A 71366-nucleotide genomic window follows, 5' to 3' on the forward strand; every position below is an offset into this window, starting at 1 on the left:
CTGAGAAGGATCGTAACGCTTGAATTCAGAACGTGTTAATATATCCTTAAGAGATTTAGTTCTGCGGAGGCCGATGGCTGGGCTGACTTCGCACCCGGGAATATTATCTATTAAGTGCCAATGTCTCCGAACAATGCGGGAGATGGGGGTGGCCAAAGTAGTGTAATTAAGAGCCCATTTCAAGCAGGTATTAGCTGTACGTGATTTTGGAACAAGTAATTGTTCCCGTGGTGTACCCACAGCTCTATTTCTTGCCGAGCTGATCGCTGGCAATGGGCAACCTCTGTTAGTAAATGCCCATTCTAACTGGATGCAGCTAGTTCTAAAATCCCCTATGTTGGAGGAATTCCGCTTGAGCCTCAGGAACTGACCCACAGGAATATTATATTTCAAGCGTTGCGGATGGAAAGAGGAAAAATGGAGGTATGAGCACCTATCCGTGCTTTTCTTAAAGGGCCGCACTCAGAGTTCATCTTCGTTCTTCTGTGCCTCCACACATGGGGGACTGCGCAGGCGCAGGCCAGCCGCCGGAGAATTTTCTAGAGCTTCCATGGCTCCGAAGGGGCCGTTTGTCGCGCGCCTCAGCGACCGTTTTCCCGCCCAAACGGTCACGTGATCCTCCAGCGACCAACGGCCCCTTCCCTCAGTTCTCTTCTTGCCGCCGCTTGGAGAGAACGTGAGCTTCGTTGCTCTGTGCTTTTTGTGCTTCGTGCTTTATTCTGACTGATTGCTTGGCTTTTGACTTCGGACTTCGTGACCTTGACTATTCTTCGGATCTCGTTTTGGACTTTGACGTGGACTCGGTAAATACGACCCGGATTGTTTGACCTCTCTCTAGCGTGCCCCTGAAGATGGCCTCCAAGGCACTCTTTAAGCACTGCCTCCAATGCCACACGAAAATGGCCAAGACCGATGGCCATGAACTGTGCCTGTTTTGTTTGGGGGAGACCCATAACGTGTCGGCCTGTAGGATTTGCCAGGGCTTCACTAACAAGGCCCGGCAGGAGCGCAAGGCCCGACTGAACTCCTCCCTGTGGCAGAAGGTCATGTCCGGAGGCGATCCGTTGCCTTCCCCCAAGGCCGGCCCTAGCCCCTCTGCCGAACGGCAATCAAGAGCTGGCTCAGTGGCCTCCGCGAGGTCGGGGTCGAAACCGCGTCCCCCGAGTACCTCAGCGTCGAGAGCGGCCTCTCCAGCGCAGGGACCGGTGCGGCCGCCCCGTAGCGCGTCTTCTACCAGGTCGGATCCGAGACCGACGTCGGAACCGAGGATCCTGGTACCGAGTCCCCGGTCGGAACTGACGTCCGGATCGGTTCCGATGAAGCCTAAGAGGTCGAAGCCGAGGTCCCCTTCGAAGGCGAGGAGCGCGTCGGTTCCGAGGTCTTCTTCGGAGCCGGCGAAGAAGAAAAAGAAGACCAAGCATCATCGGTCGCCGCATCCCGCTCCTCAAGAGGAGGTCATCGTCCTTCCTCACACGCCTTCCCCTCATCTGGGCTCCCCCGAGCCAGAAGACATCTCCGTGCCGGTGCCGGATCCGATGGCCTTCGAGACGGTGCCCGCAGAGTTCTCATCGGGGCCGGAGCCGAGCCCGCGCCGTCGGAGCCGACCATCGCTTGCCCTTCGGTCGCCGAGGCTGGAACCGAGCCCGTCTCCTCGTCGGAGCCGCTCGTCGCCTGTCCGTCTGTCTCCACCTCCAGTCGGTCGTGAGCGGCGTCGTTCCGGGGACAGTGTCCGATCAGCCCGATCCACTGCGTCCCGACATCGGCAGGCTTCCTACCTCCCCTCGCCATACCGTTGCCAATGGGAAGGGGCACCTGCGGGCTTCTCCGTGTCGGATCCGAGGCCTTCAACATCGAGGTCGGCGTGGGCTCCCCCTCCACTCCAGGCTCATGAATCCGAGCTCGGTTCCGATGAGGAGGAAGTGGACAGCTTTGACTACCAGTCGGAGTCCTGGTCCGAACCATCGCCGGCTGAGGAGCTAGTGCCATCTGCGGACTCGCCATTCGAGGACCTCCGCATCTATGCCGATCAGATGACTAGGATGGCTCAGGCTCTTGAGATGGATATCTCTTCCGCAGTCCCCCAGACCAAGGACAAACTCCTCAAGCGGATCTACGGGGATAATCCAGCGTACGTCGGCTTCCCCATGCTCGAGGGTATTGAGGAGATCGTGGAGAAGGTGTGGCAGGTGCCCTGTGATCAGCCTCCAACATCCAAGAGGATTGAGCAGCTCTACAAGATCAAGCAGGGCACCTGGCCGGCGTTGGTGAAGCACCCTCCACCTTCCTCCTTGGTCACGGAGGAGTTCAACCCCCGACGATCGGGTCACTCCTCGGTGCCTGCCGATAAAGAGGGCAAGAAGCTGGATGCCATGGGCAGGCGCCAGTACATTGTGGCTTCGCTGGGTCTGAGGATTGCCAACTACCAGACCATCATGGCAGGGTACCAACTGTACCTCTGGGAGAAGTTGGCATCCTACACTCGAGACCTCCCGCCCGAGCAGAAGGCTGTCGTCTCCCTGCTTCAAACAGAGGCTGTCCTGCTGTCTAAACAGCAAATGAATGCTGGGAGCCACGCTGCTGACACTGCTGCTCGGGGAATGGCTTCGGCGGTGGTCCTCAGGCGCCACTCCTGGTTGCGGTCGACGGCCCTGTCCCAAGAGGTGCGTTCCAGGGTGGAGAGTATGCCCTTTGAAGGGGACTCGCTGTTTTCCAAGTCCACCGACGAGACCCTGAAAAAGAAGAAAGAGGACAGGCAGACGGCGCGGTCCTTGGGTCTGGCTCCTGCGGACAAGCCCTCCTCCAGGTCACGGTACGCTCCCCGGTCCGGCCCTTACCACTATCAGGGCAGATACCACCAGCAGCGACCGGGCTACCAGCAGTATCCTGCTTACCAGCAGCGGCTTTACCCTCCCGCACAACAGCAAAGGAGGCGTCGGCCCTTCAAGCCTCGTCCGGCGCAACAACAACAACCGGCCCAGCAGAGGGATCAGCAGGGCGCCGGGAGGCAGTACTGACGGGTCACGCCAGCCGTATCCCCGACCTTTTCGGACAGACTGAGTCCACTCCTCTCTGAGTGGGAGTCAATAACATCTGACTCATGGGTCTTAACTATTGTTGAACTGGGATACGGGCTGGAGTTCGTTGAGCTGCCTAGATGCTGTTCACCCCTGACAGCTGTGAATAACACCATTGCCGAGCTGGATGCGGAGATCGTGTCGCTCTTGGCCAAGGGTGCTGTGGAAGAATTGCCCTATGAGGATTCTGTTAAGGGATTCTTCTCTAGGTTCTTCCTGGTCCCTAAGAAGGATGGGGGCTTACGTCCCATCTTAGATCTGAGGGGCCTTAATGCCTTCCTCAAGGTGACCAAATTCAAGATGGTTACGTTGGCGGCTGTGATCGCCTTGCTGAAACAGGGGGATTGGTTTGCGGTTCTTGACTTAAAAGATGCATACTTTCACGTGGGCATACGGGAGGAGCACAGGAAATACCTGAGCTTTGTTTACCGGCAAAGGGTTTTCCGGTATAAGGTGCTCCCCTTTGGCCTGTCCACTGCCCCACGAGTGTTCACTAAATGTGTGGCCCCTGTGGTTTCCTTCCTACGGGAGGAAGGCTGTACCATCTTTCCGTACCTCGATGACTGGCTCATCGTGGCTGACTCAGAGGCTAGGCTGGTGCAGGACATTGGCTTGGTACTTAGCACTTGCCAACGCCTGGGGCTCCTGGTGAACTTTGAGAAATCCAAACTGGTGCCCAACTGCAAGGTGTCCTATATTGGGGCACTGTTAGACTCTGTGGAGGGTAAGGCCCTGCTCCCCTTGGAGAGGGCTCGGTCCCTAAGGGGTCTGGTGTCCATGTTTAAAAGGAACCGATTCCAGTCTGTGCGCACTATCCAGTGCTTACTAGGGCATATGGCAGCAGCCACCTCTGTGGTGCCTTTTGCTAGGCTGCGTATGCGCCCTCTCCAGAACTGGTTTGTGCGGAGGTACGATGCTCTGCTGCACCCTCCGTCCCTTAAATTCTCTATCCCAAGGGTCATACTCTCCTCCTTGGACTGGTGGATGTCTGATGACAACTTGTTTAAAGGGACCCTATTTGGGTATCGGCACCATGACATCACGGTTACCACTGATGCCTCTCTGTTGGGATGGGGGGCTTACTGTGGTGATGTGTCTGTGCAGGATGTCTGGTCTGAAAGGGAAAAGACCCTCCATATTAATGTGCTTGAACTAAGGGCCATTCGTTTTGCACTTGTGTCTCTTACAGCACTGCTGAGAAATCGTCAGGTCTTGGTGCAGACAGACAACACGACTGCCATGTACTACGTGAATCAGCAGGGGGGCACAGTGTCCATGGCCCTGTGCCGGGAAGCCACGCTCACTTGGCAGTGGGCTATCAAGAACGGCGTGTCGCTCCGTGCTATACACGTGGCTGGGTCAGACAATGCCCGGGCAGATGCCCTCAGCAGGGTCCCTTTGCTGGACCACGAGTGGGAGCTGAACGTAGAGTGCGTTGGGCCGATCTTCCAGATGTGGGGTCATCCGGTGATAGACGTGTTCGCCACTGCGGCGACCACCAAGGCCCACACGTTCTGTTCCAGGGCAGGGAGCGACCCCCTCTCTATTGGGGATGCCTTCCAGTTTACGTGGACGCAGGGCTTGCACTACATGTTTCCTCCATTCCCCTTGATTCCCAGGGTCCTGTGCAAGATAGAGGAGGACGGGACGGACTGCATCCTGGTGGCCCCCTTCTGGCCCCGGCAGGTTTGGTTCCCGAAGCTCCTGCGGATGTCCCAACGGACATATGTGAGTCTGCCCCCTCGGCAAGACCTTCTCCTAAACGGGAGCCTAGTCCACCACGATCCCAGGAAGCTGCACCTAACGGCTTGGCGGATCGTTCCTCCACTGTAGGCTTTTCTGACGAGGTACAGAGGGTCCTCCTGAATGCCCGTCGGCCTTCCACTAGGCGCGCTTATGCGGCCAAGTGGCGCAGGTTTGAGCTTTGGGCACTTGCCAAGGGAGTGGTGCCCGAGAGCAGTCCCTTGGGGGTTGTGTTCGAGTATTTGTGCCACTTGCGTGGCCTGGGCTTGAAGGTTTCCTCCCTCAAGGTCCACCTGGCAGCGATGTCAGCTGCTCACGCCCGAGTTGAGGGTGCTACAGTGTTTTCCCATCAACAATCCCGCCAGTTCCTTAAGGGCATGTACAATCTTTACCCACCTGTGTCGGCTCCAGTGCCTCAGTGGTCGCTGTCCTTGGTGCTCTCACGTCTCATGTTGCCTCCGTTTGAGCCTATGGCTACATGCCCCTTAGATATGCTATCCTACAAGGTAGCATTCTTGGTGGCCGTCACATCGGCCAGAAGGGTCAGTGAGCTGTCTGCACTGCGGTCTGACCCTCCCTTTCTTGTGTTTCATCCCAACAAGGTGGTCCTGCGTCCCTGCCTCGGGTTTCTGCCCAAGGTGGTGTCCGCCTTCCACCTCTCGCAGGAGATCTCACTGCCTGCATTTTTTTCCTCAACCTTCCTCTAAGGGGGAAAAGGCCCTTCATTCCCTAGACTTGAAGAGGGCCCTAGCCTATTACCTGGATAGGACAAAGGAATTCCGCACCTGTCCTCACCTGTTTGTATGTTTTGGGGCCAAGGACAAGGGTAACAGGGCTTCCTCACAGACCCTGTCTAGGTGGATTGTGACGGCCATTAGCAAGGCCTATTCCCTGGCAGGGGTGGCTTGCCCGCTTCATGTCAGAGCCCACTCCACGCGGTCCCAAGCATCCTCTTCGGCACTCCTCAGGGGGGTGCCCCTGGTTAACATTTGTAAAGCAGCCACATGGTCCTCTGCAGACACCTTTGTCAGGCATTACGCCGTTGATGTCAATGCGGAGCAGGATGTATCTGTGGCCAAGGCTGTCTTACACTCCCTTTTTTCCTGAGGGAGTTTTGGAATGACTTTCTTGGCGTACCTGCTGGGTACCCTTGAGTGAAAGTGTGTATATATGTACCTGGGGGTGTGTATATATGTAAATATTGAGTATTTATGTGTCCTTACACAGTTTTTTACATAGATGTATATATGCTTATCTATTTATTGTTGTTCTTGTTTGTTCAATAAAATTGTGTTGGACTTCACCCCCGCCTTCCTTATTGTGTGAAGCTTGGTACACTCCCATGTGTGGAGGCACAGAAGAACGAAGATGAAAACAGGGTTAACATACCTGTAACTTATGTTCATCGAGTTCTTCTGTGCTGACACACAACCCTCCCTCCTACCCCGCTGTGAACTCCAATGCACAATACTGTGATGGCTGTGACGGAAATTGGTGTTTTTAAGATGTTATGGCTGAAGTGTGTTGGTCAAGCGGCGGCAAGGGAGAACTGAGGGAAGGGGCCATTGGTCGCTGGAGGATCACGTGACCGTTTGGGCGGGAAAACGGTCGCTGAGGCGCGCGACAAACGGCCCCTTCGGAGCCATGGAAGCTCTAGAAAATTCTCCGGCGGCTGGCCTGCGCCTGCGCAGTCCCCCATGTGTGTCAGCACAGAAGAACTCGATGAACATAAGTTACAGGTATGTTAACCCTGTTTTTCCTATCGTTAAGTTTATAAACGCTAACATCCAAGTAGTTAATACATACACTGCTACCCTGCCAGGTAAACTTGATGTCAGGGCTGATGGTATTTACCCATCTGCCAAACTGTTCTCCAATCTCCCGAGTCCTAGTAATGGCCATAATGTCATCAATATAACGACGATAATATACAATATTATCCCTCAAAGGGTTATTATCCCTGTTCAAGATGTAATCACTCTCTAATTGGGCCATAAAGAGGTTGGCGATGCTGGGAGCGGCAGCGCACCCCATCGCCACCCCTTTAGTTTGGTAATAGAAGACCCCATCAAATTTAAAATAGTTCCGCTCTAGTATTATGTCGAGGATATTAAGAAGGAATGGAGTAGAAGGGCTTTGATCAGGTCTAGTTAGTAAAGATGTTTCTATCACAGCCCTAGCCCCGTCGTGGGGGATCGAGGTATATAATGAGACCACATCCAATGTCATCAGAAAGGCGGAACTAGGGAGCTCCAATTGCTCCACGGAAGAAATGAAATGCATCGTATCCCGTAAGTGTGCCTCTGTCTGGACCACAAGTGGCTGTAAAAAGTGGTCCAAAAAAATGGAAAGTGGTTCCAGTACGGAATTACTGCCCGAAATGATCGGGCGTCCCGGCGGTGGTCTGCCCTCCTTGTGTATTTTCGGAAGCATATAAAACACGGGGGTGCGGGGATTCCTGTTCTGCAAACCCTCGTAAGTTTTCTGGTCTATTTCATTCAGCATCAAAGCCTCATCTAATACAATCTTTATAACTCTTTGGATCTGGGGCAGTGGGTTCCCTTTAATTTTCTTATAGTCTGAGGAGATCGAAAGCTGTCTGCTCGCCTCCTGGACATAATGGATAGTATCCTGTATAACTACACCTCCGCCCTTATCGGCTGATTTAATGATGATGTTCGGGTCCGTTTTCAATGAGTTAAGTGCCGCCCATTCCTCCCTATCTAAATTATACCTGCGAAATCTTGTCTCCTTCTCCAAATTTTCAATATCCCTTAATACCACCCTCTCAAAACAATCAATGGAGGGGTCTGAGATGGAAGGACAAAAAGAGGATTTTTGCCTAATATATGTTTCCGGGGCCGCGTTGGGAGCATGGCCAAAAAACTTCTTCAGTTTTATAAGCCTAATAAGCTTATATACATCTAATCTTGTGTCAAAAGGGTTATAAGTGGGTGTAGGGACAAACCCAAGCCCTTTATTTAATACACCCTTCTCAATCCGCGTCAGAGGTCTTGAGGACAAATTGAAAACTAGGTCCTCGGCTTGTATGGTCTCCTGGGGCGTGGTGGACCGTTCCCTAAAAAATTATTATTTCGAGTGCCCCTAGAGGGATAGGAGACATTACAGTTCCGTAAGCTTTTGGTGCTAGTTCCCTCCTCCCCGGAGGTATCTGTTTCCGAGGGCTCCGTGGTCTCAAAATCGGACCCGGTTTGCAGATTTCTAGCCCATGATACTCTTTTGCGTGGTTTGACATTAAAGTCTTCCTTCCATGTGTAAATCCTTCCTAAAGTGTAATCTTTCCTGTCCAAAAATGTAGGGGTCAGACTTATTTTCAGCCTTCAGGGTTTTGTATCTTAGTGACAATATTTTCTCAATATTGCTAACACGAAACCTACCACTAAGCACTTCATAGTTTCTCACAATTTTATTCAGGCTATAAAAGACAAACGTGTAGTATAAAAATAAATGTGGAGGAAACACTGGCTGTTTTCATAATAATAACCTTATAATAATTTCTGAGAGTACTAGGCAACCTGGCAACAGGGATTTGTCAAGCCTTGCCCTGCATAGTGTGTAAAATAGCTTGTTGCTTGTTCTATATTTATAAATACTAAACATGAAAAATACAAATTAATTCAATGTTAACTGAAGTGAGATTCCTGTGTTTTATCCTAGGGAGTGGGAAAGTAATGTGCAGTTACTTTGCAAGATGGTCCTGAAATTTAGAACTGGGTCTCCACACCTTACTGCACAATTGCCAAGTCCTCCCTAGCAAGTGGGGGAGCAGGGGAAGAAAGGCAGGGAGAGTCACCAGCCTGTTGGCATGATCCAGTAAAAAGCCTAGGGGTTATACTGAACCTAGCATTGCTGCTAGAGAAGCAAGTAAAAGCAGCTGCAAGAAAGGTCTTCTCCCAACTAGCCTAGAAGAGGCCCCTCTCTCTCTTGCCACTGCTGATCTGGCCACCTGGATTCATGCCACAGTAACACTGAGACTAGGCTACTATAATTCATTCTACTTAGGTTCCCCCTCAAAGTCAACCTGGAGACTCCGGCTGGTGCAGAACACTGCAGCTCATTTACTCTTAGGAGCTAGATGGAGCGTGTGCATCACTCTCATTCTGAAGTCCCTCCCATTTGCTTCCCATCAGTACTGCTGGGCTCAATTCGAGGTAATGATTATCACATCTCAAGCCCTTCATGGCCTTGACCCTCATATCTGTGCAATTGTGTCTACCTCATGTTCCACCACAGCGGCTTCATTCACCTGGTCAGGGCCTTCTGTAGATACCACTTTGCAGTTGGGCAAACTCCTCAGCTGTCCACACATGTGCTTTCCCTTTGCCAGCCCTTACCTTGTGAAATGGCCTGCCTGAGGAGGTCAGGAAAGCTCCCACTCTCCTGGCTTTCCACAAATTATACAAAACTGAATTATTCCAGAGGGCTTTCTATCCAGATTATAGGGCTGTTGTCATAAGAAAAAGCTCAGAGAGACAGTGACTATTGAATATGCTATGGGGTACCATCTGCTGATGTAGATAGGCTCCTGTTAGAGAGTTTCCATGTTGCTAAACATGTCATGTAAATTAGTTATGGTTTGTTTTGGAAAGATTTCATCTCTGTGCTGAGCTTTATGCCCATTTTTCAAATTTTTTGCTGTCATACCTTGTTGTATCTGCTCATTGAATGTCCTCACTGTTGTTCATTATTGTGTTTTTCTCAGTGAACGTCCTAGCTGTTGGTAATATTGAATTTCACTTGCACAGTGCCTTGGGGCTCAGTGAGAAAGGCAGACTAAATAAATAAATACATCCATTCATCCCTGTTGCAAGGACCATCTTCATCAGACGTTACGACGATCATAGAGCTTTTCTTTCCATAGGTAGCTCGTGACTGAGGTCATTAAGGGGTTGGAGAAACTGAAACTTGCTACAAGCAGGAGTTGCTCATGGTGAAGGGTCCTACTAGTACCAAAAAAAGGGATGGGCATGCATGTTTCCTTGCTTTTTCCAGTGGTAGCCCGTGCCTATGGGACTGTTTATGAGCCAAGGCCGAGCTTAAGGGAGCTCGTGTTTTCAGGCTGGCAGCCTTTTAATCCACCGGTATGCCCGGATGCGAGAATGACATTTGCCGGCTTTGTCCGACATGCTTACTGGCTGAGCTCATGCTCCGTTTCCTGATCCCCCAGTTCTGAGCCTACTCGCCAGCCTCAGGCTCCCTGCTCTTCCATACCCGGCGCTGCTCCCTTCTCCGAATGTTTCCGTTCGAGCCACGGGCAACCTCAGACTTCACTAAATTTACCTGCCCCGCTTTTTCTCCCCCAACCCCCTCACTCCCCTTGTTCCATTGCATGCCTCTTATCCCATTCCTCTCACCTTACCACAGCCCCCCGATACTCCCTCGCCTCCTCAGTCTCTCTCTCTCTCTCTCTCTCTCTCTCTCGCTCGCTCGCCTTTTACCTTCTACCTCCTCCCCGGACTTCAAACACACACCAACTAACTCCCCCTTTACAGGAAGTATCCTCGAGTCACAGGCAGACAGCCGCTCAGACCAATGAGTTATAGCGTGGTGGAGTAAACCCCACCTTTCGCACTCTGCCGACCAATAGCTGTTTAGGGGCGGGACTTCCGCTGCAAGGGGAGGAGGCGGAGCGGGCAGGTTTGGGGAGTGAGTGAGGCAGGGAGCGAGGCGCGCTGGCGGCTCGGGGCGTCCCGGCTCTTTGGTCTGGGCTCGGAGCCACCCTCGTCCCCTGCAGGGGTGTCACAGGAAGCGTCTGCTTGACGAGGTCGGCGGAAGGGGCCGGCAGCCGGGCACAGCGGCAAGTACCGGGCTGCCGGCTCCAGGGGCTCAGAACGGGGCAGCCCGAGGGACGCCCTTTCCTGCCAGGTGGCCGTTACCAGGGCACCGGGAGGCAAGAGCTGCCGGGGGGGTCCTCCTTTCCTTCCTCTCTGCACGTTTGTCTCCGAAGGGAGGGGGTCTCCCCTGTGGCCGGGCGTGTGGATGGTCTGCGGGTGTTAAGCGCGTTGTGGGGCGAGCGAGCGAGCCGAGGAGTCTGGCGCGATAAGCTGTTTCTAGGGGCCCCTGGTGACGCGAGAGCGGCGTTGAGGGTTTCTAGGGGCCCCAGGAGGTTCTTGGGGAGAGGGGCTGCCTGGCGTCCCTGTCGGCAGCCCGCTCGAGATGTCCCCTTAAGAGCAGGTGGGTAGGCCGAGGAGGCTTCGAGGTGTGCCTGGAAGAGGAAGTCTCAGGACTCCCAGCGAAGTTCGGGGCAGGGCGAGGAGCTGCTTCTTTCGTCGCCTGTCTCCTGGGGCGGGTGGGAGGCTGACATGAATGGTTTCAGCACCGAGGAAGACAGCCGGGATGGGCCTCCCACCACCCCTTTTTATGGACAGAGTTGCTGCCTCATTGACGACGGGGACCGCTGTGTCCGCCCAGCTGGCAATGCCTCCTTCAGCAAGAGGATCCAGAAAAGCATCTCCCAGAAGAAGCTAAAATTGGACATCGACAAAAGTGTGAGTTGTGCCAGAGGTACTTTCCTTGTCCAACTGGACTCACTGTCTGTCATTGAGTGCACAGCCAAAGGCATAGTTTATTTAGCAGTTGTCATTGGTAAAGGGGTCTAATGTCTGTCAGGGGTTATTAGTTGCCCTTTTAAAGCCACCCCTGTTGTGGGAGACCAGCAACGTTTAGCACTCAGTTGGTTACATTTGCCGTAATTGATAACAATAAACAGATAAGCTCTATAAGTTTGTGGATGGCTTACCAAAAAAGCTCTGTTTCTTGGTGATTTGTGTTAATGATACAGAGGCCTGGGCTGAATACAGATTTTGCTTTTCTGTGGTGAGGTTCACTTTAGTATCTAACAAAGGATATGTGGTCTCTTTGAAACCATATCTTCTACAAGCTCTTCTCTATGTGCTATATTGAGCATTATTTTTTCTGGCATATAACTGCACATAAATCCAACAATAAGCAAGGTAAACTGACATTGACAAGGAAAAAAAAACACTACCCAATTGATATTGAAGTGTTAATGTTTTTATATGTGAGATGCAATGTGGAAAAAAACAGATCAATAGCACAAAGTTAACAGAGTATAGTGGAGGTAGGCAATAACAGGAAATGGGGGAAATGGATAACAGCATAAAAGGCTAGGTTGTCATATCTGACATAAACAAAGAGTGTAACCGCTTCTACATTTTTAAGAGCGCAGGTTGGATAGGCCTATCATGCTATATAAATACATATTGTAAACACATTGCAGGCAAGTTCTTACTACTAACTGTTTGGCAGTATGAATTCTGACATTGTAACAGGGAGCTGCTCTAAATGACATGTGTTTGTAACTAGTTTTGGCAAATGTGCATCTGAAGAGGTAAGGCAGTTGCACTGAAGCAATTCCTTTAAAAACTGTCAAATCAACTGTGCTGAACTGATTGAAAGCGTCTTTGAAACCAGAAATCTGCAAGCATGTTTATTTCTTGGCTAGCATCAAGCAGACTGCTGCCAGGCAATTAGTGTTAACATTAAGTGTCATCTGTCACATCAGGCTTCCAAACTAGAGCGCCACTACATGTGGCAGTTGGGATTTCTGCTTCCAGCCAGTGTAGTACCACTGCTTTGTAAAAAGCTCCTTGGATTAGTCAAAAATATTAAATTTTAAATCAGAGGACAAGACATTGGAAAGATATCATTGTTCCTTTAACAGTTCCTTTCAGGCAAGTAGCTTTACGTATATTTCATTATAAAGATGACTGTTGTAAAACAGAGATGTAGGTGCAGTGGTCTGTTTAAAAGTTTGTACTTGCTACCAGCTAATTTTAAATGCTTTTAATTTTTTGTCATTTATCACATTTAGAGAACTCCCTCTCTTTTAGGGATGAGGCACGCAAGCTGACAACTGAAAGAAGGTGTAGTGGAATGGCACTTACCTAGTTTGATCTATTATTACTATTCAGCTGAAACAAACTGCCACATAAGAAGACTTTGGGGACCATGTTTGTCTTTCAGTACACCAAAATAACAGAACAGACTCTATGATATTTAAATGGGATTCTGGTGCCACATAGCTGCTTGTTGCTCACCAGACCATAAAAAATAGGCACTTCTTTTAAAAGCCTGAACCTGCATATGTAGTACTTAGTAGATTTTTACTTGTTGAGTAATTCACTGTAGATTTGCACTTTACTATTTGTAGCCCCATATCTCTTCTTTTCAACTATGCTTGCTTTATATGTTTAGGTAAGACATCTGTATATATGTGATTTTCACAAGAACTTCATTCAGAGCGTTCGAAACAAAAGAAAAAGAAAGACCAGTGATGATGGTGGAGACTCTCCAGACCATGAGATAGATGTCCCAGAGGTACATAACATACTGAAACATGAAGTTGTTGCTCTTATCTGTGTTGCCTTGACTGCAGTTTTGTTACTGTTGCCCAAATGTTACTTTTTAAAAACCTGTTGTAGCATAGTAAATACTGACCAAGGTTGTAAAGACATAATCCCTTGAAGATTCCACCTTATAATTTCTATTTTGTCCATGTCAGTTCCTCCAGTGCTATAGGAGTCATAGTGTGCTCCTTGAAGGGCTTTCCAGGTTAATCTTTCTACACCCATTGAGACAATCCCAGAGAGTTGGCCTCTAGACCCACCATGGGTATGCATGGAAGGAAAAGGCTGGGAAGGAAAGATGGAGGTTATGCAGCTATACATGTTCAGTCCTTGTACAAGACTGAGTTGAGGAGGGAAGCCATATCCTTCCAGACTGTGCATTAATCCTTCAAGACTTTTCCCCCTCCCCTCAAGCGCATAGTCAGTTTAGATCAATGGTGATTGTGGAAGAAGGATATGTACTGCCAAGTCATTATGCAGCCTCACAGAATACAGTTTCCAATCATACTAGGTCCATACTTGGCCTGTAGTGGAAATAAGCTGGTAGCCTGTCTCCATTAAAGAGAGAGGGAGATGTAGGCTATTTCTAAAATGGTCATGGAAAGAAGTGAGCTTTGCCCGTCAGAATTAGATAAACATCAGCTACTACGTTAGACTGATTCTTTTTTCACTGTGGCCCAGCTTAAATGATTGTGTTTGCAAAGGAATAGTCAACACAAGCTCTTTTGACCTAAGACTATAGATGATTTGAATTGTCATAGCAGAAACAATGTCTTGGAGAATTTTTATTTTGATTGAGTGATTTATTCTCTTGTATACATTATTCTAGGCCTTTGTCTAGTGATTTTTCCTGTTGTGGTGGTGGTGTGTCATCTGTATCTTGGCAATCAAATCATTAAGTGCTTTAAAATTTATTTGTTGTTTGTTCTTAAAAAAACAAGCCCTGGAAGAATATGAATGAAGAGTTCTACAACTATGTGTTAACAATTGGTTCACACTGTTCAAGTTGAATTTTCTATGCATGTCTTTTTTAGTATGTATTAAGTCTCCAGAAACAACATCTGATGACTGGTTCATTTCTATATAGTTTTGGGTTACTCTGTGCCCACTAGTAACTTTATTCAACAAGTAACTAAATTATGGAATTAAGGGGAGCTCCATTTTCAGAGGCAGCAAACCTTTAAATCCCACTATTAGGAGACAGTATCAAGGAAAGGCTTTGGCCTATATAATCTGTTTGTTGGCCTTCCAAGCAAACTTGCCACTGTGTGGAACAGGATGGACTAGATGGACCGCTAGTCTAATTCAGCAGGGCTTATTTTATGTTCTAGTCAACTAATCATAACGAATGCTAAGCAGCTCTGAGAGCTTATGCTACTTTCAGTATCCTAAAGTAATATGGAGAAATGTTTCTTTAAACATGAGCAATACTGTAAACACATCTGATCTGTATGTTCACATAATTGTATGCAATGTAAATAATACAGTTCTGTTGTTCCTTACCTCCATTCAAAGAGTTCTGTCATTTGGTGTTCATAAGTGATGTCTAGCACATTGATTATCAAGTTTCCTAGCAGAACACCAGGATAGTGCCATATTAAATAGCACAAGAATGCTTAGGTTCTTCTCTGTGTGTCATACGTCCAGCTTTTCAGTTTTTATTTCACTGAAAACCTCTTAATTCTCATATTACCTACCAAGTAGTAAAGATGCACAGTTTGGTTTAGAATTCAAATTAAAATACCAAGTTTTGTCTGATTCAGTGAAATCCAGATATTCCAAATAAAAACCCAGGTATTCCAAATTTTTACCAAAGTTTCAGTAAAATTCAGCCATTGTTTTCTATGGGAAAAATCACTTGGAGCTATCCAGTGTGTGTAGGGGTGGGTGGGTTTCAACTAAACTTCATGAAATTTGGAGTGAACCTACTCCTAACTATCCTCTAAAGTCCCCCAAGTTTCATGGGGGTTGGACTGTGGGGGGCAGTTTTATGGGCCCCAAAGAAAGTTCCCCCTCACTTGCCATTATTCCCTATGAGGAAAATATTGGGGGAGGTAAGGCTGCCATGGCCAAGACATAATTCAGAATGCAAGCTAAGCTTTTCCCAGAGAAAGCCCAACAGAAGCAAACTGAAGTAAGGGAATGGAATCTCCCCAGAACCAAAATGAAGCAAGGGGACCAATTTCACATAAGAGAATCGTATCTATTCCACCCAAAACAAACTGAAGTAAGGGACACTGTTGCAACTTAGCCCAACAGACGCAAACTGGGGGTCTTTAGAGGACAGTCAGGAGTAGGTTACCGCCAAATTTGGTAAAATTTGGTTGAAAAATGACGCATACTGCAGCCCACCAGTTAGCCCCCAGTGTGATTTTTCCATAGAAAACAATGGCTGAATTTTTCAGAAATAGCAGAACCGAATTAGAGAATCAGTTTGGAATTTAGAGAGTACCTAATCTTTTCTCAGATTTAGTTTTAAAAAAATCAAAATTACTATTTATTTAATTTTTTTTGGTGCATACCCCTATTAGATAGCATTGGGAAAATCCGCTTCTGGATAGGTTGCAAGCCATTTCTTATGTCTCATGAAACTGACCGTATTTTTCATTGCTTGTATTAAGTAAATACAGTTCAGTCCAAAGGTATTGAATTGCATGTTTAATTTTTGCTTAGCTTTTAACATGTAGTGAGCCTTAACGAAGATGAAGAGTCAAACGGCGCAGAAGAAAAAGAATCTTTAATAATTGTACAACCCCTACATGTTTCATGTGCAGCTTTGTCAGGGAGAGTCTACCAAATAATGCAAAATATAAAAATGTTTAATGCATCATCTCAAAAGTTAATAAAACATATTAACACACAGGACAATTTCATGTACGGAGTGCAATTCATAATAAATTACAGAACTGCATGTACAGAATTGCATAATAAATTACAGAACTGCATGTACAGAATTGCATAATAAATTACAGAACTGCATGTACAGAGTGCAATTTATAATAAACTCATATCTAAACAACTGAACCAGCATTAACATACCCTACAAGTGGGCCTTGTAATGAAGTTTTGTGGAAGGCACTCCAACCAAAACAGGGCTTTCCTAAAGTCAAAAATGAGCCTCTTGGATCCCTATTGTTGGTAGTTATAGTCACTCAAAGCTAATATAGATATGAACCTGACAGCAGCCTTAAATCATATATTCTAATACCCAAGTAAGGCCCCATGTGGAATACTTCAGTCTGTGGATCAAGCCCACTTGAACGCAAAAGAGATTTTTTTGCAAACTTGGGCCTTCCTCCCAGGTTTGCCGAAAAAGCTAAAAAGTTACCTACATTAAGAGGGTCAACCCACCAAAAAAGAAATGTTTGTCTCTGCGCTTGCATGTGGGTGATGAAGGAGGCAAGTGCCCAAGCAGCCCTGCAAGGCCCAGTCATTATTAGAGCGCTAATGATGGTCCAGCCAGAAAGAAGACAGCTGGGCCAGGGAAAGCACCAGGATGCCAGTGGAGTAGCAAAGCCTGCTATGGCTGCCCATGCAGTCAAAAGACAGTGGCAGCCCAGGACAAGGAGGTCAGTGGGCAGGGGAGGAGTTGGGTTCGAAGCGCAGGCCAGGAAGAGGCTCTGCCTGTGAGAAGCTGGCCCAGGGTCAAGAGGAGGAGGATGGGACAACCCCCCCCCCCCCCGTTAAGTATCATGGGTTGCTACTTGTTACATTCTAAACTCAATGCAATTCCTCTCCACCTGCCTGTGTCCTAGCACAAGTAGATGGTAAAGCCTTGTTGCATTACACCATTGTTTTTAATACACAGCATTTGTTTCCCTGCTTCTCCAAGCCATACCTTTTCACCTTAAATTCCATCTTATTTCCAATTGCCTGACAACTGCCAAAAAGAATGGAAAGATCTGTATTTTTTTTTAATTTCTGACTTCAAAAGGCTTGTGCTTGGGATATACCCAGTTGCAAGTTAAATAGATTCTGTTTATTTTTAAATTTTGTTCTAGAAGTTGCTCTAGAAATTGAAGTTATGTTTACTTTAAAGAGAGAACCTGAATATGATTTTTTGCTGAAATGTGTATCCAATGAAACTGTGTTATGGGATTATTTTAATGATGTGTCATATAATTTGTATACAAGTGGAATAAAGTTTGTGGCTGCAGGCAGACATTATGCAGGGGCGGGACAGAAGTTATGCTGAGCCCAAATCTGATCTACTGTTACACTTGTGCTGCTATTCCTCTTATATGCACAGTGGAATGAAAGTGATTCTGGTTTCAGAAGTCTGTGATCTTACTCCATGTTGTTGTAATAGCTGAATGTGAGCATTTCAACAAACTAAAGTTTTTTATTTTCCAGTAACTGGGAATTCTATACCAGGATTAAATTATTCAGAGGACAAAACAAATTAGATTGCAGACCTCTGAAATTAGAAACTTCAACCATGCTATGTACTTGAAGGAAGGAAGGGAGTGTACCATCTCTAGTTTTTTAAGGAATGCAGTCACTAACAGGCTGCTAATCTGATGCTGATTTACTTTTTGCAAAATAAATGGTTTGGGGAACACTGCACCCATGTAATAGCTCCAGTCAAGAGAACCCACAAAAATTCAGTGAATCTTTCTCTTGAAAATAGATGAGGAGAAAAAACCAAAAAGATATTGTAGTATCCTGTTGTTTAGGTTAGGTGTGTTTATCTGTATCTTGATCTAGAATGTCTTGTTTTAAAATAGGGAATGCATGTTATAGGTTCTTTATTTTGAGTAAAGACACAAAAGTGGTTATCTGCTTTTTCTGTATTTCTCATGTCATCTTTCTTTTACAGGTTGACTTGTTTCAACTCCAGGTAAACACACTACGCCGTTATAAAAGGCATTACAAGTTACAAACAAGACCTGGCCTTAATAAAGCTCAACTAGCAGAAGTAAGTGGGCTAAAAGCTTTCTATATATTGGTCATAGAATGTTCCTCTTCCACCATGAGAATACCTATTCATTCTTGATACTAAAGCTTGCAATAGTTATAATTAGTTGTGTTCAATGATGTCCACGTTTCCAATTCTCTTTGTTATATCTTTTAAATGAGGAAATGTGGAATGTAACTTGAGAATATAAAAGAAAATGTTTTTCCTCCCCAATCTTTCATTTTTTTTTTAAAAAAAAGGTTGCTGTTCAAAGATTGGCTTGGATCTGCTGAAAATGTCCACAGAGGGAAGGATTTCTGGGAGCTCTAGGAGCGTAATTAAGGGGGAATCAGAGGCCTGCTGCAGGACGGGAGAATAGGAGACAATCACCTTCTCCTTTCCCTCCTTGGAAATTTTCTACAAGATCCAGCCCAATATCTACAGTCAGCAAATTAAATTATATGCTGAGTTCCTGATAGAACACTGCTTTTTTGTTTTCCCATTCCATGAAATTAAATACAATTATTTCCTTAATAATTTATTTTAAGACTTGTCCTCCATTTTTCAGTTAAGGAAGAACAATTGAATAGTTCCATAACACAGGTTTCTATGAATTATAATTATTACAATTTGTATAGCACTTCAGGATGTTTAGAGGGTTTCACATACCTTTTAATCTCAGTAATCATTACAATAGCCCTGTAAAATAAGCTAGCATTATTCCAAATTGAAAATGGTAGACTGAAAATGAGACATAATGGCTTGCCTAGGACTACCCAGTGACTTCATGGTACAGGCAGTATTTGAACAAGGATCTTCTGGTTCACAGGACATCTTAGCTGTTGCGTGGCACCAGATATTCACACACTGTCCTATCACTGCCATGGATATGGTACTCAGTGTTTGTAGGAATCTCCTATTTCAAAATAACACTACTAAATTTTCAGTCCAGTCCAAATTTGCTGGGGAAAGGAGGGTTATGCCCTGCCCTTCATCAGCTCTACCTCTTAAGATATTCCCAGAGATGCTATTTAATACTATATGCACTCGCTCATCCAGTTGGCTCAAAGCTTTGGACTGGAATGTCACCAGTATGTGGATGACACCCAGTTATATCTACTGTTGGATAACAGCCCGGATGCTGCCCCAGATATTCTGTTGAGGGCTTTGGAGGCTATGACTGGGTGCTTAAGGCAGAGTCAACTGAACCCTGCGTAGATAGAGATCCTACATCTGGACCATGGCTTGATGGGTTCAGGAATCTGGCTCCCAGCCCTTGATGGGCCACCACTGGTACCTGCACTGACAGTAAGGAGTCTGGGTGTGGTCCTGGATGCCTCCCAGTCAATGGAGGCCCAGGTCACGGTGTTTGCTAGATCTGCAATATTTCTGTCTTAGTCAAATCAGGCAACTTGTTCCTTATCTTTCGACCTATGACCTAGCTGTAATGATCCAGGCTATGGTCACCTCCAAGTTAGATTACTGTAACTCACTGTACTCAGGGCTGTCCTTGAGGCTGATCTGGAAATTACAACTAGTCCAGATGCAGCAGCATATGTCCTTACTGGGATACCGGTTAGGACGCATATTTGACCTGTCCTGTGCCAGCATCACTGGCTCCCGGTTGAATTCCACGTCAGGTTCAAGGTTCTGGTTTTGCCCTTCAAAGCTCTTAGTGGTCTGGAACCTACATAGCTACGGGACTGCCTCTTGCCATACGTTCCGCAGAGTGTATGCTGTTCAGCAGCTAAACATCTACTGCTGATCCCTGGCTCCAAGGAGGTTTGCCTTTAGGCCCTGGCCCAGTCTGGTGGAAAAGAGACTCAGGCCCTATGTAGAGACTTGGGCCCTGTGAGTTATGTTACAGTTCTGCCTGGCCTGTAAGTCGGAGATGTTCCACCGGACCTATGGTTGTGTTTGTGGCATGGCCTGCCTTCCTGCTTAGGGCCTCTTTTTGCCCACCTTGCACTACCAATTAATCTGGGTGACCTGTTGTGCTGCACCCTGCAGTACCTGAAGTGTTGAATATACTATCTGAGGGATTGTCTTCTAGGATGACTTTACTTTAAACTGAGTTCTTGTAACTGCTTACATTTTATCTATATTTATTGTATGTTTTTAAGCTTTTATTTGTTTACTGTGCTGTAGACTTATGCTGTGACTCACTCTGAGCCTGCTTGCAGGAAGGATGGGTTATAAGTCAAATAAACTCAAATCAGCCTTATAGCCTCACGACCAAGAGGGCTAAAAGTTCCCTGTCATCTTATTCCTCTCCTCTTACTGGTTCTGTGTCTTGTGGCCCATGGAGATAGACTGAGTGTCCCCTTCACTGGCCCTCTTCACATCCCATTTTGAAAGCAGCACCGCATGTTCTGCATTACTTGCACATTGTTTCTGGGTTCTTGTAAGATGAGAGGCCCTGCTTCACCCATTCCTGTAGCCTCTGTTTCTTCTGGAAGTGCCCAAGTCTATTGCCAATATGCTGAGGTGGTAGCACCTGCAGCTCTGAGATGGTGGCCCAAATGGTTGCAATCTCTACTGTTTCTGTCAGTGGCAGTGGTAAGTTTAGGGAATCCCTCCCCCCCACCTCCATCTTGGACAGCCTGCACCCTAATATGGGCATACTAGTTGACATTCTGTAGTGGTAGAAAGGAAGAGGAAAATTTCCTCAAATGAGCAGCTGCTTCTTGCTAAGACTTCTGAATAATGGATCTATAGTTTTAGTACTAGATAAAAACTTTCAACAGATTAATCCATTTGCCAGTGATCTAATCATTACAATCTATTAAAAGTTTTTATCTTATACTAAAGCTATAGATCCATTATTCAGAAGTCTTAGCAAGAAGCAGCTGCTCATTTGAGGAAATGTTCCTCTTCCTTCTACCACTGCAGTATGTCAACTAGTATGACAGCTTCATGGGATACTTGTTATGTGTTACATACTTGTATGTGTAACATGTAGCAAGCAATAGTTACTATAGGTGCCATTATGTCCCAAAAGCTTCATGGTGATTAATCCAGGCAGTTTATCAGCAAACTGCTATAACTGTATTTTCCCAATATTTATCTTCTTCAAGGTTTACACAACCAGAGGTCTAATCTTAAATGGAGACTAGCTTCAAATTGTATTACATGTTTCAGATGTTCTGTGAAACCTGTCCATCTTTCATTCTTGAATCACTTCTGCCTCAGACTCTTAAATATCTGCTTTTAAACAACCCTAAGGAAAAACAAAAGCAGTTGGGGTGATCCCTATTCATTATGAATGAAATAAAATATGGAGGACTTTGTATTAAGTCATTCACTAAACAGTATATTCTAATCCTACTCTAACAGGGTAGACAGCAAGTAATCACATGCTATGAGAATTTAAAGTGAACAATTTCAATCTGTAGTATTTTCTTCCAATTAGAGAAGATTTTATCCTGTTGATCAAAGCTGTCAGAGGAATCTAATTGGATCAAATGTTCTTCAAAGAAAGCCACTGTAATCTTATGTGGATAGAGATACAAAATTTCAAGGTGATTGAACGTGTGGTGATTAGCTAATTTCAGGGAGTCCTTAGTGAAGCAGATTGTTTGGATCCATTCCATTCTGATTTCAGGCCTCGTTGTGGGACTGAAATGGTCTTGGTAGCCCTGGTGGGTGACATATGGGGGAGTACGACCCTGTTAATTCTCCTGGACCTTCCGGTAGCTTTCAGTGCCATCAGTCATGGTATTGACTGCCTTTGGGGGATGAGGGACTGAGAGGCACTGTTTGGCCTACTTTGAAGATAGGTTTCAGGGTGTGGTGCTGGGGGACTGCTGTTCTGCCCTTGGCCTCTGGCCTACAGGGTTCTTACCTTGTCCCCAGTATTTTTCAACATGTATGTAAAGCAGCTGTAAGAGGTCACCTGGAGGTTTGAGCTGAGTTGCTACCAATATGCAGAGAACACTACGTATGTTGTAGCGATAGGCCAAAAATCTGTGTAGCAGGTTTGATTTGTTGTGTCATTTATTTGTCTTAATGTAAATTTTTCTGATATTTTTATTTGTACTGGTCATAGACCAAATAAATCTGAATCTGAGTTCTGTCTTGTGCTTTCAGCAGATCCCAGGGAGACTGTGGAAACTGTGAACAGGTGCCTAGAGGCAGTTTTGGAATGGATGAAAGCTAACAAACTGAAACAATGCAGACAAAATTGAGGTGCTAGGAGAAGGTCTGGACCAGGAAATGGGGTGTCTCCTGTTCTGGATGGGGTTGCACTCCCCCTAAAGGAGGAGGTTCATAGTTTGGGGATGCTGCTGGACCCAGGCTTCCTGTTGGAGAAACAGGTGGCAGTGGTGGCCAGAGTGCCTTTCAACAGCTTCAGCTGGTGAGTCAGCTGCAGCTCTTCCTGCAAGGGAAAGATCTTGTCACTGTGGTGCATACCTTGGTAACATCTAGATTGCACTGCTGCAATGCACTCTATGTGGGGTGCTTCTGAAGATTGTTCAGAAGCTACAGTTAGTACAGAAAGCTACAACCAGAATGTTGACTGTAGTGGGCTGCATAATAGTGCAGTCCTGTTCCATCTACACTGGTTCCCAATCCATTTCTGGGCCCAATTCAAGGCACTGGTAAGCTGCTGTATCATAGTGGTTAAGTGGTTGGGTAGCAAATCAGAGCTCTGCTGGTTTGAATTCCACTACTGCAATGAGTTCAGCAGGTGGCTGAGTAAGGCACTTCTCTCAGCCCAGCTCCATCTGTGTTATGGGAATAATAATAGCTCTCTGAGTGGAGCACTAATCTGTTTAGAAGGGTGGGGTATAAGCACTCGTTGTTGTTATATGGCTTGGGGCAGCATGCCCTAAGGACTGCTTTCTCCCATACCAACCTACCCATCCACTCTGGTCATCTTCAGTCTCTCTGCTTCAGATGCCCCTGCAATTTGAGGCTTGACAGGTAGGACCAAAACTTCTGAACTGCCTCTTCTCAGGGAGACTTATCTGTCTCCCTCTACTGTTGTCTTCTGCCAGGGCATTAATACTCTTTTGGTGTGTTTGGCATACTCCCAATAACTATTATTGGCATCCTCCACTGATTTTTGGTGTTGTGTTAACATTTTATTGAATTATTGTCTATATACTTTATTTTAAATGTTTTTAATGTTGAAGTGCTTTAATGTTTGATGCTCACCACCTTGTGAACACTATTTGGGTGGAAAGGTAATATGAAATATTTTAAATAAAATACATGATCAACTTCCTCCTGAATAATAAAAATACATTAAAACTGAGAAGATCTGATGATTTCAGTAGACATTCCAGTTAGGTGTATTAGCTGTACAGACCTATCATGTTTAGTCAGAATCACTATGCTAAGGTAACTTACTTTACATAAAACCACTGTTTGCATAGAAACGCAAAAAGCCTTACCTGGCCCTTCCCAGTTTCTAAAAAATGCATGGCTTGTGCCCGGAAAGGCTTCAGTGGGCATCCTCTTGAGGACCCCAAAACCTTGCCTTATCATGAGAAAATATTTCCTAAGAGTTTTTTCAGTACTCCTCCGTATATTCCTATTTTTCCATTGGAAAAATCGAAACAAAGTCCTGAGAGGGTGTTTCATGTTTTTTCTAGGTTTTTTTTTCCTTCTGAGCCTTCAAATCTCTACATGTGGACAAAAGTTAAAATGGCTTCGTGCTTACTGTTACACATAGAGCAGAACCACAAGTGACAAAAGGCACAGATTGGACACTTGTCAGCTTCCCTCAAGTTTTGATGGGAAATGTAGGCGTCCTGGTCTTGCAGCTTGACTCTCTGACTCCTGTCCAATGGACGTTCCAACTGTCACTTGTCCAACATTCCACCAAGCTGCCTACATTTCCCATCAAAACTTGAGGGAAGCTGACAAGTGTCCAATCTGTGCCTTTTGTCACTTGTGGTTCTGCTCTTAGAGAACAATCCTAAGGAGGTCTACTCAGAATCCTACTCAAATCTGCTTAATGGGGCTTGCTCCCAGGAAATTGTGTTTAGGATTGCACTGTTAGTTACATCACTTACAGCGCAATCCTAAGAAGAGTCACTCCAGTCTAAGCCCATTGATTTCAATAGATTTAGGCTGGAGTAACTCTCCTTATTTATTTTGTAGATATACCAATTAGTTGCATTACTGTTACTTCAGTCACTGCCAGCACCAGAGTTTCTGGCGCCTGCGGCCACTTGTACATGCGTGCGCACAGCTGCAGCCAGCCACGCCAGCTCTGCTGCGCGCTCCTCCGCCCTCACACGCCCCGTGCCGCCACACGCCCCAGCCGGGCACAGAAGCCGCGAGCCACTGGCTTGCGGCTTCTGTGCCCGGCTGGGGCATGTGAGGACGGAGGAGCGCGCAGGGGAGGTGGCATGGCTGGCTGCAGCTGCTGCTGCAGCCCAGTCACATCAGCTCCGCTGTGCGCACCTCTGCCCCCAACACCCCCTCCGGCGCCTCTCCATTGCCCTCGCGCCCGAGGCCACCGCCTACCTGGCCTCAATGGGTGCGCTGGGCCTGACTTCAGTGGACAGCCTAGAGTACAGAATTGCACTGTGAATTTCTTCCACTTGTGGATCAGCTATTAAATCTTGGTGCTAGCTACTTACTAGTATTCTGTAAATATTGAGGTGATAGAAATTCATGTTCAGTGTGAAATAAACCTGGTATTTCAAACTTTATTAAATAGTTCTTTTAATTTGAGCTCTGCATTAGAAATATATAGCAAGTATGGTCATATTAAACACTGATGTCCAATATACCAAGATGTATATTATTTGTATTTAGGTTTTTTTTTAATTCAACACCACCTATGGAGAAACCATAGCTGATGTGCTAGTCCACTGTTTAAGTCTTCCTAATTTACTTTTCCTTTCAGACTGTCAGCCGTCACTTCAGGAACATCCCAGTGAATGAGAAGGAGACCCTTGCTTACTTTATCTACATGGTCAAAAGTAATAAGAGCAGGTTGGATCAGAAGTCAGAAGCTGGCAAACTAGAATGAAGGTTAGGCAGTCTTTGGACACTGAGTGTGATATTTTAAAAAATCAGGTGCATTATGAAGAACTGTTAAACACTTCCGGAAAGTAAAGTATAAACTAGAGAATATAGGCCACTGTGGTCTAGAATACATCAGTCCAGGATGTGTTTGACTTCTGCTGTTTCATTTAGCTGAAGATAATGTATCACTGGAAAACTCCAAGAAGTCTGTCAGTGATTGCCCAGAGGATTGAAATATGTCTTTGAGTATAATAGAAACCCCACACGAGATAAGTTTGTCATTCTTGGACTAGGTTGTATCATCCATATATAGTATATACTGGCACAGGTTAGGCACGACACTAGAATTCTTACGCAAAATCTGGTCTGTGGCTTTCTTGTTTGCAGTCTTTCTGCATCTTTGAAAACAAGGGACATACACAAATGCCCCAGGTTTTTTATGTGTGTGGGTCATGGTTTAGAAATGATAAAATAGCCTGCCTTGCTTATTTGCTGATCTTTTAGAAATGTTGTATTGAATTCACAGAAGTTACTAAGTATTTCATGGTTTTCCACATTTTCTTAACATCTACCATTTAACTGAGAGGTAGTAGCATTTCGATACATTACCTACCATTTTTTTAGGTTCAGTATGTACATTTTTCACTGTTTCGACAATGATGCCAAAGGCGAAGTTGAAGTGGGTCCTCAGTCAGTGCATGAAACACCAAGTTAAAGGTATTATCTTAGATCCAAAATAATTATTGTTTGCAAGCCATTTGAACTGCAGCTTGTCTAGTTCTTACTAGACATATATCGAGTGTGCAAACCTAAGCCTACTGCATTAATGACCCATCTGATGCTTGAGTCTAGAACTGAAAACATCTGGGAATAGTCGTGTCTATTCCAGTAGACAAATATGGATTGGTTTTGGCGATTGTCTCTGCCCAGGTATCTGGCAGTGAGAACTGGTGACAAACCACTTGTCTCTCCTAGCTGCACCTTCCTGAAATGTGTAGCAATACCTAGCAAGCATTATGATTGTGATTTAAATTCCATACTGCTGTCAGCCCTGCTGTGACTCAAAGCTCCATGTGTGCCACATTACACACACAACTTTGCCATTTAAGCTCAGGGAAGAAACGTTACTCTCTGAAAGAGGCCCGAAAAACAAACATAGCCCCTAGCCATATATTTTGGCCAGGTGCTTGACTATATCTTCACCTCTTCTCTAATCACAGGTAGGCAGCAAAAACCACTGGTAGTGACCTATTATACATGGCTGCTGAGCTGCCACGTGGTGGGTCATAATCCCTAGAGGCCTACCTAAAATAAGACTTTTCCAAAAGTTAGGTAGTAACTTCTGTCTAGTCACTTCATGTCATATTTACAATAAACTTTGAAACTGTTAACGTCATCTATTGTTTACTGCTATAGTCCTAAGTTTTGTTTCATAAAGCAGGAGTACTAATCACCCTGATCTGGAAATAAACTCAACTGAAAACAGTAGATCTGTTTTAAAGTTTTACTGTGATAGATGGGCAGGCATTCAAACATTTTGGTAGCACTCTGATAGTGAAATTTAATTTTCAAAAACATTGAATTTGCTTTGGCTAATTATTTTTGAAGGATGCAGCTTAATTCAGTACATTTGCTTGTACAAGTATATAGAAATGTAGCAATGCCTGCTTAAATTTTTACTTCTGGCAAAGCATGTGAAAAACTAGAATTTGTCCCTTATACAAAGTTAATTTACAGCTGTTTGTGTTTATTTTTATAGAAAGTAGAGGTTCAAGAAATAAGGGTATCAATCAGCAGTGCACCATATCATTGAAATATCTCAATTCAGTGGATACTATTTTAGGAGATGATTTTTTTTCCAGATAGCTTCATTGCATGCATATGTTGAGCACATTTTTTAACATTCTTATACATATGTGGTAAGTACTTGGTTTTTTAAAGTTGACCTCATATTGTTGCTTCTCCTTTCATGGAAAGAACCAATCCAGCCAACCACCCTGTTCTGTAATTGAAGGCTTGAGTTTACTTCTCTAGGTCTCTGAACTTTTGTGAATTCAGAATATCTGTGTATGCAGTCTGACCTTGGCAAGAACCTCTTCTGAAAAACAAGCAATGTGTGCATCCTCTCTAGACCAAAAACAAAATCCATAGTGTTAGGGCTTATTGTAAAGAAAATGAGTGCAGCATTGTATCAGCCAGCACCAAAATGATTATTTACGGGGAAATGTGATGGCAAGCACTGCCTGTTCAGAAACTGCTTGCTTGATTTGGTCTCAAAACTATTGTTTTCCAAAGAAATCAAATGAAGTAAAATTTGCCTGTTTCATGATACAAGTTTCAAATGGTTGCCAAGAGACTAAGGAATCTTGTCATAGAATCTGAGGAATTGCTGATGTCATAACTCTTGAATCCTGTTGTCTTTGAGACATCTGTACATGCCTTACTCTCAGCTTCACTAACGAGCATTAAGCAAATGTCGTGGTGGACAGGATGGGCCACTTCCATGGCTTCTTGTGCTACAAATTCTAATCCTGTTAACAGCAATACCAATATTCAGGGAGAAGCCTGTGGTTCTTGAACATCTAGTGTTGTATTTTCAAAAACACCACAATGCAGTTGTTTAATATAATGGCAGATTATGCTGTGTGCCATTTAAGGAAACTTTCCAATTCCTTGTGGTTTTAATAAAACCTTCATCAGCATTTTGAGCTTCAAAGGGTATGAATCCTTAAGCAATGGCTAAAATAAATAGAATATGTGAGAACAGAGTCACATTGACATGTTCATTCATACAAACTGGTGGGTTGTATTTAATCTTATATCAGATATGGATTTCACATGGAGCTATTCAGCAACGAACTTTGGCTTGATAGTGGCTTTCCACATTTAAGGATTAGTGGAAGATCATTTTGCTGGTCAATTCTCTATCGAATGAAACTTGCTCCAGACGAAAAGGACTGTTCAAAGCCTTCAGACCTACATAAGAACCCACTTAAAATCAGAAGAAGGGCCATCATTGTTCTTAATGGGCTTTGCATCAGAGCTGAAGACCTTAATGTGGCACATCTTCTATAATGAGGTTAACTTCATCAAAGATGGTGGTCCTCAGTGCATTATTTGTTGTTGTTATTGCTGTAGTTCTATTAGTGCAAGAATTTTTGTTCATCCCTTGAGTTGAATGAAGGAGAGAGCAAAGGGAAGGGGAATGTGCAATGGCAATTGTAGTATGGAATTACATAAATGCAGAATGCAGTTCATAGTAGTCAGACCTTATTGGCATCAGATCTGATTTCATCTAGTCAAAGTAGTCAGACCTTATTTCATCTGATTGATTCAGCTTCCAGTACTGTTTCTACAGCATAACTATTACAAAACAAACTCCTACGTTAATTTCAGATTTTGTCTTGCAAGGGACTCAATGGATTATGATTCAGAAAATGAGCCTTGCCATGGATCTTGTAAAATCCCTAAGTTACAAGTTCACAAGGATAAATCAAATTCCATATTCTACCACCCGAAAGTTTTGTCAGTAAGAAAGCTTCCTATATAGGCCAGCAAAAAAAAAAATTAAAGCCAAAGTAGCCCATGGCTAGATTATTTTTAGACTTCAAAAGCAGAGTAAAAATAGCCATGAGCAAGATGTATCCCAGAAATGTTCATGATTTGTCTGAGAAAAATCTTACTAAACAGTATTCTAAATTTTAGCTAAATGCAATATTGGGGTAGGGAGGAGGGTGGTGGTGGTGGGGACTGGGAGCCTTGCACTTTATCTTGTGTTGATAGAGCCTAATGTAAATATAAGTAAGATGGGAACGCCTAACATGTAATTTGAAGTGATAGGAAGAGAAATGGCAAACTGTCATGCGCAGTACACTAGCGGTGCTTCACCCTGTGCACTGAGATGAGAGACTGATGAATCTTTAAGCCAACTGTCTAAAAATGAACATTTCAGTGCCCACAGAATCAATTAAAGGGCCTATTTTGACAAAGCAACTTATTATTTCTCCTTCACATGTAATCTCACGTGGTTTTCTAGGAGGATAGATGTTTTGAAAAATTTGGGGGTAGATACAAAAAAAAATACAAGTCAGTTCTTGCTCTTCTGTAGCATTGATCCATACTTAATCAATTCATTAATTGTATTTTACATTTTTAATGTGGAGGGGAAGGGGCTTATGCCTTAAACTCAGAATTTCAGTGAAATCACATTATGAAGTGTTTAGCAATATCTTTTTCTGCAAATTGTTTTTAAAACACATTTCAATGACTTATGCTTGTGAGGTTTGCCTTTTTATTGCATTGCCTTCATTCCTTCCGACTTGTCCTGCTGCACAGCTAGGAAAACACTTAAACATATTGACAAAAGTTCTTTTTTAAAGCCCCTTTGAATTATAATGGAATTACTAGAACAAAACAATTTCCCTTCCCCTTCATTCATTCTAGTGGGCCTTCATGTGTTGTACTGAACCTTATGCCAAATGTTTTGGGTAAGCTTGTATTTTTAATTGTGAAATATAACTGTGTACTCTTAAAGCAATCTAGTAACTTATAGTGAAACTGTAGAATTCTTTTTTCCAAGCTGTATAGTGCACCTAACTTCCACTGTGTATGAGGTTTAAACTGTGTACTGTTCGATAAAGATATAAATGCCTGAGTTGCATTTTTAATAAACTATCAGTTGATCAACAGGCCACATTTGTTTTATTTACTTCTGTTGTGTTTTTGTATTTGTGTAGGACATCTGTGCTGAATTTGAAACATGACTAAAGAGACTAAAATATTACAGTTTTTTTTAACATACTTGTAGCAGAATAGGTAAGAAAACTGAAAATCCTTACAGACTATCCAGATTTTAAGCTCATTTTACATTTCTAATAAATTATTTACTTAACTGTTTGGCAGGATCATGAAACAATACTTTATTTTGCCTCTCCTGAGTTTACTGCCCTCTAACTTCACTGAGTGCCCCTCAGTGCAAGCATTTGGGCAGGAGGTTTGTGTCTCTCCCACCACATGCACATTTTATAAACCTGTATTTATAAAATACTGAAACAATGCAAAATCCTTAGCCTTACCTAGTAAGGAATGTATTCTGTTCCCTTAATAACTTTGATTGCCCTTTTCTAGCTATGTTATATACATTTTAAGATGGCGCTACCAGAATTGTATATAGTAGGTTGGACCTAGCAATTTATCAGTGGAAGATGCTGATAGATATGGATCTTTCCACTAATAGGAAAGGTGATTTTGGCTTCTGCATCCTGTCCAGTCCAGCCTCCCCACCATACACCCCAGCATGGTATTAGTGCCCATGGGTCCTGCAACCCAGAGAATTTGCCATTTTAATCACTATATTGAGTCAGCATTTTCATTCAACTACCCACAACAACTGTAACTTCTTTCCTGATTGGTTACTACCATTTTTATATCATTAGTGTATATAGTTGGGGATTTATATTTTGCTCCAGTATGTTACTCTGCATTTATGTTGTATCTCATTTTCCATTTTGTCCAATAATTTCATTTAGAGTGGTACTCTTGGAGCTCTGCTTTTGTCTGTGCCATCTTGAATAGTTGTCACTTCACTACTCACTTCTGACCATATGAACAGATTAAGCAATACAGTGTGTGCTTCCCTTCCTTATAAGAAATGTCCATATTTATTTATTTAAATTATTTATATCCTTATATTGCCTTATACTCAAGGTGACCATTTATTCTTACCCTCTGATTATTGTTTATCCCATTACTAGTTCTTAAGAGGATTTGTCCTCTTATCCCAGGTCTCTTAGGCTTTATTCAAGAGCCTGCTGAGGTACTTGGACTTCCTAAAAGCTTTTGACATGGTATGTAATTCCTACTGTCTTACCCAAACCCACATGCTTCTTAACACTCACAAAATTCCAAAAGGCGAAGTTGGTAAAACTTCCAGGTTAAGGAGGTAAGGCCTCTCTGCAAAGATAGTATACCAGTTTTCTAAATTAATGTAAATAGATATTGATACTTCCTTAGCATGTTCTACTTTTAATAATTTCCAGCAAACTACCCAGAATAGCTATCAGATTAACTTGAGTTAGGAAGGATTGCTAGGGGGACAGGAGCATTTTTTAAATCCATGTTACATTGGCAATTTTTAGACCTTCCTTAGAGAGGCCAAATTTATTGACACACTGCATACTATTGGTGGAAGATGAACAGTTTTACAATGGAGTTTCTTAAACTTAACGGGTATATGCCATGCAAGAACATGGCAGCATCCTTCAGAAAGGAATAACCCAGACTGAGGCCCATTCTGCATTGCACACTTTAAGCCAGAGATGCTGAGCATTTACACCAATCAGTGCTGAAACGGCTTGGGGTCCCATAATTCTGCACTGCACAACCTTAAGGCAATTATCAGTCTGCTAATGAGTTGAGATGTGTCTGTTTGGAGCTGCGTTTTGTGGGGGCTGGAGCTGATGTCATTTTTTAAAAAAAATTGCATGCATGATAACATTGCAGTATTGGAACCCATTCCCCCCCCCCCACACACACACACACATTTGCTGATTGGGCTGTCCCGTGCCCACTGAATTGGTGGCAGAGTTCTGGGGGAAAACATGCACTTTTTTGTGCTTGTTCCACTCTCATTTTTTTAAAGTGAAGCCAGGAAAGGGTTAAAATGCTACTGCTTTCCCTCCCGGCAGCTTCCCTGCAGCTTTGTTTAGTAAAAAGCTGTGCAAAACACTTGGTTCTCCCCCTCCCCCAGGGAAAAAGCAGCCATTTTACCCTTCCCTGGCTTTTAAAGCCAGTAGGGAATAAGAAGCAACATTAGGACTAATTCCTGTCTCTGGGGAAAAAATAAGACACATTCATACACAGGAGGGAAGGGAGCGAATGGAGAATAAGCCCTATGATCTTTACCTTGCTTTACTGATAAAAATGGTGGGACAGGAGTTCAGAGAGCTGAGGAGGGTGGGAGAGGTTACTGGCAGACAGACCAATCAGCTCATGGGGGAAAGGAAGAGGGGGGCACAAGAAGCAGAACAGGAGTTTTGATTCTGCACAAACATAATATGCACCAGCAGCAACTGAGCAGCAGCTTAAAAAAAATCGCAGGATGTGGGCAAGGGGAAAAAATGGAAAAACAAAAACTATTTCTGCTTCTCATGACTCCCTTGCATGTGTGGAACTCTGGAGAACATGGGAAGCAGAATAGATTCTGAAATGCTGTAAAGTGACCATGCAGAAAAGACCTAAGACAGAAAGTGACGCAGATCTGGAATCCTCACTACAGAAGCACTGGGTTGGTTGTCTAGTGTCACTTGGACCAGGTCAGTTTTGGAGTTTTGTGTCACCTGCAAGAAACCAAGCTTAATAATAATAACATTCAATTTATATACCGCCCTTCTGGACAACTTAATGCCCACTCAGAGCAGTTTACAAAGTATGCCATTATTATCCCCACAACAAAACACCCTGTGAGGTGGGTGGGGCTGAGAGAACTCCAGAGAACTGTGACTAGCCCAAGGTCACCCAGCTGGCTTCAAGCAGAGGAGTGGGGAATCAAACCCGATTCTCTAGGTTAGAGTTCCGCGCTCTTCACCACTATATCAGACTTTATTCATTATTCATACTTGTGGGTATGGGGGGTATGGGAATACAGATGAATAACTTGAATGGGAAATAGCCATCCAAAATACACTAAAGCTCTCAACCCTCCCCGGCTATAGGATATAATACCTTCGGTGATGAATTAAGCAAGGAGGAAGAGGAAGAATCAAGGAGGAATAGAAAAAGGAGAGGACTCAGAGACTAACTCCTCTTATCCGGATGTGAAGAAACAAGATAAATAGAAGAATGATTCTTACAAGGGATTTCTGCCAAAGATATAGAAACTGTATATGAACTTATGGAGAGGGGTGGGAGGGCAATGGGTATATATGTATGGGAATAAGGATGTTTTGAAGGAATGGAAATAAAAAATAATAATAATAATAGATACTATGTTACAAACTACTTCTCTTTGGCTTTTGTTAGTTATTAAATAACCATTTTAACAACCAAAAAGTCATTGCTTGTAGACTGAAGAAATTATAGGACAGAAGAGTACAAAAGATAAAATATTATTTTGAGATTTGTATTGATTCCATTAGGGTTTGCTATATTCTTCAAATTGATTATATGGTATTTTCACTCAGTGCCTCCTTTAATAGTGTGGCCAAAAGCTTGCAACCTCATGTTGGTAAAAGTGTGCCCCATCAATAGTTCTGTACAACTTTATGTCATGTGGCCTTATACAAGAATATTCTTCCAGTAACTATCCCTGTAAGCTACCATGTCAATCCATTTGTATTTGCAGTTTCTAAATGCAACCAAGAATCATCTGGCATCTTGTGACTGCAGCTCTTAGTAACTGAGTAGGCTAGCACATTTGTTGATGGGATTTTTTACATTTCTATCTGACCCTCTGATCCTTTGGAGATCCAAATGAAAGGTAAATTCTGTTTTTGGTACTACTTGTCCCTAGGCCTTGCAGATGTGTTTTTCTTGCTTCTGTCCTTTCAGGGCATGTGATTTGCCTGCCTGCCCCTCCTGGATGAGCTGCCTGAAAATTCGGCAGTCATACATGTGTATACTTGTACGTTCTGTCCAAATATACTTCCAAGATTGTTCCTTGTACAACACTGCTTATATAAATGCCTTCCCCTCATCCACAAACTAGCCAGATAAGAGTTACTTTATTATGCACCTTCTGTGCTGTACTAGGAGATGTGAATGAAGGCAGCTGGAGGGCATCAGTCCTGACCCATACACAGGTAAGTTGGTAGAGTTGAGAGTTAATGTGAGGCTTCTGTTCCAATTCTTTTTTGAAGAAATTTATTTTTCCTGTGACTTTACCATTTGAAGAGTATATGCACAATCACCACCAGTACTAGTTCTCAGATATTTCTCGTCCGTGTTTGCTACAATATATATTACGTTCATGCTGATATGCAGTAAAGGATTAGTTCTAAAACAAGTTTTGAAAGAGCTCGTTTTGCAGGGAAAATTTTGGCAGCATGGCTTCTTTCTCTGCAATACTTTGATGGAGACAGTAGTACTTACATAACCATTCCCTGCCTAGAAAATGCTAAAGAACTAATTCTTTTAAGGCCAGGCATTGGAAATTCTGTACTACAGTCATTTTCAGCAGTACAATTAATTGCTCCTTTTAATGCACTTTTTGACCATATGAGGGCAGTATCATCTAAGCAATACAAGGGATTGTGGGCATTTAAAATAGTAATGATCACTCAGCTGCACCTCTGTCCTTTGTTTGCTGATTGGGCAACAGGGATCACAGCCATTTTCCTGTCACAAACAAGGCTTTTCCAGTAGAAATGGTTGTTCTTGTCAGATACCGGAAGTAGGATTATGCAGCATTAAGGGATGTGGATATCATAAAAAAAGGATTGACTGTTTTTAATGGCCTGGTTGAGAAGGAAACGAAACACATACAGCAGATTGGATCCCTGAAGGAGTCTTTTCTCCACCCTTTCCATAATGCTTGATAGAAACCAGGCTTTGATTTTCTCAGCATCCCTGTTATAAAGGGCAGATTGGAGGATAGGGGGAAATGTAAATGGAGATTTAATGGAGGGGGTTAACATCTGTTATCAAGCAAGCCTAAGTCTAATAGCTGAGGCTTATTTTTTTTCCATTGTGCATAATAAGAAATGACTTATAAGGTCTCCTAGCCCATTCATACAAGAGCTGGAGTTCACTTCCTGTTTCTAGTTTCTTTGGAGACATGATGGCTTCTTCTCTGTTTACTATAAAACCAGGGAGGGGGGAGTTCTAAGGTTTTCTACCTTTTCTTCTAATAGTCCATGGTACATATAGAAGTACAGATCAGGGTGGACCAAAGGGAACAGGAGCCATTATGAAAGGCAAAATTATTCTAGAATCAATTTTTCAATTTGGGAGTGCACTGTATCGGATTTTGGAGCAGTATATTTTCATCTTTTTTCCATTGATCAAGAGGACTCTAACGTGGAACTACAAATCTGATGTTAAAAGATTTCAAGCCCCTCATAACTGGAAATAACATGGAATTATCTTCTTTCAGTACTGTAATTGTGCAGAGGCATAAACATTTCTGCATCTGTGCCCTTCACCTTCAACTTTCTCAGTAAAAATGAAATTGCAGTTCTATAATACAACATCTTGATCTTTCTCAGCCCTTGCTCTTCCCTGCCTCAGTTATACCTGTTGCTCTGACTTACCTGTGGCCTTGCTGCTATAACATGGATGGCAAATCTGCTGTATATTTTGTTTTCTGCTGTAATTAGCATCCTTTCATTTTGTGCAATCTTTTGGCAATGTAATGATCATTTTAACTTGTAATGTGATTTTTTTTTAAGTTTTATTAGCCACCCTGGGGACTTTTCAATTGAAAGGTGGGATGCAAGTATTTCAGAAAATACACCTGTGAATTGGATGAAACAAGCATCACAGGCAGAATGGGCTTGTAGTTTGCCTTAGCAGTAGCAAAAAGGCCCATGAGACTTGCTATGGCATATATTCAACATTACACCTCTGCCTGTTTCTTCTGTGCAGTGTGGCTTCCAGCAGGTAACTGGTGGTAAAACACAGAGGATTAAGTATGTAGTGCATGTACTCTCAGGTTTTGGACCTCAGTTTGCATCCAAAGGCAAAGGTTTGCTGAGTAGCATAATCTGTTTTAGATTACACTCAATCTATTAAATTCTGTGAGTATAGTAAACTAACATATGCCTGGGAGTGTGGTAAACTAAAATATGCTTGATACTCTATGCACAGACCAAAAACATTGTTATGCCAGTGTTAGTGTTATCAGAGAAATTAATACATACTCAGTATTGCAAAGATATTCCAAAATATAGTAGTGACAGCCTGAGAATGACAAAGTCAAATGCTGTCTGGGGAAGGCCAGTTGATCCAGTAAATGAAAGGGCACCTTCAGGGTTGGGACAGAGAACCAAGAAGGTAATTGTATTCAAAATAAATAAAGTCTTTTAAACTAACGAGCTTCTGTACTTGATTTTAAGTCTTAGGATGTTGTTAATGTGTTTGAACAATACAGCATGTTAATCATATCTTTGAGGCTGGAGGCCTCATACTTAAGGGAAGGATTGTGTATTCCAAAGCTATTACAACTGTGGATACTGTGGTACCATCCAGGGGCTATTGGTCCATTCTATCAAATGCTGATGTTATGTGACACAGTGATGAGGCACTTTCCCTAAGCCACTGATAGCATGGCTGCCTTCAAATCGATATGTGTTGCTATGTCATTTGGGCTAAACCAACTCCTGTGGGTTTTGTTTCATGATCTGTTCTAGATGGGTAAGTATTTGTGTTAGCATTCAGCAGAGTTTGTTAGATCCATACTAATGCCAAAAATTAGTTTTGTGTCATCGTAAAAACTAATTGCTTTACGGTGCAGTCCAAAGCAGAGTTATACCCTTCTATTAAAGTTAATGGGCTTAGAAGTACATAACTCTGATTAGGGCTACAGTTACTAGTCATCATTATTCTCTTTTGTTATAGTCAAATTAATCATGCCCTGGTGGTGTGGTCAGTGAGGTTACTTGGTATGCATAAGAAGCCTTGTCTGTTCCATCAACAATACTAGTCTACCTAGCACCAGTGGTAAGGCCTGTATAACATTATTTCTTGGACCATTCACAAAAGACAGTCTACCCCAGCACAGAAAGAAATACAGGTGGTTTGATCAAGCCACTGTAGTGTTTAACCTGTGTTTTACATAGGAAAGCATCCTACTGGGTTTTCTCACCAACTCACAGTAGTGTGCAGCTGCTCAGATGGGAGTTCTAAAACCCTTTTAGGGAAGAGTCTAATTGCAGAATCTGTTATGAAGATCCTAATGTTGGTCCCTGTGTGGGAAAAATAAAGGGAAGGCAACACAAGGAAGACATCTTACTGATTTTATTTGAGAACCAGCCTGAGAGACTGGGAGTCTTACCTATGATCAAAAGACTGCCCAGCTGTAAATCTTTCACCTACAACTGTTATTTATTGGGGCTTATGGTCATTACTCTGAGGTCAGACCCAGGTCAGGATTTCTCCTGTCCCACTAGCCCCCAAATTCAGAAATGTCCCCCTTATCTTTGATGCCATCTTGACATAAAAAACAAATTATGGCCCAATTACCCTCCCTGAAGGAGCCTTCTCAAGAGCTGATGGGCTACCTTAAATGACAAGAGCTGTCAGAGATTTCCTTAAGGAAAAATAAGCAAAGGAAGAGAGGGATAAGAGAGAAATGGCACAGCCCTTCCCCATTTTGATGTAATCATCCATATTGCAAACTTTCCCCGTTTTTGTTGGCAGGCTGACTGCCCTGTTGTTTTAACACCTCTCCTCCCTCTCCATTGGCCTTCTTAAATGTCCATGAATGATGCTACGCTGAAGAATTTTTGCCAGTGGAACTCACATCTGCTTCTCTGCTTTAAGTCTATCTTACAGAGTAAGAGGTAGAGCAAGGCAAAGTACAAGTGCCCTTCACAATGTGACACCCTTTACCCTAAATGCTAAATCTTGACTTATCTATGAGATAATATCAGCCGAATGCATGATCTATATTTATTGACAAATATTTGTGTGGTTTTATGTGCTCTTATTATATTTGCAGCGTCCCTTTAAAGCCCTCACCATGTTGCAGTCATCAAGTATTAAACATGCATGTAGGAAACAGGTGAGGACCTTGTTTACATGTTACATGTGAGGTATAAGCACCCTTAGTCTCTGACAGTATGTAAAAATTATGTATGTAATTTGCATGCAACCTTGTCTTCATAGCCTTTATGCTGTGGCAACTTATTTATTATTCTCTGCACATTCTTCTTCATGGTCTCTGTGCTGCTGCTCAGAGATATATCGATGGCTCTTGTGTAAGATCTTACTAAAGTTTTCATCTGGAAACTGATCTTCATCTGTCAAAGTGTGTGAGCATGTATGCCCCTCCTCAGTTCTCTTCTAACCATCCCTTTGACAGCACCTGGTAGACTGTTCTCTGTGACAAGATTTTCTTTCTGCATTTTTAATATAGTTGTCCTAAATTACCAGATTTTTTCTGTTATTTGTCCATAAAATAACATTTTTACGTTATTTTCTTAATTAATTCATGATAACTATACCAGTGCTATTTACATAGGCCACACAGTCATTCTTTACACCTGTGACAGGATTTGTGTCTCTGGTGTGTACACTTAAGATCACGGCTCATTTGTATATATGTATGAGTGGATCAGTGTACAGTGCACAGTGCACAGTGAATTGGCTTGAGTGCAGCTGTATCTTAGAAAAAAATTGTATGTGGTCTGAAATGATGTGTGGAGAGCAGCTGAAACCATTCCATAAATGTTCTGCCTGTCTGTATGTCAAATTGGGATGTGAGCAAAGACAAAACAGCAGTTTCTATCAAAGTGATTTCTTATGCTAAACTAGAAATGGACAAAAACAGATAAAATTCTCAAGGAAGGTTCATGTCAAATATATATTCGATTGTAATTAGTTTTTCTTAAAAAATATATAATATTCTCAATAATGGCTCTAGTCACGTTTAAGTATTTTTAAAAAGTAAGGTATAAAATTACTCTATTTAGCAACATAGCAGCATTTTGCCCTAAAATTAATAATATTTCTTGTTTTAAAAGTATCAGATTTTGAATTTATGTGGAGTTTCATTCCAGCTTTACGTTGGAATAACATACGGCAAGGTCTTAACTACCTTTATCTACTATCAGATTTGGAATCAAAACTACAGCTGATTAAAAATTGCCACAACTGTTAGATGAATTTAACCCATGGATCCCTCTTATAGAGGGCTATTTCAGATTGAGAAAAATGGCAGAGAAAAAAGAAGGAAGTTTAACGGCCACAAAAAACACTCTCTGTACTACAGTCCTAATCTGAACAGGGACCGCCTACCTGTACTATTTAAAAAAATAAGACCAGCCAAGAACCCTACAGGGTTATCATAAGTCAGCTGTGACTTAACAGCATTTTACAGAGAGAGAGAGAGAGAGAGAGAGAGAGAGAGAGAGGAGTGCTCCATTCATGGAACTCGCAGAATCACATCTGGTTTGGTTCTTAGATCAGTTAGATGTTTGAAGTTTTGTTCAGAACTAGCCACTAAGTGTTTGTGCATATGAGAACACAAAAGCTGTTGTGTTTTATTTCAGCTTATCTCTCTCTTATTTAGTATTATGTTTAGCATACATAATGGCTCTTCTCCTATAAATATAGCTGTAGCAGTTTGCCATATTTGATCATCGTATTGCTTTATCAGGGCCTAGCTTCAGTAACTCTCCATAAGTCAAATTTGGAAAGTTCATCTCAAGTATTGTCTAGCTAGCCAATGTCTGTCCCCACAGGGAGGATGTTAATACCATAACAATTAGAAGAGGGACCATTGGCTAGAGCATCTGCTATAGCAAGCCACGTGAAAGACCCCTGCCTGCAACTCTGGAGAGCAGCTGCCAGTCAAACCTTGATAGACCAATAGTCTGACTCAGAATAGGGCAATTTCATGTGATCAGTATGTTATCATAAACTGTTATTAAGAATTTGCACAGTTCTTAGGCCAACAAATGTACTTTTCAAAGATCAGTTCATTTTAGGGTTTAGGCCTTTAAAAGGATTTGGAACTCGGGGTAAACACATTTGGGTTTTGATGATGAATGATGACCTAAGACAGTCAGTGTAGTATCATGGCTAGGATTTGGGTTACTCAGCTTCATCCAACACCCCCACCCCCACTCCCCACCCCACACACACTATCATAGAATCTTGCTGGATGACTTTGGGCAAGTCTCATATTCTCAGCCTAACCTACTTCACAAGGTTGCTGTGGAGAAAAGTGGGGTATAAATGAATAATAAAGAATGATGTCCATTGGTATTCTCCCAAAATGGCTATGTAATCTAACCTTACTAAATACTTTAATTCTTTCACATCAGTATCTCACATTGCATCTTAACATTTTTTTCCAGTTTGAAATGCACTAGGGTATTAAAACTGAATTATTTCCTTTATCTTTACTGAAATTAAAAAGCGTCTCTTAAGTATTTAAAACTAATGTTTTTAATTCTTTGTTTTGTTTTATCGTATTTCTTACATTTTTACTTTACTGTACAGTTTGTGCTTACAGTTCACTAGGAATTACAAAAATAAATGTCAGTACTCTGTATTTATTGTTCATTCCTTTTGTGGAAGCCACGTAGAATAAAATCTTTGAAAGGAACACCTTCACTGGCAAATACAGGCTGAATTGTTTTCCCTGTTTAAATACTGAATTCACACAACTACTCTCATGCACCCATACTAACCACATCAATTTGAGACAGTATGCTGAAATGAAAATGGGGAGAGGGGCATAAGCTTGATTTATACATGCAGCAACCGGAGGAGGTAATGAAGTAGCAAAGTACGGAGGTGTTAGAATGGTCTGTACCACATCAGACTGCAGGTAAGAGTTTAAGTTTTCTTGTATAAATAATTTCCTTTTGAGTGGAAAACTAGCCTAGCATGAGAAGGCCTGGACAATAACCAGCTAACTAGGGCCAGTTCTCTGTACAAGCAACACAAGCAGCTATTTGGAGCAGCAGAGCAACAGGGGACTGCTTTCAACAGGAAGAGGAGTCCTCCTGATCATTGTCCCTGTTTCCTCCCCTCCTCCTGCCATCAGTAACTGCCTACATGAGCAGTTGTGGAGGACTTCACTATGTTTGTGAGGGTGGGAACATCTTTGAAAGATCCCTCACAGCCCCTCTTCCTGTCTTTCCCAAGTGGTATATATGCACTCCTAATCTGAAGACTTTGTGATTATACTGGTATAACTCCCACCTCTCTTTATAATTATTTTAATTACAGAGATATTCAAATGCTAGCACAAATACATACCTTCCTAAATTATGTCCTTAACAGGGATATGCTTTTTCTGAAGAAGGGAGGTTTTTCAGGGTTTCCATTTCGATTATCAAAAAGAGTCCAGTAGCACTTTTAAGACTAACTAACTCTGACGAAGAGAACTGTGATTCTTGAAAGCTTATGCTACAATAAAGTTGGTTAGTCTTAAAGATGCTACTGGACTCTTTTTGATTTTGCTACTACAGACTAACACGACTAAGTCCTCTGCATTTCAATTATGGCGCTTTCATTTTCAGAAAATGGAAACTTGCCATCTGACTTCCTGACATGCAGTTCAAATAGATACAAAAGAAGACATAACTTCCCTGCCACCGTGTTCAAGGCAATACATTCAAATTCACTATGAGGGAATATGAGGTATTTGCTTGAAAACATTCCCCTGGGCTCCCACTAAGCCCTCCTGTTTGGTGATGGTGAATGGAAATGCTTGTGTAGAGTTGTTTGTTTTAACAGGACCTGCAGTTCCTACCAACAAGCAACTGTTATTTGTAATAAGTATTCCCTTGCACATCTCCTGAATGTGTGAGTAGAGAGCTCTTGGTGTAGGCCTAAAACTGAAGCGCCTAAGGGTATAATTCATTTTCCTTTCTCTTAGAAGAGTGGAACAATGGCAATTCTGATCTTTGGGGGCAGGTTAGGAAGGAAAAGCTGTAGCAATGTATGTTTCATAGTGAGCCTTTTAAAACCAACCCCCGCCAATAGAAAGAGGAGTGCAAAGACCCAAGGCGCTCCCCCTTTAATTTGAGTTTTGCTTCCCCATGCCTTTCCCACTCCTGCTTTTCTTTCTATTTCCCCCCTCTTTGTCAGATTGGTATTTTATTTGGCTCCATGCTGTCTACAGGGCTGTTCCCTTTAACCCTTCCCTTGCTGCTTTGGAGATAAGAGTTGGCTCCTTTGAAATCAGATAAACAGTCTCATAAATACCGAGAAAAACAACAAGCAGGCACTGTGACTTTCTGAAAATGTGTGCTTGGGAAGGGGGGAAAGACAAGATAATTTGCCAAAAGGACAAATGCATAAGTGCAGAGATGAGTCACTGCATAGGTGAAGCCCTGCAGGACTGCCTGCTTACTTTTTCACTGTACAAGCTTATAGTGCTATCAAGACACTAAGAATGAATGATCATGTAGCAGGTATAGTGAATGGAACAGTCCCAACTTCTATTAAAATTTAATTTTGTAGTCCTTGGAGTTGCACAGAAAAACTGATAGTGTGGCAGCTGTTTTAAGATATTGGTTAAGAGCATTTACAGTGAGTTGAAAGTTCGCAGTCAAATTTCAACAACAATTAATTCATAGGGTAGCCTTAAGCAAACTATCTTCCAGTCCCTATCACTAATATAAAGATAACACACGTCTACCTCAGAGGGTTATTGGTATGAATTGCTAATAATGTGTGTAAAGTGCTTTGGACACTTAGGAAGTTTTAATATAAATCTAGTGAATCGTAAGTTGTTAGAAAGTAATGTTCATTTATTGGTTCATAGGATCATGACCACAGAGAACAAATGCAACCGCTGATATGGAATCCTTTTAAGCCTCTTTATGCATAGGTACTTCTTCCACCCCTCCTGCCCTCCAATAAGCCAGCCATGTAACCTTGAGATCCCACTGGTTTGGGTGGCAATTTTGAATATGCCAGGAATACCTAAGTGGATTGGCTGCACAAAACACTTATCCATGAAATGGGAAGTAGAAGTTGGGATCAAAAAAGGAAGGGAGAGAAAACCCCTCTGGGGGGGGGGATAATTAAGCCACAGTGGGTGGAGAAGGGTTGCTAAGATTTTGAAAAATGTCTTGACAAGAGTTAAAGCTGTACGGGGATAAGTGTTGACATGAAATAAGGCAAGGGTCAGCCTCTAGGATCAAAGAGGCACACCTCATACTACTGTGTAGTTTTTCTGTGCTTGGTAATGAAGAAGGAGAAGTAATTTTTCTTTCCTGCCCAACAAGAACTTGAAATAAAACATTAAATAGTGTGACTGAGACTCTGCTTGCAGCACTCACCATTATATTAAATGACATTAATAAGTAGTGAATGCTCAGAATCAACTCCTGATCTTTGATACAACTTGTATTCCACATACGTTTATGGACTTTATGCACATAATGATCTTATTGTGGTCACAAGGTAGAGGGCTGAGCTAAACCAGAAGAGAACAGAAAGAATTCACAGCTTCGCTTGTATGCTGCCTCATGCTGCGGGTATATGACCATGTATGAAATGTGTTATTTATTGACTCTTATTAATGTACTGTTACCCAAACCATTTCCATGCCACCATTAGTGGAGAGAGATTTGCCTTTACAGACTAGTGCATCATTGCAACAAACTGCTGGATAATGTTGTAGCAGGTCACCTCTTCCTTACGTTTTGTGGGACTCAGATAGAACACAGTCTTTTGCACTGGAGCACTGAGCTCTCAGTGAGACAAGAAACCTTTCCACACACACATACTTTTATTGTTTATATATTATGCCCGTGGTAACTTGAACATTCTTCTGAGATATATGATTGCAACTAACATGATGGCATGCACTACCACTAGCAATATCCAGAGGGATTTTCACTTATCGATCCAATGAAACCCTTCATCCTCATTATCTACATTAGCACCTGTACCAAAAAAAAGATACCTTTAGGCGGCATTCCATTGCTTCTAGCCCAATATGTTGTGATTTCTTTCAATTGTATTACATTTAAATCTGCATTTTCTTCCATCTTTTTATGAAACATGGAGGTCCTAGATCTCCCATTCAAGTACTGACCAGATCTGGACCTGCTTAGCTTCAGTAAAATGGCTGCATCATGTGTTCTTAGACCAAATCAATACTATACTGGTCTGTTTGTCCATGACAAACCTCCATGGTACCCTGCTATAACAAAGAACTTATGATAGTCTATGTAATAAATATTCTCCTTCTCAAATAGCGTCTCAGCCCTTGATGGTTGGAGAATTTGACCTACAGGAAGAACATATGCTTCTCTGAGGTGGCTGGATTGTGTATGCACATGTCTTTCCACCACTGGGTGCTTCTGTCTATCTGATTATAATGTAAAGACACATGCCTGTATTTTATCCAGAAACATTCTCTATGCTCTTGTTTGTCCTTCAGACTTTCTGAAGGCAGATGATCTGCCAAGAGGCCTTCAGACTCACAGCACTGTGGAAACAAATCAAAGGGAGAATGTCTTTCTTGGCCAATCTACTTGGCCTTGATTTTTTTCTTACCGTTCTTCCTGAAGTAATGAGGTTTTACTTGAATATTGCTAGCATGTTGTATTTTGAAGCAAACCTGAACTATATGGAACCCCATGTTGACAAGCCCTTGCAATGCTACTATTTTCCAGGTGCGCATGTTGCTGAATAAAATTTTGCAGTCTCTCATCCCTGCATCAAGGTGGTCAATACTTACATCTGGATCAGATGTAACGAATGCAGATAGCTCCACATCTTACCAGAAGAGTAGAGAGTTAGCAGAAAGGAGCCTGCTCCTAAGCTTCCCCTTGGGAAAAGAAACTAAAGTGTGCATCCATAAATTTATTAGGTCTGAGGAACACAATGCTATGGAAAACTATCTTAATCTTTGTACCTATTCCTAGTAAATGCCTAATAGCTCTTGGAGGAGGACTGGAGGTCTTGCTGGTTCTGGATGCTCCTAGTACAAGAGTTACATTAGAGAAGTGTTCTTCTATAGATACTGTCATGTTTTTTTATCTTTTCCCTTGAGTAGGTGGGAGATACTCCAACTTCACGAACAGGCAAACAATTATACTGTGCTGATCTTTCATTTAAAAGCAGCAGAAAAGACTTATTTGACGCATTAACTCTTGGGAACACCCCCCCCCTTAGGAAAAAAAGAGAGAGATGATGAATTATTTGGGCTCTAAGTAGACTTTTGTTCCACATAGTTATGCATGTATATGAAGAAACCCTTAGGTGATTGCGCTTAAACTAAAATACAAATGCTTCCATGCAGAATGCATACCCTTTACATGCTGTTGAGATGCAACTCTAGCTGTCTATAATGTGTGTGTGCTCATTATGCACACCAAATTAGCAATCAGTACACTGAGCAACATTAAACAAACTAAACACAAATACTGGGAGAGGCTAAAATTAAGCTCTTGCAAACTTTGGGTGCCCCTGCCAGCTGAGTCTAGATGGGTGGCAACCCAAGTAAGATCATAGCACCAAAAAAAGAACCTTCTTTCCCCAGGTAGATTAATCTATCACCTTTGATTATTCTCTTCTGCCAGCAGGAGAAGACTTCTGTTTTGTTTGGTGTTCCTCCATTGACCCTCTTTCTTGTTTCTGCATCTATGTATCCATATGCTTTAATTGTTTTTAATTGTTGCACAAGCAATGTATTTGATTGCCACCTTGGAGAAAAGGCAGCAATGAAGTGTTGTAAATAAAAAGTCCAAATGATTGCAGACACTTCAGCTTCTTCTATGGAAATTGATGGGATGCAAAAGCACACAATCTATTTGTAACAATTATATATATATATATATATATATATATATATATATATATATTAAAAATGTCTTCTGGTCTGTGTCTAACTTGAATAAGAAGGCAGCAGGTGGAAATAGCTATATAAATGCTTATGGAATTACTTGGAGAACTAAGCAGTAATGCATAACATTCTCACGTGTTCTAACTGGTACATTAAAAGTTATTGTATCTCTTGAAATTCATCTGTTCATTAGTAGGAAATATTTAAGCATATGTTCTGTGTGTATTTAATGTTGGCTGGATCATGTTTACCTAAAAATACATTCTGATATCTTTAAATTTACTTCCAAGTAAGTTCTTGTGGTCAGGGTAAAACCATATTTAAAACCTGTACTGCCCTTTAACTGAGTTGTGAACCTGGAACGTGTCTGTCTTTTAGTGCCATACCATTAGGTCTGCAACCACCGCCACACTTCTTCTCTATTTATATATTTAGAATAGAGCACTAGCAGCTCTATTGCTAGCAGCTAGCAATACCAACAAACAGAGAATGCTCAAGATGTTATTTAACTATAAAAATATAGATTATTGCTTGATAAATACATGTAAGCATAGTAGTCTGACTCTGTGATATTTCCTGTAGAGCAAAGGTGACTTACAGTAGATCAGAAAATGTCTCACAGTCACCTTGAAGGAAAGGGAAATGATACAAAGCACTCAATGCTTCAGTCCCATTATTGAAATTGGGGGTGTTTTAACAGTGTGCCACTATGGCTCAGTAGTGGCTTCAGTTATCTTCCTGGTGCTTGGACCTAAGCAGCTTCTATTGGACATCCCATTCTTATGAAACAGGAATCTCCTTTCCAAATGCAAGAGAGCTCAACAGATTTTGTACTCAGTTCCAGTTAGGAGGATTCTGAAAACTGAGGGGGAGGGGGAAGAGAATAGATTTTCATAAAGCCTTTATTTATTATCATTATTTTTTTAAAATCTGCATAAATATTTGGCTTGGCAAACATGTTCTCTTAGCAAGTGGTCATACAGATCTGAGGTAGAAAACCCAGTATAGGAAATGTATCAAATGCACACCCACTTAGGTAGTTTAAATACATTAAAAATGTTTCATCAACGTTGGGAGTGGAAGGGTGGGGGAGGGAAAGTAAAGGAGGTCAAAGAGGGAGAGACAGATGTGTTGTGTTTATTTACATGAAAACAAACAATAATACTCCTCCTGATTCGGCCACAGTGAAATATTTTTAGTTCCATTGATTTCAGGGTGCAATTTAAGCACGTGCTTCTCTCTCCCATTGAGATCAATGGATTTTTAAAAATACTTAACCTTGGCAGGACTGTGCCAGCGGGAACTGCAGAAGCCATCCCCCAAACTGCTGGAGACTTAAGTGAAGGGGACTTAAAATGTTTCACAGCTGATGAGCACCCAACCGCCTTTGCTGTAACTATCTCATTGAGTGCATTTTCAGGCTTCACCCACCATCCGAACGGACTCCCACCTTGGTAACTATGCCTTGCAGATGCTGATCCTGCTGTGGTTTCGCCCTTTGGGCCTGAACCGTTCTGTAAACATCTTTCTAGAATCTGGGCCATGCCTAAAGCAAACCAGAAGTCATCAGCGTGGAGGAAACCAGGAAAGCTACAGGGTCAGGCTGCAATAGCTCTGGGGAAACTCTCTTATCTTCCAGTTCCCATCCACAGTGCAAAGCACTTGGAATTGAGCCGCGATAGAGGCTACTTTTATACCGAAGTAAGGCGCCCACCGCTACAAAGCGGGGCCGTTTCGGAATCAGAGGCTTGAAGTACTGGCGAACAGGTTCGGCAGAAATCAAAGGGATCGATCCGGCTTCGATTTCTGTTGGAGAGAGCGGGACTCGTGCTTTTTGTGCTGAAATCGGTGGGGAAAGTGTTTTGGTTTAGGCCGTGCTCAGAAATGGGACTTAATTCACTCCCAACTAAGGCTGCACTCTCCATTACTGCCGGAAAGGAATCCCATTGCTCTCAGTGGGATTGAGAAATCAGATTTGGGGTCGGTGCCGGAAGGATGCTTAGAGCCCAGAGTCCCAAGGCGGATGTTCACAGAGGGGGCGGGAGACACGACCAGCCCGCTCAGGGTCCTCTCTCAGGCGGCTGCCAAGGGCACGAAAAGCCAGGGAGGGGGCCTCCTCTCCAAGCCCACGTGCCAAGAACGGGGGCGGAGAAAAAAGAAGCGGAGTGGAGCGGCGCCTCGGGACAGCCGGCCCCGGCCCCGCGTCCAGCCCTCTCAGTCCCAACGAAGTCCGTCTTTGTGCAACACAAGAAGATATATACACGCGTACCAGTCCGTGACACCCTGATTCCTTAAACACATTCAAAATCCCTCCGGTTTGCAAGGAGCTGCCTCCTCAGGAGCGGCTGTCGGGATCAGAGTGTATGAAGCCTTCGGCCTCCTCGCCGGCTTCGCGGAGCTCGCTGGCTGCTCTCGGCCGGCCGGCCGGGGCGCGGAGAACCGCTGCCCGCTCCGCTTCCTCCCGCTGGGTTTCCAGGCGCGCCCCCTCCTCCGGGCCAGGCCCCCTGCAGCCTGCACATTGCACACGATCATCACGGAGGGCGGCTCGCACGCTTCGGGGCTGCAGAAGAGAGGGCGGGTCGGCAGACGAGAAAGAAACAGAGGCGGGCGGGCGCGGGGGGGGGGGATCTCGTCTTCAGAGGCTCCTGTTTTATGGGCTGCGGGGGCGGGATGCCGAGTTCGTTTTCTAGCTCGGAAAAGTCCCGGTTTCATTGGTTCAGTTCCAGCGCCCAGACCTGCTGAGGCCAGCCAGTCCTGCCCTTAAGCCTTTTCTCTCCGGGGCCTAAAGCGTGCGAGTAGACCTCGGTCTGCTGCAGGGGAGAAAAAGGACAAACACCAGGGAAGAGGTCGGTTTTTTAAAAAATAAATTCAACAAGACAATCATAATCACCATCAGGAAAAGTAATAAAATGTTACAGATCCGGCCGGAGCAAGTTACACTGGTTTTAATAAAAGAGACTGAAATCCTCGAGTGGAAATTATTTCTGAGCTCTGAGCACGTCCTTAATAATCTTAATACCAATTATCAATTATCTGATTGGATCGCAGATAATAGCAAGCGGTTGGCAAAAAGCACAATAAGCTGCAAAGGAAAGAGGCTGAGGAAGTGAGAGAGGAAGGCAAGTGGGCTCGTCAGCTTTGGGGTCGGTGACGCCATTGTTTGTAAATTTCACCCGGGTGGTTGTAAATAATAATCTAGAATTGTTCCTTCGTTTATGGACATTAGATTATCTCTGGAAAGGCGATAAATTTTTTTGCCTTTATTTGCCACACTTTTATAAATATCTAAGGCCCTATTTTGGTAAATACAGCTCAGCCGTCTACTAAATTATGCTCGTTATGAGTCTCTTAATTGCCAAGCTGGTTTTATTAAGTTTGACCAAAAGGGCTGAATAAATAATACATGGTTTATACAGGCTCTTGAAAAGTATAAACTCATAAGTATAGCTTTGTAGAGCTGTTTTTCCCCTGAGAGTACTTTTGTTTTAAATAGAGCATTTACTATTTTTTTAATTCTTCGTATCTCCCCCCGCTCCCGATATAGTGATAATTTGGGAGGTGATTCCAAAACTACGAGGTAGAACCGTAAGGGATTTCTGACCAGATTAAAGGGGTCCCCTTTTGACTAGGAAGGGAGAAGCCCACACTGGGGGGGATTCACAGAAAGACAGGGGGAAACGACCTTGAATTATCTGATAAGGGGAGCTTTGACTCTGGAAAGCTCACATCCTAAAAATCTTGTTAGACTCTAAGTTGCCACTGGGCCCAAATCCTGCTGACCTTGAACTTAACACTCTTAACTGGCTGACAAACAATGAACAAAAGACCTTTGCTGCAACGAATCACAGGTCGAATCTGACTGATTTGGTTCAAAAGAAGACGCTTAGAAACAGCCCCGCGAAACTGCCACAAAAAATATTGTTCCTGACAAAGACATCAGACGCACGGAGCTTTTATAAAAAAGCCAGGGTGGCAAAACAGAATAAAGGCATTTCTGAAGGCATTTCCGCTGTCTGCTGCCCCAACACAATTTCCGTTTTAGCCGCTGTCCAGAAAGGCCGAAGAGAGGGACGGGAGTCTAACCGGCTTCCATTTAAAAGGTGGGTTGCAGCCTCCTCGAAGAAGGAGCAGGCAGGGTTTGGGTTAAGGCTTTTGTGGGACTCTGTTACCGGGGATCGATTTCTTAATTCCCGGGGGGGGGGCTCCTAATATCATTCCCGTATTTGTGTTTCTTTGGCTTCTTTCAGTCTGTCATCTCAGTCCGGGGAAAGACTTTTTGGTGCGAAAAATCACCGCGGTGCCAGGTTGATTTTTCCACCCCGAGATCTGCCCACGGAGGAAGGAGGGAGAAGCTGGAAAGGTACCTCTTCGGAGCTATCCATTTCTCCCCTAGTGTAATCCTAAACAGAGTTACACCAGTCTACGCCTGTTGAAATCTAAGGGCTTAGATAGGCGTAACTCTGCTCCGAATTGCACTGTCAGTTTTATTTAGATCCTGGCAACTCCTCTGAAGATGAAACGTGTAAAACTGCTGGTAGATGCCCAAAGGGTAGAAAGTAAAGGAGGGAAGCTCTCCTTCTCTTCAAGCACCCTTCCTTGCAGCTAGTGCCCTGTTGGGACCCCCGAACAAAACCGACAAGGAAAGGGAACGAGGTTGGATGGCACCAAGGGACATCGGAGCAAAAGAATTTTTTAAAATAAATAAAAACTCTCAACAAAAGCAACCGGCGATTTCTCTCGTGGGGGCTCACGACCAACTACCGCTGCAGACAGGGGCCATTGCATTTTGGCCGCCCGCTAAAAAGGCCCAGGGAGCCCTTTTTTAAACACTAGGCCAGGCCTAGACTGGGGGGGGGGGGCGCGGGAACAGGCGCCTCTCGCCCTCCTGCAAGAATCGGCGGCGATCGGGTCGGAGGCCCAGCTCTTTGAGAAGGAAGGAGACCGCGAATCCAAAAACTAAGAGAAAAACAGCTGATTTTTTAAAAAAAACCTATAAATATTTTAACTACATAATCACACAGTGGAGGATAGAAACGAAGGGAAGGTGTCTGAAGACTGCATAAACCAAGAATAAGAAGCGACGCCCCCAGCACCCAGAGCCCCCCAGGCAGTAGTCTCTGCGCTCCCCGAGGCTTCAGGGCCGATTTCTCTCCCGCCCCCTTCTTCGCATTCCATCCCTTCGGGGGCATTTTCAGCCCTCATTGGGCTGTCTGCGGGTCCCTCGCCTGTTCAGTTGACAGAGGGGGGCTTTTTTGGACATAGCTGGAGAATCCCCCAGTAGGTATAGATCCCCTACCCTCTGGGTGGGTGGCCTGTTGTGGGATGAATAGAATAGAATAGAATAGAATAGAATAGAATAGAATAGAATAGAATAGAATAGAATAGAATAGAATAGAATAGATTCTTGGACATTGTTCAGTACAGTCGAGGCTTCTTCTCTGCTAACATTTCAGAAAGGCAAACACCTTTTCTCACAGCAAGGCATGTTTATAAATAAACTTGCGCCCTTGGCGGAATGGGGTCAACCTGCGCTCAAGTGAGTGGCGGAGACAGGGCTGGCCGACCTCCCGGCCACTTCCCTGCCAGAACCTCAAGCACTTTCGCCCGTTCTTTCCCCTCGGATTGGCCGCCGGCGTTTTGCTTTAACCGTTTCTGCCGGGGAGTAAAGCCAGGGGAGCTGCGCAGAGGCCGCGGACGGATTCAGCCAGGCGCAAAGCAGATACCGGGAGGGCAGAAGACCAGGCGACCAATGCGCCACCCAAAGGGGGAGTCTGCGGATAATGGGGGACCCTGGGCAAGTTCGGCGGCCCTTCCCACAGGCGGTCAATACCACAGAAGCCTGTTTATTCTCCTCCCCAAATTCGGCACGACGTGCGGGCAGGATTGAGGCCTAAGGCTGCGATCAGGGCTCCAGGCTACGGCAGGGGAGTCAAGAGGGCTATTGGGGATGGGGATGGGAACCGGGTTCAACCGCCTGCCCTTAGATTCACGGTTCATGTGCCGAAAACAAACATCGCCCTCGGTGCGTTTCAAGAGCATCTTTGCGGCTAATATTGTGTATCTTACAACAAACCAGAGAAACCATCATGTGTGGTCGGGAAGGGCGGAAGGCTACATCCCCATTTGGAGCCCACGTTCATACTTCAGCGTAGTTTCTTTCTTTCTCGGGGCTTGCTCCTAAGTAAACATCGGGGCTATTAGGACGAAGGTGGCATGACTTTCTCGGCTGCTGCAGCCGGCCTTCCGGTCCCCTCCAGTCCCAGCTTCTTATGCAAGATTCTCGAGAATAAATTTCCCTTGGTTCAGCACCTCTTCCTCCCACGAAGCAGTGGGAGGATTGCAGTCAAAGTCCTTTCCACCTCGCAGTATCCCCTTCCTCCCACGTCGGCTTTCACCAAATGCTCCTTCCCGCACAGGTCTCCGGCCACCCTTGCCAGCTGCCATACGCTCGAGATCCCTTTCCCGGTGCCCCAGGAGAGAGCGCGCTTGGAAACCTGCAGAGCCGCCGCACTGCCAAGCCTCGGCCAGGGGACACACACGCCTTCCCTTGGGAGCCGGAGCAGCCTGCTCTCCGGAAGTCCCACAGAGCTGACGGGGATCGACGGAAGCCCCAGAGCCTCCTGTCCTATCGGCGAGGCAGCCGAGCGGGCCTGGAATGGCTCAGCGGGCAGCCCACCTGGGCTGGCATCTGGTGGGTTGGGAAAGGGGTTGCGGAAGGCTTTCCTTCGGTCAAAGGCTTGTTTCTAAATCTGGAACCTCCCGGAAGGGGCAGCGCTTGCTCCCGAATGCAGAAAAGCTCCCTGAGCGCCGAAGGTCCAGGCCCCCTGCTCTGCACCAGGGACATTCTTTTCAACAGCAGCTGCCTAGCCCAAAGGAACCCCTTCCTCCCCTTTATTCTGTCCCATTCCCTTAGTGCAACTCTGCCCATCCGAATAGCCCCTCAATTAAATTGATCGGGCTTCTCCCCCTCCCCCATTTCGGGGGCAGCAAGGAGGGCATTGGTCAATATGAGGGGGGAGGGCTAGTCCACCATCCAAAGAAACCAGCTGAAATCCTTCTCGAGTAGCAGTCAGAGATTGGGTTTACATATCTTGATTTTTTAAAAAACGCGTTGATTTCGTGAACTACAACCCCAGTTCTATCCATGTTGTCAATTTCCATTGAATTCTAAGGGACTGACGTCTGGCTTTTAAATAGGGTCTGTCAAAGCGCCTTATTAAGTTGGTGAAAAATCCAATTTAAAGTATTCCTAACACAAGGGTTTGGAAGGCCATTGAAGCCAAATATCTTTACTTCTGAGTATTGTCTTAAATGGGCGTGGCAAAGCTGGATCTGTTCCTTCCAAACATTCAAGCCACACGAGTGAACCTCGTGGCATTCAAGGGATCCAGCTTAGATCAACCGGTTTCCAAATGTCTGGTAGTTCTCAGAGCGGTGGTAGACCCCTGTCTGGCCTGTGCCTCTGGGGTTTGGCATGATAGTAAGGAGAAGCATTCAAACATATTTCCTGCACGGAAGAAATTAGCAGGTCACTGGCATGCTAGTTCCCTATGTGCAAGATTCCCCCCCCCCCCCCAAATCATGTCAAGTTCCACAGGCAGTCTGGAGGACACAAGGATCGGGGGCTTCCAGGGCAGACAGCCCGACACCTTAAGAACCAGAGTTTCGGTTGAGAAGTCGGACATGGCCGAAATTTGGCGTGTGACGCATCTCCAAATTGCCTTGTCCTTCCAAAGGACCCCAAAGCTTGCTCACCCGCATTTTGCAGCCTTCCAAAGCGGAGGTCGTCTCCTTTCCCAACCACATCTCTTAGGAAGAGGGGATCAGGCCAGGGATCTGCCTCCGAAAAGCTAGACGCGAAATGCAAAGTTACCGCGCGTCTCCTTCGGACCAGCTCAAGCAAGGCAGCCCCAGCAGTCCCTGGCCCTCCTTTCCCTTTGCTGGCTGTAGGGCCCTAAGGGGCGGCCTTAAGGGGCTTCGCAGACCAGCCCCCGATTCGGGCAGTGGCCGAGCAGCGGCCCTGAGGCCAGGCCTCCCAGGCCCCTGAGGAGTCCGCCCCGCTCCGCTCCGCAGCCGCCTGTCCCGTGCTGGCGCCCCGCCTGCCCGCCCGCCCGCGGCCCCGGGAAGGCCCGCAGCGCCCGTCGGCCTGGTTCCCCGGCATCGGCTGGCGGCGCCCGCTTACCGGCTCGCGCTTGCGCTTGGCGTCGCGGGGCTCGGCCTTCTTGAGCTCGGCCTTGAAGCCCTCGGCGGCCGGCCCGTCCTTGGCCAGCACCTCCATGAGGTAGGCGATGTAGCTGGTGGCCAGGCGCAGCGTCTTGATCTTGGAGAGCTTCGTGTCCGCCGGCACGTTGGGGATGCACTCGCGCAGCTCGGCGAAGGCGCTGTTCAGGCTCTCGGTGCGGCGTCGCTCCTTGCGCGGCCCACCCGCCGCCGCCGCCGCCGGCCCCCCGGCCCGCCGCCGCCGCCCACCCAGACCCTCGGGAGGGCTGCTGCCGTACGACGACGAGCCCGGTGAGGCCGACGAGCCCAGCCCGCCCGCCACCGCCGCCGCGGCGCATAGCAGCTCGGCGGGCGGCGGCGGCGGCAGCGGCGGGGAGAGCTCGGCGGCGGCGGCGGCGCTCAGCAGCCAGCCCGGCGGCGCGAAGGGGCGCTCGGCCGGCGGGAAGCAGCGCGCCGGGGGCGGCGGCGGCGGCGGCCCGAAGAGGAAGGGCTCGTGCAGCAGCGCCGGGTGCGGGTGGCCCGGGTATCCGCCCACCACGTTCATGGCTCCCGCCAGCCTTCCAAGCCAGGGCGGCCTCGGCCCCGAGGCGCGTCCAGCCGGCGCCGCCTCGCTCCAGCCTTCTCTGCCGCCGGCCCGCCGCCCGCCCTTTTATTCGCCGACCGCCCTTTGAAGTCACGCGGCCCGCGGGGGAGGGGAGGGGAGCCTGGCGCGGCCGGGAAGAGCTGCGGCGCCCACCCCGCGGACCCTCCCGCACGCCGCGGCCCCTCCGGAGCGCGGCCTCCCCGGCCCTTCCCAGCCACAGCCCAGGCTCGGCCTTAGGCTAGGATCGGGAGCCACTGGCGTGCCCTTACGCCCCCGCGGGCTCCGGACCGAGTCCCCTCACAGCACGGCGAACGTCCTATCAAAACTCCAGCTGCCCGGCCGCTAGAGGATTTGTCTCCCTTTCCCCCAGCAGCCCAACACAACCGCCTCGGGGGTCCTAGCCAGCTCACTCGGAAGTAAGCCTGGCGGCGTTCTATAGGGTCTACTCCAAAGTAGCAGCCTAAGCACACTTTCGCCCAGCGCGATTTACTGCCCAGTCGACGCTTACAGGACAGGCAGACTGGAGAGCCTGTGCGCGCTTACCGGAGGAATCAGTTCCAAATACAGAGAACTACAACCGGGCCACGGTTTGTTCTCTAGCTTCAAGTCAGCAATCATCCTCGCAAGATTCCCCTTTTTTCGACAATCGGGCCTCCCCTCGTCAACCCTATGTCAGTTTCGAGTCCCCCAAGGAATTCGCTTCGAATAAGCTGAATGCAGGATCGCAGCCCTACAGGGCTAGGGCAAAGACCCTCTGAGAATCAGGCTTCTTCTCGATGAGGCAGCGCCCGATCCAGGCAGTTTTACTGGCCATTAGAAGGCGTCCCCAAAGACCGACCCCCTCCTAGCCACAACGTCCAGGCCAGACTCTCTATTGCTGTTCTCTGTTTGGGAAAGGGTAGGATGCCTTGAAATCGCCGGAGGATCTCCTAGCACACTTTCCGACCCCACATCCCCCTTGTCTAGAAGTCCCACTGGCGTCAGTGGCTCCTTTCGCACTAACAATGCTAAAAGATTTGAGCCTTCTTGGGGTTTCGCCTAGGCGAAAGACTCGTCTCCATAAAACGAACGTAACTCTATTGACATTTCAACCATTACTGCCAGGCTGCTGAATGGGGGCAGGCGGCGTGCAAGCATTTTGTAAGCTCCCGCGACGGGAATCATAAAGTGTACATTAAACCTGCTTAAGAAGCGAGTCCGTAAGTACCTGGGGCACGATCCATCGGAAATGTATCTTGAGCAGGAGAACTTCCCGCAGATTTTGTGCTCTCTGGCAATACTGCTGACGGGGCCCGATCTTACCCATGCTTTGCAGGAAACCCCCGGGGCTCAAGGGGCCTTACTTCCAAGTAAACATGTTTAGGATTGCATGAGACTCTCTTTCCTGAGAAACTGCCTTGCCTGGGCGACAGTGAAAGTGGTGGCACATTTCTCTGCGCTTCTCTTTTAGCTCTTCACGTGGTTCTCCAAATGAGATTGTATGTTTGTTCCTCTCCCTTCTTCACTTAACACAATTTTTTAAAAACCCCAAACAACCCCGCGTTTATGTTTAAAGCAAGCATAACCCAGACGTAGAATAGAAACCATCCAAGAAGCAAACGCTTAGAAAAGGACCGCTTATTTGCTTGCTTGTTATTGGGTTTGTAGTCGCCCTACAAGGGAGAACTCGTAGGGGACAGAGGTACTAGATGGGAAATGATGGGCATGATTCCCGAAACGAATTTCACCCTTCATAAACCTCACTGGTTTCAGAAAGGAGAATTAAACACGTGCCCAAATCCATTCCATCGGAACCAAAGAGTCGAAAGGCTCCAGTTGTAAACACCACACTACATTGGGAGCACATCCGGTAGAATCTTAGCAGAACTCACAGGGGATGATGATGATACATGCTTATATACCACTCTTCTGGACAGATCAGCAGTCGCTCAGAACAGTGAACAAAGTTAGTGTTATTATTATCCCCACAATACATTTGGGAAGCTGGGCTGAGAGGAGTAGCTTACCCGGGCCACTTGCAGAGCACATGGCAGGAGTGGGAGTGCAACCAGCAAAGTGCTGATACGCAGCCCGGCCACTTAACAACTGTGCTGCAGCTTTGATTTCAATGGGCTTAGACTAGAGTAACTCTTTTTAGAATTGTACTGTTAGTTTCTAGTAATTGTACCTAGGATCTGCCAGCACAAATGGTTAATTTTGGTAGGGCCTTGCTCACAGGTTGTTGTTTTTTAAATAGAAGTGGTTTTTAACTGGCTCGAGGAAGGGCTGAATTTGGTAGATCTCTGTTGTTCTCCGGCATTGAACAAAGGACTGATAACAGAATTTCTCTTCTTTCTCTGTCTCTCCGTGTTCTCCTTATGCCTGTTATTCCTGGATGTTTCCAAATGAACACAGTGGCTTTGCTTATCTCTGCTGATGTCTTTCATTAAAAGCACAGGCCCAAACGAAAGAAATAATCAAAGGAACCTAATCAGTTGAAGCGCCAATGGCCGCACCGCTGGCTGCTAACGTTTGTCTTCCTAGTTGGGGGTTGGGATCTAGCTCTAGCTCTCGGTGCAATCCTAAAAAGAATTACTCCAGCCTAAGCCCACTGAAATCAAAGGTCTTTGACTGGAGTAACTCAGTTTAGGATTGTACTGTCTGCCTATGTCTATGTCCATTGGCTCTCAATTTTTTAAAAAATGGAAGAAAAAACTCATTGAATAGTAGTTTATCTCCGCCTGAACGCCGCTTTAAAGAGAGATCGTTTTATGCAGTCAGTCAGTTATTTAGAGTCGCCTTTCTCACAGATTCAAGGAGGATTACATAGTGTGAATCAATATAATCAACAGGATGGTGCATCCAATAAGCCATGCGATAGGTTTATGATTGCAGAAATCTCACACCAAGTAGATATCTGAGACTAGGCTGAAACAAAGCATAAATATTAGCACGACGTGTTAAATGATGCAGAGATTACATAGCAGCACAAATAAATACAGCAACAGATCGTACATACTGTACACAGTGGTATACTCTTCAGTCCCTTTCCCTCTTTGAAGCATCTTTCTGAGTTATCCCATAATATTATAGCCCTCTTACTTGTGGGAATGCTAGGATAGTGATAGATACTGCCTGGATTCCTATCCTCAAGCCTGACCTGCCCACATTACCAAACAGCCCTGTTTGATAGTCCCCCTGGAATCCAACCTGTGAGAGGGGTCTGTTCCAGGAAGTCCTTCTGTAGCACTAACCCGGGGTGGGTGTCTGAGGCTGGGCTGACAGCAGAGTTAAAGAATAAAAGAGCAGTGCAAACTCTGTGGAGACCATCGAGCATTTTGTTAGTGGCTAGCAAAATGCCTTTGGAAACTAGGTAGCAGGGCGTGCTGTTTGCCCCCCACCCTCATCTGGTATCCACTCAGCCAGTACTTAAACTGTGGGGTTCACTGTATTGTCTAAGGCTTTCACAGCCAGAGAACGACGGTTGTTGTGGATTTTCTGGGCTGTACAGCCATTGTTGTGGCATTGTAGTTCCTGACGTTTTGCCAGTAGCTGTGACTGGCATCTTCAGAGGTGTAGCACCAAAAGACAGAGATCTCTCAGTGTCACAGTGTGGAAAAGAAGTTGGCAGGTAATTTATATCTACTCAGGAAGGTAGGGTTGGGCTGAGTCATCCTGTAAGAGTTTCCCAGGGTGTGGAATGCTAATGGAGGGAGGCATCACTGTATCCTGAGGAGGTTCTTTTGCATATGGATTGGTGCTTGATATGCTAATCTTCTCTGCAGGGCTATTGTCAGGTATAGAGTATTTTGTTAGCCTGGTGTTTTTCAGGACTGGAAACTGTGGAGTTTACAGTCGGTGAATCTAGCGATAGCCACTAACACAAACAGAATTAGATTCACAGAGGAGACTGGTCAACCAAGGCGATTAAAGGAAACGTTCACATTAGAGGCAGTAAACCGCAGAATCCCAGCCCTTGGAGGTCACATGGAGAAGACTTCTGGTCGCCACTGTGCGAAATAGGAAGCTGGTCTAGAGGTGTGATCCAGTTGGGGATGCGCTTACATTTTAATGTTCTTATCCTGGAGCAAATTGTCTCAGTATATGGAGGTTCCGTTTAGCTATTGGGGTCAGCAACAACCCCCCAAGCATTTGTCTGAGTCTTTTGAAAATCGATGTAAACCACATGCTAGGGGAGAGAATTCCATACATTGCTTGGGCCCACTGCGAAGGACAGTCTTTTAGCAGCCCTGGACACACTAACAATCAGCAGCGTTACTGGGCTCCTCAAATTGCTCCCACGTCCACATGCCCCATACCTGCCACTCCCTCCGCCAGTCTTTTGTCCATTAAGGACCTCGACTCCATATGTCTCGAGACATTTAAGCTTGTCATCACTAAGTACTACCTTCGAGTATGACCTTAAGCGAAGAAGCGTCATGCGAGAACAGGCATCGCAGCCACTTCCTTAACAGACGCAGGGGTGAAGTCCTAACACTAAGCATACTAAGCACAGAAATCGATTGGGATGTATTTACAAGTGAATCCACACGTGAAGCCAGTTTTATATTTTAATGTAGCATTTGCTGTTTCATCCAGTTTTATATTGCTACCAACGAACGAACGTTCGTTCGTCTAGGTGAGGAAACATGATTGATGTGATGGCTCACATGGCTCATATGGGATCTAAAGTGGGGATCCTCTCTCCCTCTTCCCTTTGTGGCAGCTGAGTACCAAGATTTGTTTGTTCCCTTCAAAACCGGATCTCAAGAGCTTCTGAGGTGCCTCTGTCAAGGCGATCCTTCAGAACTAGTTCTGAAACCGCTCTTCTCAGTGGGCCCAGGGGCAGCGCTCCGAAGGGTGTCGAAGAGCGTCTCCGACGCGGTGGGTAGCTCCCTGCAAAAAATGCACGAGAACCCTTTCAGCTCCGTCTCTCGCTTATTCTAGAAGTCATTTGGTCAAACCAAAGAATCTGGTTAAACCAGCTTGCGGCTGAGGCTGCTTGCTGCTGGAAGCGAGATCACTGGAAATGGTCTAGCCAGCCAGCCAAATGTCTCTAAGGAGCTGGTGGTAGGTCTCCATGGAAGTAGCCTTGCCTGCCTCTGCACCTGGTGCTCAGGCTTACTGCCCCTGAACATGGGGCGATCCCGACTGAGGGCAGGGACGGGCCTGTCCTGTGAACGTGTCCTACCCTCCTTTCAAGCGCTGGAAAGAGCCTCATTTCACGTCAATTCATTCCGCAAGTCAAGCGAGAGTAGAAGAGGCGGAAGAGCAGCTATGCCGGCCTATTTTCGGCGCCAGGACTCGGGCCCGGGACGCGGCAAAGCCAGTGAAGAGAGAAGGCGGGCCTTTGGCCGAGCCCTCGCCTCCCCGCCTCCTTGGCGGGCCTCCTCCTTGGCCAGCCGAGAAACGAAGCGCCAGGGTGGACGCGACAGCCCGCCCCCCCCTCGCCTTCCTGGGCTGGCCTTCCGAAGGCAGCCCTTCCGTCCAGCCAGGCCGCGGCCGCGTCCCTCCCTCCAGCCTCGGTTCGAGGAGGGGGACGGGGCGAGCGCCCTTGGCCTCGGACGCCCACGCCGGAGAGCCTGTCGGTGGGGAAGTCCACGCTCCGCCCGAGCCGGGGAGCGCTGGAGACGCCGAGCAGGGGTGCCTCTTCTTCAGATGCCGAGGAAGCGGCGCGGCGGGTGGCAGCAGAAGGCCCGAGAGGCGCGGCGGCCCATCCGCAAGTGGAACTGCAGCAGGAGGTGCCTGGCAAAGAAGACCCGTCCCGGAGCCTCGCCCCAGAAAGGGCCGTCGGTTTCTCCGTGCCTGGCGAGAGGGAGGCTGCGCCCCTGCACACTTCCCCGGGGATTAGACGTCATTCAGCCCTGAGGCTTCGGGTCTCTAATGGCAGGCTCACCAATGGATGAATTACTGTTACTAACTTCGTTTATAGGCTGCCTTTCTCACTGAGCATCAAGGCGGGTTACAAAATATGAAAACCAGTTCCAACAGCAGAGACCTCCTATAGACAATGCAGGAGGACTAGATGACGCAATTGGGAAAACAATACAAACAAACAAACAAACAAAAGCCCTGTCCAAACACAATGAACAAATGGGGTTAGGAAATGATACCTACAACAGGCATTGAAATAGGCTCCAGTTCTTTTCCCCTACAGAAAAAGTGCTTCTTTTGAGTGTAATACTACTAGTCTGCTTGCCGGGCTTGCTGTGAAGTGTTACATAAACTCGTTTATTATTGTTGTTATTATTACTATTTACAAAACAAACAACTCGGCAGCATCCTGCATAAAACAGGCCCTTCTTCATATTTGTAAAGCTCAGGTTTGAAACATTTTGTCATCCCCAATGATTTATTTTTATCGTTTTCCAGGAAGGCTTCTAATAAACCGTGTAATTGAATAAATTCTAGTTGGTTCGGGATTTCAGCGTCCTCTGTTGAGTCTGCGTTAGGGCACATTAATCCGTTCTAGCGCAGGAAGGTCTATGATTCCCTGATAGCGGGCTGAGGGACCTTGCCAGAAGCCAGGCATATTCTGGTGTTAGTAGGAACGCCCTTGTTAATTCACCTCGGATTTCCAGTGTACATTTGAATTGGGTGAATATTTGAGACGGACTTGTTGGAAACAATTTATCTTTTAAAAAAGTGCTAAGGGCATCACCGTCCGATCAAAGTTCAGCACTTTAAATTCGCATTAAGGGATCGAAGCTGCGATCCTAAATACTCTTTCAGACAGCAAGGCCCATTCAGATTGATTTTCGGGTAAACGTGCTTAGGATGGCGCTGCATAGCAACTTCTTTAAACTTTCCTGGTGAAATCGGTAGTACTTAAAGGGGCCGGCTAGGATTCCCTCACTCTCTTTGAACTGATACCTTTGAACACCCTTGACTAGGGGTTGCAGGTGAATTTTCAAATAGTTATTGAAGGGAGGGGCTGCGGTCTTCCTCACCTGTCTGCCAGGCCTATGTTAATAGGTGTATTGATCAGCTTACAGGATCAACTCCTTGGACTAGAAATCGGATATAAAACGATTTCAAACCAGAAGAATCCGGATTTCAGCCGGTTTTAGACTAAAGTAGGAATGAGCTCCGCAGACTGGTTAGAAATGACCCCAGCTGTGAGGAATGGCGCTGGCCCTCGCTTCCGTTAGGAATGGGGTTGAAGTGTGCCGGCCTCTGCCGCCGGGCTGTGGGAGTCTATCCCACGCGCTCCGCTGTCTTTTTGCAGCACTTTTCGCTCAGCGCCACTGCCGAAACTCAAGCGGCCATCCTAACACCGTTATCCTGGGAATAAGGCCCGGGGCATGAAACCGGACTGCCTTCTGCTGAAGGGGTGCCCAGCCGTCGGCTCTCAGGAGCTCGGAGCTATTGGCTGCGAGGCTTCTCCCATCACTGGGCAGCCTTCTCCCTCTAGCCGGTCCCGTAGTTCCACAACCGGCTCCAGAGCTTCCGCGGATTAGCCCGTCCTTCGGCGTGGCTTTTGCTGGCTGTTTGGTGAGCCTGCGAGGGCAGCCCATCTCGCCGGTTGATCTGGCTTTCATAAACCAGAGTTTACAAACCAGAGGCTGGCAGGAGGCCTTGAAATGATCTCCTTGCTCGGCTCTTGGCCGACTGGGGATGGGGAAAGGAGAAAGGAAACGCTGGTACCCCCAAGCCGCGACTCTCAGACCTGCGATCGTCGGAATAAATAAAACCCTTGCGCTAAAGTCATAGTGGAGATGGGAAAGAATTAACCAAGCCAATTCGGTCGGCTGGATTATGTTTCTAAAAGGGACTCCGATAGTGTAGAGACCACATAGATCCACAGGAATCTGCGAGAATGTCGTCTGGTCACCAGAAGAGTATTTCAGAGTCACTCCGAATCGAAGCAGCTGATGCTAGAGAAAAACTGAAACCAAGAAAAGCTCTAAACGCAATACAGGTTTTTTTGGATCCCAGAATTGGTGGGATATATGTTAGAATATGTCGCTTAGTCTATAGCAATTACATTGACCGCCTGCTAAAATCAAATTGTAGGCGATCTTCAGCGGCGAATGCCTTACTCGGCTGCCTTTATCTTTCTGGATCAGCCTGGTCTACAGTTTGGTTATATCCAACCGCGGCCGAATAGGAATAGCCCCTGAATCTGAAACATATTCACCCATTGGCGTGAATCAGTCACTGATTGCTATGGGAGTGATTTACACTTCGTGTGCCTACGTTGCATGTAGAGAAGTCGCGTGAAGAGTTTGCCGAGGAACAAGTGGAATCGATTCGAATAAAACTCGTGGCAGGGAACTGGTCGAGCAAACCTCATTCGGAATTAACTGGGACGGGGGTAGCATTTGACATTTGTAGTAACTGGCTACTATCTCTGTTTAAGGTTACTGTTCACTTCCTTCGAGTCAAGGCTCCTGTTTTGGAGCTCCAGTATTCCCTAAATGTGAACAAAAGATGCGCAAACATGTGTCACATATTTTGTGTGTCACATATTTTGTAGGGGCGCATACTTGGCACACTGCTTTGTGCTCGCCTGTCCAGTCCGTACTGCGGCAGCCAATGGCCACCTCAAGCTTGCACGCCGTGTAAAAATAGTAACAGAAAACTCCAAAATTCAATACTGATAAAAATACCGGTTCGTGAGTGCAGAATGTCCAGGAAAAATTGAACATGTATATCTGTCAATTGACATGTATATAGGGGAGGTATATTTAGTTTAAACTCTCAGTTTAAATAGATCACGGTCGATTTATAAATGTTCAGTATACCGTGTTGACGACGGTACAGAATTCAAAGCCTCCGCACTCTGAAAAGCCCCTAAAGGAGGAGGCAGAAACGCTGGGGCGCCCACCAACTGGCCTGCGCCTCCCGACCCGTGTAGGGAATGCTTCCTGAATGTGCAGGTGTGTGCCTGTATTTCTCTGGCAACGAGGTTAGTTGTGCTCCTGTTTTGTTGGCTGATGAGTGGATTTCTCTGTTGGGGCTGCGCTTCTCATAGCGTCGGGAAAGGTTGTTTGTTGCCAAACCGAGGCGAGTCTCGCCTACGATTCTTCGAAGCGTTTATGGTTTTTTAAAAATACGACGAGGATGATGATTGAACCCGAAATAGGAGTAAGGAGAAGTCGTGAAGACTAAATGTCCCTCACACACAAAGCCCCTTATTAAATCCGTTGAGCAGCGAGGTATGTTAACGATTAAATCGTTTTCAAAGGATTAATCTTGTAGTTCAGAGTGGAAATGTTTTAGGGTTGTTTTCGGGCTCTCCCATGAATCATCCAGCCTAACAGACCATTAATGTCCATTTGCATTTTGAAGATGACAAATTTTATATGACTTATTTCAATCACGGCTCCCCGAGAAGTCTCGGGCGGGTGGGGCAGCCACTTAAAGACCGAGAATTCTGCGGTCCTCGTTTGTTACGGCGGCGTTTGAGAGCCCCGAAGGCGCGGGGCTCCGTTTGCCTTTGCGACCGATCGGGGACAATCGCGTTTTCCCTGTCTCGAAAGCCATTAAGCGTTTAAGGCGGAACGTTGGGCTCGCTCTCGCCCGCCCGGCCTGGGAGGAAGGAAAGAGCCGCGGGTCGGGTCTAAAGGATTGCTTTTCTGCCCTCCCCCGAGCCTCTGTTCTGCCACGGTGAGAAACTCTCCCCACCCCACTGCACCCCCTTACGACCCCCTTAAACGAACGAGGTGGAAACATTTGGTGTTCATTAGGCACTTATTTCCACTGAGAAGCCTTCGGCCCTTCTGGGGACGAGAGAAGGAAACTTACAGGGCAATCCTATGGAGAGTTACTCCAGTTTAAGCCCATTGACTTCAGTGGGTTTAGGCTGGAGTAATTCTCCGTAGGTTTGCCCTGTAAATATTCCAAGTTCTTGTTCTTCTTTGACTCCTCTGAGTCATGAGAATTACCCCTCACCTAGCCGAAATGAAGCAAAATCTCGCTGATTTCCATAGAAGAGCTTTGTATACATTTGCTTTTTCCTATCACAGAAGTCAACGAGACAAAATGGGGTTCACTTGGAATGGATCACAGTCACTATTACTACTGCTATTGCTGCTACAACTACTACTCCCCCACCAACACTATTAATGACGTCACATCCCAGTCTAAGTGAATCACTTTTAGCTCCATTTGGTTCCATAAGAAAAAAAAAAGTCATCAGTTTCCACTGAAATCGCAACGACTTTTTCTTAACTTTTGGCTAGACCTTTGACGCATAGAACTCAAATGGGGTTTAAATGGGATACAAAAGTGACTATAAATGACACAAATAAATAAATAAAATACCTCTGGCTGGATTGTATTGTAACAACGATTTCATTATCGTTCTGGCTCCATTTCTAAACCTACGCTGTATATTAATCAAAATAACGCAGGAGTCCAGTGGCACATTAAAGACTAGGCGGATACTGGTGAGATGTGGAGGATCTCTCTCAAACCAAGCGGGAGCTAATTTTTCCCGGGTTTTGATATGAGCATCAGAAGTAAGGAAGAAATCTCCTGTAAAGTGCTTATGTGCCTGTCTCTATGTCCGCATCAGAGTGTACATATGCCTGCATGCTTGTTAAACGTCCTCAAAAACAGAATGCCAAGGAGGAAAGTTTCTCACCCGATATTCCCAGGCGATAAAAATACCCCTTGTGTGGCGACCCCCCCTTCTTCTTCCTTCCTTGAGATCCCCACAACAATCGCATGATTTTCCAGTAGGCTTTGCATTAGCTGTTTTGAACTCAGTCCCAGCTCCCCATTACCCCTGGCCGCTACTTTTCTCTGTGCGCACACGTAGGTAGGAAATGCGGTTGCTTTTCTTCACACAGAATTGGCCGAGGGCGACGAAGACCCTCCGGAGGAGCTCTGCGGAGTGTGTTCGTTCACAGTGAACACATTCGCGCAAAGCAAAGAGAACTCGATCTGGGCGTCTTCCTTTTCATAGAAGGCTCCAATGGGGTATGTGTGGAGCAAGTTACATTCCCCTGGCCCCCAGCTGTTGTCCCCTCCCCAGTGAAGGATGCCCGTTCTGGTTTCATTGGGGTAGGACAGTCATAGCCCAGCGGCGCAATCCTTTGCAGAGTTACTCCATTCTAAGCCTGTGCAACTCTGCATAGGATCGCAGCCTCTGTTAGTCAACACATCGATTTCAAGCGGCCTTTCTCCTAAGTACACGTGCTTAGGAGTAAAGCTGTGCTGGAAAGACCTCGACGATTTCAGTAGGATTTACATCCAACGAAGTGGGCGCAGGCAATCCTAGTAGGTAACTGCTTTTGAAGTCAGCAAGACTTGCTTCCAAGTGAACACACTTAGGCTGGGGGGTATCCAAAGGTTCCTCTGCCTTGGAACTGGCTGCGCATAACAGTCGAGCAGGTACGAGGCGCTAAACGCCGGTGAGAGAATCCACCCCGTGTCCGTGGTGCCCCCCCCCATCTTTCTGAGGAAAAATGCTCCCCTCCTCCTTGCAATTGGTAGCAACCCCCGAACATTTAAAACTCGAAGAAAGGCGTCTTCTTAATCCCGGCGCCAATCTCGGGGGGAAACATCTCGCATCTCTCCGTTTGTTTCCCCCAAATGGTCAGCGGCTGGCTCTGAAGAGAACTTCCTAATCAGGTTCGTTTATCTAATCGGAGCGGCTGGCCCCAGACCTCGCAAGCAGCAGTGAGTCTGTGCCGGAGGAATCTCATTGATAAGAAAGCTGCAGGCTGTGGCGGGGAGGGGGGGGCGCGTCTTAAGGCCACCTCGGCTGGCGCGGGCGGGGGGGGGCGCTGTAATGCGTAATCGCTTTAACCCTTGCAGCGCCACAGCTCCTGGTTTGATGGGGAGGGTTTCTCCAAAGGGCTTGAGAGACATCACAAATGTGTAACGCGTTTTAAGGGGTTCATTTGAAACAACAACAAAAATAGCTATCTGCAGAGCTCCAAGTGACACCTAACGTAAGGAGGAGCCATGTTAGCAAAAATGTGAATAGAACTACTTAGAAATCCAGCGTTGAGTTTCCAAAGCGAAAAGTGACGTCTTGAACCGGTCTCCTTCTCCTGGGTGGGCCCCGGTGGCCAGGCGTGGGTGGAGATCGACACACTTTTCCTGGAATCGGAAGGTACGGGGCTGGCCTGGGTTGAAAGCCATTTAAGACAATGCAGCCTGCTTTTGTAACGTCTGGAATAAACGAGAATTGTTTCATTACTCGTGAAATTCTGAAGACGAGACGACAGGATCCTATGCGGGTGTATTGCTGGGAGCGGGGCGGGGGCAGTGTTACAAAAGATTCCGAGCCCCAAGAAATGATGCTCGGGCCCTGAGCGAGGACGCCCTCGCGGGTAATGCCAGAAATGGGAGGGCTGGTTGTGGTTACTGGGAGAGGAAGGAGAAGTACTCTAGGTGAGCGCAGAGGCACCTTCTTATTACTTGGCACTTCATCTCAGAACTGAACAGAGGAATCCTGAAGCGCGTGGAGCCCTCCTCCCGCGCGCGGCCCTATGTGTATTTTTGGGAGGCCAGCCCCGCTGAAGTCAACCTGGTTTATGACTCGGTTAAAAGTGTGCCTAGGCCTGCGACCTGCCCCAACTGGTTGAAATTAAATCAAAAGAACTTTCGCTAAATATTAGGAAGAACTTTCTGACAGTTAGAGCGGTCCCTCAGTGGAACAGGCTTCCTCGGGAGGTGGTGGGCTCTCCTTCTTTGAAGGCTTTAAGCAGAGGCTAGATGGCCATCCGACAGCAATGCTGATTCTGTGAACCTAGGCAGATCATGAGAGGGAGGGCAGGAAGGGTTACATCAGTGCTTAGTTCTCATGGTCCCTTCTTACATGCCTGGGCTAATGCTGATCACCACCTTGGAGTTAGGTAGCAATTTTCCCCAGGCCAGTTCGGCTAGGGATCCTGACAGTGTTTTGCCATCTTCTGGGCATGGAGCAGGGGTCACTTGGGGGTGTGGGGAGGGAAGGAAGTTGTGAATTTCCTGCATCGTGCAGAGGGTTGGACAAGATGACCTCAGAGGTACCTTCCAACCCTACGATTCTATGCTTACTCGAGTATAAGCCCAATAAGACTTCATTCCTAGTCCTCGGGTTTAGAACTACAAGCTAAGAATCTTCCTGAATCCATTTAAAAACCAAGCATTGTGGAGCAGACAAAATAGCACCATAGGTACCAGCTGTGGTACCACCAGTGCTGAAGCACAGAGGAATTTCACAGTCGGGTAACAGCTGCCTGTCGGGTAACAGATCCCATTCGGCATTACACTCGTGCCTGAGGAGTGCGCCTACAGATACCTATCGGTATACAGGCGATTCCTGTCAATGATACACATGCAGGCACAGGAGCTTGTTTCAGTGCAACTTATTTCCAGGTAAGACCCGGAAATACCCAGGTAAGACCCAGGTAAGACCCAGGAAATACCCAGGTAAGACCCAGGTAAGACTTCCTTACTCGGAAGTCAGCCGCAGTGATTGTAGTGGAATTTATTGTCAAGTAAGCGTGCCGAGGTCAGCCCCTGAAGCATTTTTTGCTGGAAAGCAAAGCTGGCGTTTTTGTCAGATCTCTTTGGCTGGTTTTGAACTAGCAGAGTAAAGAAAGGAAACATCCCGTCCCCTCATGATTCTATCACTAGTGCCAAAATAGCTACATGTTATACCAGTGTGGCGAGTAATAAATTAAACCCGGCTCACTTTATTCAGATTTATATTCTACGGTCTCTGCCAGTAAGAGAGTGTAATGCTATTATTATTCAGGCACGACCTATTCTGTGAACTCGAAGGCCATCACCTGAATAAATACTGGAAGTCCCCCCCCCCATCTTTTATGTTTCAAGGAAAAGAGATTCTTTTAGTCCAACACCTTCTACATGCAGGCAGCAGGGTTGCTTTTGTTAGGGCTTTTCAAGCTCTCTTGGAAAGTTCTCTCCTAACCACAGGTCTGCACATTTATGGGGTCGGGAGCTTGTGGAGGACGCCCCCTACTGACGCCTGCCGGCTTCCCAGACTTTTCGAGGGAGAGCTTCGCTCCTCTGACCTGTGCAAACTGGGCTTGATCCATGCTTTTGAAGGGAGCAATACCTTGAATATAAACAGAGTTAGCGGTACCTCGCTATGCTACATTGTCGCTGAAAGATACTCCCATCTGGGAAAAAGAATGGAACTGGCGTGTAGACGGGCGGTTCCTTCCTTCCTTCCTTCCGTCCGTCCTTCCGTCCTTCCTTCCTCTAGAAAGAAAGCAAAAGCCATCTTTTTTTCGTCTAGAGAGATGAAGCATCCCTTGCCTTGTTTCCTCTCTGTACATACAACAGAGCCATGTCAGCCAAAGAGCTAATGCAGGGTAGCAGCAGGGTAGCTAGAGGGTTGCGTATGGAAAATTCATATATATCAGGGATGTTGGGGAGGTGATCACAGCTCCTTATGGTATAAAAAGAAGAATATTGACGGGTCCTCCTAAAATAAACCATATTTGGAACCTTAGTTTATTCTGGGAAAGGCAACTGAACAATTCAGAAATCATCCTATCTGCTTTCTCAAACCTTTTCTTAGCCCATCCGCACTCGGTGCCGCCTCTGATGCACATTTGAAGAGGCCGAGTTTCTTTTTTAGCCAATCCTGGACCCGCCGCTTAGAGCTGATTCCCTCGCTTTTATGCCTCTGAAGCAGCAGGTTCGACTCAGCAGCGCCTCTTGTGGCTGGCAGAGGTGGGGAACGGGCCATTGCTGCCAGAGGCCGCCTGTTCTCCTTCGGCCAGGGAATGACTCGTGGGTTGGTGTTTTCTCGCACAGTTGAATTCTTGGACAGAGCGTACGCCATCTCCGTTGCTGCGGTTCCGCGAAACATCATCCTGGTACGTCCTGTGACCTTGACGCCATTGCCTATCCCTTCTCCGGACACCGTTATCTAAATAGGGCTGTAAATCAGGTCCTTGTCTGATTGCGTGTCATTACAGGGGCTCCATAAAAAGGGGCTCTGCTGCAGCGCTGTTTACATTGCAGCCCCGTAAAATATTCCCCCTGTCTTTTGTATTAGCGTCTCACTGTAACATCCCGTAAATCACGAGCCTTCAGCTTGAGGAATGGCTAAGCCCCTTACATATTTTTGGAGGCATAAATAATGTCAATTGGTTTCCATTATGCTGCGTGTTAGAGGGGAAGGGAGCACAAGAAGCTAGGGCCCTGAGGTACAGTACAGGATACCTGGCACTAAGCTAGCAGAGGAAAATACCATCCCATTCTGCAGCAACCCAAATGGAAGTTTACTAGAATGTTTTCTCTGCAGTCCCTGACACTGTTAGCTGATTAACAGAGTACAAAGGCCGACCATAGGCCAGTCTTAAAGGCTGCTTTTAAAGCTACTGCTCAGCCCTGTAAAATGCAGTCTAGTGGCACCTTAAATGCTAGTAACATTTATTCCAACATAAACTTTTATGAGTCAGAGCTCACTTCACCACGTGCACTGCGGTGATGCTTGTCTTCAGTACATCTGATGAAATTGAGAAAAGTGTCTAATTAACTGCTTTAAAATCTGTATCTGTGGTAATGCCAAGATCCCAAAGAAGAGGGTGGGCCCAGAGGGCCATTTGGTCTGCACTCCAAGTTCAAAATGTCTGCAAATTTAGACTTCTGTTAAATTGGGGGGGGGGGGGCGCAGCGGCATTTTTGGTCATTTTTAGTTTACCTCATTCATTGCTTTTTTCTTTTTTGTTATTGTTGATGCTCTGTTTTGTTTCAAAGTGTTGTAGTTTTTTAAATTTTTACTATGGCTAGGGACCTCCAAAGCTAGAAGTGTCCCAGACCCCTCTCGACTAATAAAGCCTGAGATGGGCTTTATGTTTTTAACCATGCATGTCTAGTCAGAAGTAATGGAGCCTGCATGGTGTAGTAGTTAAGAGTGCTGAATTAATATCTGGGAGACCTGAGTTCAAATGCCCACTCTGCCATGGAAGCTTTCTGGGTGACCTTGGGCCAGTCACACACTTTCAGCCTACCCACCTCATGGTGTTGTTATGAGGATAGAATGGATGAGGGGAGAATGATGTAAGCTACTTTGGGTCCTGACTGGGGAGAAAGGTGGGGTATAAAAGAAGTAAATAATAAATAAAGTTGAAGGTGGGGGGCAGATAAAAGAAAGGCTGATTGGTTAGTGGGAAGAAGAGAAGAAAGCAGCAAAAGGGGGGATATGGGGCTCTCTATGGAGAGAAAGAGGACATGGGAGGCATGCAAGGTGAAATGAAGTGACGCTTGCAATTCCTTGCAGTTTCCCTGCTTGTTGGTCTGTATCTCTTGTTGTGTGTGTACAATACAAAGGCAGCACAAAAACTGAGCAATTAAAACAAAGTTTCTCACATTCTTGAACTCCCACAGGAGGATGGACAGGACAGGATTGGCTATCAAATGACCATCAGGAATCTTACTGAGGGGGACTGGCTTCTGTCCAGTTGGGTTTCATTAATGCCACCCTCCCCTTTTCTCTCATATTTTGAGCACTGAGAAAATCGTCAGAATAGATCTGTGCTATAAACTTGTGTAGAATCAGTGCTGAAAATTCTGCTGGAGTTCTTAATGCCCCTTACAATTTTTTGGGAAGAGGAAAACAGCATTGTACCAGGTTCATTCTATGAGACCCATCCTATGACTGCAGTCCTAACTTTCTTAGGAGCAAGCCCAACTGAATAAAATGGATTTACTTCTGAGTAGGGCAGATAGATATCAGTTCTCCACCCTTCAAAACATTATCAGAGAATTTAGGAAAATAACGAACCTATTGTACTAACTTAAGTTAGAAGATAAATTAATGTTCAGCTTCATTCTTGAGCTTGTGGGCATTTTTGGCTTTCTTGAATCAGATGTATAGAAGAAGAAGGAGCATCCAACTTTTGTTATGTGGATATTTATGGCATCTTCACCATTTATTCTGCTTAGAAATCTCACTATTTGCGTATCAAGAAAAGCAACCTATTTATGGTAAACCAACCACTTTCCCTGATTGTTTGAATTAATCCTAGCACAAGCAAAGCTTTATGGAAAAAAGGTCATTACATTTTCCATGTGCTCTGAGACAGAATGAGTC

At 45.5% G+C, this 71366-nt stretch overlaps 2 protein-coding genes across 2 annotated transcripts; one reads left to right on the plus strand and one right to left on the minus strand.

Annotated features, from left to right (window-relative positions):
* Positions 1 to 10476: 10476 nt before the first annotated feature.
* SAP30L (SAP30 like) lies at positions 10477 to 29782 on the plus strand. Its single transcript, XM_054977198.1, has 4 exons — positions 10477 to 11326; positions 13056 to 13178; positions 18027 to 18125; positions 24970 to 29782. Exons 1-4 carry the CDS (start codon positions 11141 to 11143, stop codon positions 25093 to 25095), a joined length of 534 nt encoding a protein of 177 aa, XP_054833173.1. The 5' UTR covers positions 10477 to 11140; the 3' UTR covers positions 25096 to 29782.
* Positions 29783 to 48247: 18465 nt separating this feature from the next.
* Positions 48248 to 54331, minus strand: HAND1 (heart and neural crest derivatives expressed 1). The gene is made up of 3 exons (XM_054976363.1): positions 54168 to 54331; positions 53750 to 54056; positions 48248 to 48377 (listed from the first exon to the last, which is right to left on the minus strand). The coding sequence occupies exons 1-3, from the start codon at positions 54329 to 54331 to the stop codon at positions 48276 to 48278; spliced, it is 573 nt and encodes a 190-aa protein (XP_054832338.1). The 3' UTR covers positions 48248 to 48275.
* Between the last annotated feature and the right edge of the window lie 17035 nt (positions 54332 to 71366).

This window comes from Eublepharis macularius, chromosome 4 (assembly GCF_028583425.1).
Source record: "Eublepharis macularius isolate TG4126 chromosome 4, MPM_Emac_v1.0, whole genome shotgun sequence".
NCBI lineage: Eukaryota > Metazoa > Chordata > Lepidosauria > Squamata > Eublepharidae > Eublepharis > Eublepharis macularius.

Bases quoted from the DNA above. Each gene is read 5' to 3' on its own strand.
- SAP30L (XM_054977198.1), top strand. From the start codon at position 11,141: ATGAATGGTTTCAGCACCGAGGAAGACAGCCGGGATGGGCCTCCCACC. The intron at 13,179-18,026 runs GTACATAACATA...TTTCTTTTACAG, and splicing joins ATGAGATAGATGTCCCAGAG to GTTGACTTGTTTCAACTCCA. The intron at 18,126-24,969 runs GTAAGTGGGCTA...TTTTCCTTTCAG, and splicing joins ATAAAGCTCAACTAGCAGAA to ACTGTCAGCCGTCACTTCAG.
- HAND1 (XM_054976363.1), bottom strand. From the start codon at position 54,331: ATGAACGTGGTGGGCGGATACCCGGGCCACCCGCACCCGGCGCTGCTG. The intron at 54,057-54,167 runs GCTCTCCCCGCC...GTCGTACGGCAG, and splicing joins AGCGCCGCCGCCGCCGCCGA to CAGCCCTCCCGAGGGTCTGG. The intron at 48,378-53,749 runs GTAAGCGGGCGC...TCTCCCCTGCAG, and splicing joins CCAAGCGCAAGCGCGAGCCG to CAGACCGAGGTCTACTCGCA.